At 36.5% G+C, this 72,089-nt stretch overlaps 6 protein-coding genes across 6 annotated transcripts in view; all 6 read left to right on the top strand.

Annotated features, from left to right (window-relative positions):
* Positions 1–301: 301 nt before the first annotated feature.
* LOC127131993 (uncharacterized) lies at positions 302–1,060 on the top strand. Its single transcript, XM_051060863.1, has 2 exons — positions 302–314; positions 423–1,060. The coding sequence occupies exons 1-2, from the start codon at positions 302–304 to the stop codon at positions 1,058–1,060; spliced, it is 651 nt and encodes a 216-aa protein (XP_050916820.1).
* A 13,764-nt stretch (positions 1,061–14,824) lies between these two features.
* On the top strand, positions 14,825–15,403 carry LOC127128717 (uncharacterized). Its single transcript, XM_051058093.1, has 2 exons — positions 14,825–14,916; positions 15,017–15,403. Exons 1-2 carry the CDS (start codon positions 14,859–14,861, stop codon positions 15,304–15,306), a joined length of 348 nt encoding a protein of 115 aa, XP_050914050.1. The 5' UTR covers positions 14,825–14,858; the 3' UTR covers positions 15,307–15,403.
* Positions 15,404–41,669: 26,266 nt separating this feature from the next.
* Positions 41,670–43,019, top strand: LOC127131992 (uncharacterized). The gene is made up of 3 exons (XM_051060862.1): positions 41,670–42,096; positions 42,190–42,433; positions 42,500–43,019. The coding sequence occupies exons 1-3, from the start codon at positions 41,670–41,672 to the stop codon at positions 43,017–43,019; spliced, it is 1,191 nt and encodes a 396-aa protein (XP_050916819.1).
* Positions 43,020–44,881: 1,862 nt separating this feature from the next.
* On the top strand, positions 44,882–45,634 carry LOC127131991 (secreted RxLR effector protein 161-like). Its single transcript, XM_051060860.1, has one exon. The coding sequence runs from the start codon at positions 44,882–44,884 to the stop codon at positions 45,632–45,634; it is 753 nt and encodes a 250-aa protein (XP_050916817.1).
* Positions 45,635–54,305: 8,671 nt separating this feature from the next.
* Positions 54,306–54,863, top strand: LOC127128715 (uncharacterized). The gene is made up of 2 exons (XM_051058092.1): positions 54,306–54,403; positions 54,530–54,863. Exons 1-2 carry the CDS (start codon positions 54,346–54,348, stop codon positions 54,817–54,819), a joined length of 348 nt encoding a protein of 115 aa, XP_050914049.1. The 5' UTR covers positions 54,306–54,345; the 3' UTR covers positions 54,820–54,863.
* A 17,026-nt stretch (positions 54,864–71,889) lies between these two features.
* Positions 71,890–72,089, top strand: part of LOC127128714 (uncharacterized) — a 1,099-nt gene continuing 899 nt past the window's right edge. Inside the window, exon 1 of the mRNA XM_051058091.1 lies at positions 71,890–72,048. Coding sequence (XP_050914048.1) covers positions 71,952–72,048 — 97 coding nt within the window. The 5' untranslated portion in view covers positions 71,890–71,951. The remainder of the gene's footprint in view (positions 72,049–72,089) is intronic.

The raw sequence follows: 72,089 nt of genomic DNA, 5'->3' as shown, positions 1-72,089 counted from the left end.
GTATTTGGAGTGTCTAGATATTTCTTATGATTGTAATATTTTTTAGAATACTCTTTGAATATCTAGAGTTGAGAACTCTCTAGAATTAGTGTGTCTAGAGTTCTTCTTAGAGTACTATAAATAGAGATGTAATCTTACACTTTTGCTTCAAGCAAAAAAATACAAAGCTCTCTATTCCATAAATAATTCTCCTACCTATCAAGTTTCTATTCAAGCCTCTAATATTCCCACACACTTTTCCTAAACACATAAATGGTTTATTTCCAACAAAGTGGCATCAGAGCTTCAAGGTCCTAAAAAAATGGCGAATGGAGGTTTTCCTTTTCAAATACTGATGCTCAAAAAGAACAACTATGACAATTAGAGTATCAAGATGAAGGCGCTACTAGGAGCATAAGATGTGTGGGATATCGTTGAGAAAGGCTTCAATGAGCAAGATGAAGCCTCGCTAGGCCAAGGTGTAAAGGAGACATTAAGGGAGTCAAGAAAGAGAGACAAGAAAACTTTCTTCCTCATTTATCAATCGGTGGATGAAGATACATTTGAGAAGATCTCCAACGCAACGACGACCAAAGAAGCATGGGACAAACTTCAAACTTGCAACAAAGGAGTGGAACAGGTGAAAAAGATCTGTCTTCAAACTCTTAGAGGTGATTTTGAATGTTTATTTATGGAAGAGTCCAAGTCAATTTTTGATTATTTTTCTCGAGTATTGGCTGTAGTCAATCAACTTAAAAGAAATGCCGAAGGTGTTGATGAGGTGAAAGTCATGGAGAAAATAATTCGCACTTTAAATCCAAGTTTTGACTTCATTGTTACCAACATTGAAGAAAATAGGGATTTAAAGACCATGAATATTGAGCAACTCATGGGTTCCTTACAAGCATACAAAGAAAAACAAAAGAGAAAAATTAAACAAAAGGAGGCTATGGAGAAACTACTACAACTCAACATAAAGGAAGAAAATTATGCGAATTACAAGAGCCAAAGAGGACGAGGACATAGAGGAGAAGGAAGAGGCAGTTATAACAACTACTCTATCAATGGAGAAATAAGTTAGAACCCACAAGCAAGAAGAGGTTGTGGAAGAGGAAATTCATGGTCGAGGTGTGACAAATCACAAATCAAGTGCTTCAACTGCAACAAGATTGGTCACTATGCACCTGAGTGTAGATTCTCGAAGAAAGTTGTGGAGAAAGCTAACTTTGTAGAATAAAAAGGCGGAGAAGAAGAAACGTTGTTGCTCGCGTGCCAAAACCAAGTTGAAGAGAAAAGAAACAAATGGTACCTCGACACCGGTGCAAGAAATCACATGTGTGGCGATCAAAGCATGTTCGTAGAGATCAATGAAGCGACAACTCGCAATGTCTCATTTGGAGATGACTCAAAGATACCGGTCAAAGGCAAAGGTAAAATTCTTATACGCTTAAAAAATGGGAGTCATCAATTCATATCCAATGTCTATTATGTTCCTAACATGAAGAATAATATTTTGAGCTTGGGACAATTATTAGAGAAAGGCTATGACATCCACTTGAAAGAACATAGTCTTTTCTTAAGAGATTGTAGACATAACTTGATTGCTAAGGTGCCTATGTCAAATAATAGAATATTCCTCTTGAACATTCAAAATGATGTTGCAAATTGTCTCAAGACTTGCTATACCGAATATTCGTGGCTATGACATCTATGATTCAGACATCTCAACTTCGACAGTCTAAAATGTTTGTCAAAGAAGGAAATGGTGAGAGACTTGCCTAGTATAAACCACCCAGACCAACTATGTGAAGGATGTCTAGTTGGGAAGCAATTCCGAAAAAGCTTTCCAAAGGAATCAACGTCAAGAGCGACAAAATCGCTAGAGCTCATACACACTGATGTCCGTGGACCAATCAATCCAAACTCTTTTGGTAAGAGTAAATACTTTCTCCTCTTTATTGATGATTATTATAGAAAAATATGGGTTTATTTCTTGAAGGAGAAGTCAGAAGTGTTTGAAAACTTTAAGAAGTTCAAAGCCCTTGTGGAGAAAGAAAGTGGTCTTTCCATTAAGGCCATGAGATCTAACCGAGGAGGAGAGTTCATTTCAAATGAGTTCCAAAAATATTGTGAAGACCATGGAATCCGCCGCCCACCAATAGTGCCAAGATCACCACAATAAAACGGATTAGCAGAGAGAAAGAATTGGACCATACTTAACATGGTGTGAAGCATGCTTAAGAGCAAGAAGATGTCGAGAGAGTTTTGGGCCGAAGCAGTGGCATGTGCGGTTTATCTGGCAAATTGTTCCCCAACAAGAAGCATGCATGAGAAGACACCACAAGAAGCATGGAGTGGAAGGAAGCCTGAGATCTCTCTCCTCAAAGTGTTTGGAAGCATTGCCTATACTCACATTCCTGATGAAAGGAGAACAAAGCTCGATGATAAAAGTGAGAAGTATGTATTCGTTGGTTATGACTCAAGCTACAAAGGGTACAAGCTCTATAATCCAAATAGTGGAAAGATCGTCATAAGTCGTGACGTGGAGTTTGAAGAAGAAGATTGTTGGGATTGGAGTGTTCAAGAAAACACGTACGATTTTCTTCCTTACTTTGAAGAAGAAGACGAAATGGAATAACCAATGATAGAGGAAAATATTACACCACCGGCCTCACCGACACCAAGGTTGGATGAAACAAGCTCAAGTGAGAGGACACCACGACTAAGGATATTGAAGAGCTTTATGAGGTAACCGAAAACATAAATGACATTAACCTTTTTTGCCTTTTGGGTAATTGCGAGGCTCTAAGCTATCAAGAAGAAGTTGAAAACGTAAAGTGGAGAGAGGCCATGGAAGAAGAAATCAAGTCAATCACGAAGAATGGTACATGGGAACTTACTACACTTCCACAAGGACACAAAGCAATTGGAGTAAGATGGGTGTACAAGGCGAAGAAGAATGCAAAAGGAGATGTGGAGAGATACAAAGCAAGATTGGTGGTGAAAGGATATAGTCAAACAAAAGTCTTCCTTGCTCAACACGCAAAAAAGATACTTCCTCCACTTTAAACAAAATTTTAGTAGAAAAGATAACTACTATGCTATGATACAAAATCAGAAGTATAACAGTTGTGTAACAATCGCAACAATTTTCAACCTTTCTAAGATTTATAAGATAATCTAAGATATGAAATCTTAAGATCTTTAGGCAATAACAGTTACAAGAAATAACAGCTCAGAGTTATGCTTAAGATCTTTCAAATGCATTGTCATGTTGTAACCTCCCTTTGAGTCTTCAACTTCCTTTTATAGAGACTGAGAAATAGTCGTTGGATGGTTTGAAGATAGCGAGCAAACTTAGTGAATAAATATGCCAAGAGAGACGTTGGAGACTAGCATCTGGTTTGAATCTTTGTCCACTAAATAATAGCATTACTCTTAGCATATTTCAAAGTACTAGGTATCTACCAAAAGGTAGAACAGACTGAAGATGCCACATCTCTATTTCTTGAACCTTGCAAAACTAAAACCTATTTGACTTTACCTAGAAATTTAGGCCTTTTATAAGACAATACTGCTTTTGGTACAGTATACGAAACATATGCCCTTCAACCTTTCAGATTCTAAGCTGTCATCAGAAGTTGAGTCTTGAAACTAGAGTCTGAACCTTCAGAGCCTGATGCCTTCAGATGTTGATGAACCACTTCAGATTCTGATCAAATCAGAATAAGGCAAATATTCCTTCTTCGCATATGCTACCAATCAAAATTAATTCTATGCTTGTGATCCTGCATACTTACACAAAATATTAGCAAACCTTATTATTCTTTAAATACATTGTTATCATCAAAACCTATTAAGGATATAAACAAATCTTGTTTCAACACATCTTCGAAGAAAATATGAAAGATGTAAATGTGAAAGATGTGTGGCTCATGTTAGTTTTACCGGGGCCCCACGATGGGCGTTGTAACACCCCGATAATAATAAAATAATTATTTGAATTGAGTTAATAATTTAATTATTAATTTAATTAAATAATTGGAAATTTTATTATTATTATTATTATTTTTTTGAATTATTATTATTTTGGAATAATAATTATTATTTGGAAAATATATATAAGTTGGAATTAAGGAAAAAGTCCCATTGGGGAGTAAAAACATTTCACGTGAAAACAGAGAAAATCGTGAAAAGGAAAAAGGGCAGAGAAGAGGAGAAAGGAGCTGAAGAGCAAAGGTTGAAGAACGGAAAGGCTTGAAGCTCAAAGATTCGCCGGATTGTTAAGGTAAGGGGGGTTTATCGTCGATTAATGGGTATTTTGGGATAATATGTCATGGGTAGTGATAAGCCGTTAATTTGACCCTAATTGGGATTTGTAAATGTTGAAATGTTGTTGGATGAACTGTGCTGAAAGTTGAAATTAAATCGGTATTTGTGTGAGTAATGTTTTCCCGATCGTATAGCTTTTTACGGAATCGGAATCGGAGGTCCGGAAGTCCTCCAACGGCGGAATTCTGCATTCTGCCGTGTGTTAGCGCAGGAATTGTTGTTGGTCTGCGTTAACCGGTTAACCCAGGGTGTTAACCGGTTAACACTGTATTGAAATGTGAAAATATTGAGTTTTTGCCTGCGCTAACCGGTTAACCCAGGGCGTTAACCGGTTAACACTGTTGCGTTTTGCCAGAAAGTGAGTTTTTCCTGCGTTAACCGGTTAACCCAGGGCGTTAACCGGTTAACACTGTTGCAGAGTGAAAAAAATTATTGTTTTTAAATGTGGTGTACCTAATTGAGGGTTGGCCTATGTTGCCTATGGTGTAATAGGGATAAATTCCCGCTGTTTTGAGCAGTATATGCAATATTGAAATGTACTAATATTGTGGTTGTTGTTTGGCATAATCTGACATGCTTATGTGATGAAAGATTGATGATGTATAATGATGTACATGATGCTGTGAATGTATATATTATGCATGTATGTGTGAATGGACTGTTGTATGGCTCAGAGTGTGAGCATATGTTTATTCTTGAATTATTGTTGATGTTGCATTGCTAGATGATTAGCATGCATGGCATAGCCTTCGGGGCTGTAGCTAATTCCCATAGTGAGGAATTAGTGAGTGAACCATTGTGGGTTTGTTGTTGATGTTTGCATACTAGATGATTAGTGTGCATAGTCTAGCCTTTGGGGCTGTAGCTGATTCCCATGGTGAGGAATTAGTGAGTGAGTCACTAGGTCTCAAATGAGTGGGACTAGTGAGCTTAGTAGCCGTATCTGGAGGGATCGGTGAGCTTGAACTATATGTTCAAGAATAGTCGGTACCGCATGTGTAGAGTCTCATTGCATAAAAATATGTATGGCGTATAATATGAATGGATGTGTTCCAATATTATACGTGTGTTGTGTTGTTGTAAGTATGATTTGAGATTATACTGGTATTGTATATTGATGTTGAGTATGATGTTTAAGCCAATGAGCTATTACTGAATGTGTATTGCAATTAGGGTGATTGATGTGTTAATTACTTGGCATTACATGTTGTTTTATAATGCTTATTATATTGATTGAGGAACTCACCCTTACAACTATTTTTCAGGTAACGAGAAATGAGTTGAGTAGAAGCAAATGCTTGGAGTCTAGTGTAGTCTCCCTAGTGGGTCATGCTCTGATAGATGTAACATCGGGCGGGAACACTTTGATTATTATTGTTGTTGTTGTTGAACTAAATTACACGTGATGTTACATGTTTTGCATGATTGAGTTGATCTCTATCCGCTGCGTAATTGTGCAAATACTTTATATTTAAATTAACTAAAAGAGCATGATGGTTATATTGTTTAAATGGTGTGGAATGTTTGTGTGACACCCTTGGTGCACTATTACTCTGATTATATGTTTATTATTTTAATTAATTTTTGGGGTATTTTAGTAGGGTGTTACATTAGTGGTATCAGAGCATAGTCGGTCGTGTCGAGTCGTAATTATTCTGTTTTCCCTGTACGGGATAGGTGTTGTGTAACCCTATCAGTACTTATTGTTTTAGTTTGTTGGGTTTTCAGAATAGAGATGGCTGGAAGAGGTAGAGATGATGCTGCGATTGCTGAGGCTCTGGGTATGCTGGCTGGAGTACTTGGAGGGAATCCAAATGTTGTAGGAATGGGAGCTGCTCGTCAACTGAGTGAGTTCCAGAAGAACAATCCTCCAATGTTCAAGGGAGCATACGATCCAGATGGTGCTCAGAAGTGGTTGAAGGAGATCGAGAGGATCTTCAGAGTAACTGAGTGTGCGGATAACCAGAAGGTCAGGTTCGGTACACATATGCTGTCAGAGGAAGCTGATGATTGGTGGGTTGCTACCCGCACTGAGTTGGAATCTGCTGGGAATGCTGAGATTACTTGGGCTGTGTTCAGAGAAAGATTCCTGAGAAAGTATTTTCCAGAAGATGTCAGAGGAAAGAAAGAGATAGAGTTCTTGGAATTGAAGCAGGGTAACAGGTCGGTTACTGAGTATGCTGCGAAGTTCACCGAGCTGTCAAAGTACTATACTCCCTATAATGAGGCTGCTGGAGAATTTTCGAAATGTGTGAAGTTTGAGAACGGGTTGCGTCCTGAGATCAAACAAGCTATTGGATATCAGAGGATCAGGGTGTTTTCTGACTTGGTTGACTGTTGCAGAATTTTTGAACAGGATTCCAAGGCTAGAGCAGAGAGCTATCAGCAGAGGGTTGATAGGAAGGGTAAGAATCAGATGGATCGTGGAAAACCGTATGCAGCTGGCAAAGGTTTTCAGAAGCAGAGTGGGATGAAGAGGCCTAGTGGGGGAGACTCTAGTGCTCCTGCTAAGTGTTATAGATGTGGTCGGGCTGGACATCGTGTTCATGAGTGTACCAGTGCTGAGATGAAGTGTTTCAAGTGTGGGAAAGGTGGTCACTTGGCTGCAGAGTGCCGATTGAAGACTGTAACTTGTTTCAACTGTGGAGAGTTGGGTCATATCAGTCCCCAGTGTCCTAAGCCGAAGAAGGAGAATCAGTCAGGAGGCAAGGTTTTTGCTCTATCAGGTTCTGAGACTTCTGCAGATGATCGTTTGATCAGAGGTACGTGTTATATTAATGGCTTTCCTCTTATAGCTATTATTGACACAGGTGCTACTCATTCTTTTATATCTGTGGATTGTGCTGTGAAGCTTAAGTTAGAGATATCTGAGATGCGTGGAAGTATGGTGATTGATACTCCTGCAAAGGGTTCAGTGACTACTACTTCGGTTTGTTTGAGTTGTCCTTTGAATATTTTTGGTAGAGATTTTGGGATAGACCTTGTGTGTCTTCCATTAGTGCAGATTGACGTTATCTTGGGTATGAACTGGTTGGTGTTTAACCGAGTTTATATCAACTGTTTTGATAAGACGGTGATATTTCCTGAGATTGAGGAAGGGCAGAGTCTGTTTCTATCAGCCAGGCAGGTGAATGAGGAAGTGGCAGATGGGGCAGAGTTGTTTATGCTGTTGGCAACTTTAGAGGCTAAAGATAAACTGGTGATTCGTGATCTAGCAGTGGTGTGTGACTTTCCTGATGTGTTTCCGGAAGAAGTGAATGAGTTACCGCCAGAGCGTGAAGTTGAGTTCTCGATTGAATTGGTACCTGGTACTAGACCGATATCGATGACTCCGTACCGTATGTCTGCTGTTGAGTTAGCTGAATTGAAAAGTCAGTTGGAAGATTTGTTGGATAAGAAGTTTATTCGTCCAAGTGTGTCACCGTGGGGTGCACCAGTGTTGTTGGTTAAGAAGAAGGAAGGTACTATGAGGTTGTGTGTGGACTACAGGCAACTGAATAAAGTGACGATCAAGAATCGGTATCCTTTGCCGAGGATTGATGATTTGATGGATCAGTTGGTTGGTGCGAGTGTGTTCAGCAAGATAGATTTGAGATCTGGGTATCATCAGATACGTGTGAAAACTGAGGATATTCAGAAGACTGCTTTCAGAACGAGGTATGGACATTATGAGTATTCTGTAATGCCTTTTGGTGTGACTAATGCGCCTGGAGTATTTATGGAGTACATGAATAGGATTTTCCATCCGTACTTGGATCAGTTTGTTGTGGTGTTTATTGATGACATTTTGGTGTATTCGAAATCTGAAGAAGAGCATGCTGAGCATTTGAGAGTGGTTTTAGGAGTGCTGCGAGAAAAGCAGTTGTTTGCTAAACTGTCTAAGTGTGAATTTTGGTTAGAAGAAGTTAGTTTTCTTGGTCATGTGATTTCAAGAGGTGGTGTTGCTGTTGATCCTTCTAAGATAGAAGCGGTATCTAAGTGGGAAGCTCCGAAGTCTGTTGCTGAGATTCGAAGTTTCCTTGGTTTGGCTGGTTATTATAGGAAGTTCATTGAGGGATTTTCTAAGTTGGCGTTACCGTTGACGATGTTGACTAGAAAGGGGCAAGCGTTTGTTTGGGACTCAAAATGTGAAGAAGGTTTCCAAGAGTTAAAGAGAAGGTTGACTACTGCTCCTATTTTGACGTTACCGAGTTCGTCGGAACCGTTTGAAGTTTACTGTGATGCTTCATTGTTGGGTTTGGGTGGTGTGTTGATGCAGAATAAGCAGGTTATAGCTTATGCTTCGAGACAGCTGAGGGTTCATGAAAGGAACTATCCGACGCACGATTTAGAGTTGGCAGCTGTAGTGTTTGTTTTGAAGTTGTGGAGGCATTACTTGTATGGATCAAGATTTGAGGTTTTCAGTGACCATAAGAGTTTAAAGTATTTGTTTGATCAGAAAGAGCTGAATATGAGACAGAGGAGATGGTTAGAGTTTCTGAAGGATTATGATTTTGGTTTGAATTACCATCCGGGTAAAGCAAATGTAGTGGCTGATGCATTGAGTCGGAAATCATTACATATGTCTATGTTAATGGTTAAGGAATTGGATTTAATTGAGCAGTTTAGAGACTTGAGTTTGGTGTGTGAGAGTACTCACAACAGTGTTAAATTGGGAATGTTGAAGTTAACGAGTGGTATTCTGGAGGAGATCAGAGAGGGTCAGAAATCCGATATGCTTTTGGTTGATAAGTTGACTTTAGTGAATCAAGGTCGAGGTGGTGAATTCAGAGTTGATGAGAATGGTGTTTTGAAATTTGGTAGTCGGGTGTGTATTCCGAATGTTATTGAGCTTAAGAAGAGTATTCTTGAGGAGGGACATCGTAGTGGCTTAAGTATTCATCCTGGAGCTACGAAGATGTATCATGATTTGAAGAAGTTATTTTGGTGGCCGGGAATGAAAAGAGAAATTGCGAGTTTTGTTTATTCTTGTTTGACTTGTCAGAAGTCAAAGATTGAGCATCAGAAGCCGTCTGGACTAATGCAACCGTTGGCTATTCCAGAGTGGAAGTGGGACAGTATCAGTATGGATTTTGTTTCTGGTTTACCGAGGACAAGTAAGAATTTTGAAGCCATTTGGGTGATCGTGGACAGATTGACGAAGTCGGCTCATTTCATTTCGATCAGAATGGATTATCCGTTAGAGAGATTAGCCGAGTTGTATATTGAGAAGATTGTAAGCTTGCATGGTATTCCGTCGAGTATTGTTTCGGACAGAGATCCTAGATTTACATCGAAGTTCTGGGAGGGTTTGCAGAAGGCTTTGGGAACTAAACTGAGATTGAGTTCTGCATATCACCCGCAGACTGATGGTCAGACTGAGAGGACGATTCAGTCACTGGAGGATCTTTTGAGAGCTTGTGTTTTAGAAAAAGGAGGTGCTTGGGATTGTTATTTGCCTTTGATTGAGTTCACCTACAACAATAGTTTTCATTCGAGCATAGGTATGGCACCGTTTGAAGCTTTGTATGGTAGGAGATGTCGGACACCTTTATGTTGGTATGAGTCCGGTGAGAGTGTTGTGGTTGGACCGGAGATTGTTCAACAAACTACGGAAAAGATTAAGATGATTCAGGAGAAGATGAGAATTGCTCAGAGTCGTCAGAAGAGTTATCACGATAAGAGGAGGAAGTCACTTGAGTTCCGAGAGGGAGATCATGTGTTTCTTCGCGTCACTCCGATAACTGGTGTTGGTCGAGCTTTGAAGTCGAAGAAGTTGACACCTCGATTTATTGGTCCTTATCAGATTTTGGAGAGGATAGGAGAAGTAGCCTATCGTATCGCCTTACCGCCGTCGCTTGCGAATTTGCATGAAGTTTTTCATGTGTCTCAGTTGAGGAGGTACATTCATGATCCGTCGCATGTAGTCCAAATAGATGATGTACAGGTGAGAGATAACCTGACTGTTGAAACATCACCTATGAGGATCGAGGATCGAGAGTTGAAGCAGTTGCGGGGTAAAGAGATTGCCTTGGTGAAGGTAGCTTGGGGAGGACCAGCAGGTGGCAACGTGACTTGGGAACTGGAGAGTAAGATGAAGGAGTCTTATCCAGAGTTGTTCGCTTGAGGTATGTTTTCGAGGACGAAAACTCTTTTAGTGGGGGAGAGTTGTAACACCCCGATAATAATAAAATAATTATTTGAATTGAGTTAATAATTTAATTATTAATTTAATTAAATAATTGGAAATTTTATTATTATTATTATTTTTTGAATTATTATTATTTTGGAATAATAATTATTATTTGGAAAATATATATAAGTTGGAATTAAGGAAAAAGTCCCATTGGGGAGTAAAAACATTTCACGTGAAAACAGAGAAAATCGTGAAAAGGGAAAAGGGCAGAGAAGAGGAGAAAGGAGCTGAAGAGCAAAGGTTGAAGAACGGAAAGGCTTGAAGCTCAAAGATTCGCCGGATTGTTAAGGTAAGGGGGGTTTATCGTCGATTAATGGGTATTTTGGGATAATATGTCATGGGTAGTGATAAGCCGTTAATTTGACCCTAATTGGGATTTGTAAATGTTGAAATGTTGTTGGATGAACTGTGCTGAAAGTTGAAATTAAATCGGTATTTGTGTGAGTAATGTTTTCCCGATCGTATAGCTTTTTACGGAATCGGAATCGGAGGTCCGGAAGTCCTCCAACGGCGGAATTCTGCATTCTGCCGTGTGTTAGCGCAGGAATTGTTGTTGGTCTGCGTTAACCGGTTAACCCAGGGTGTTAACCGGTTAACACTGTATTGAAATGTGAAAATATTGAGTTTTTGCCTGCGTTAACCGGTTAACCCAGGGCGTTAACCGGTTAACACTGTTGCGTTTTGCCAGAAAGTGAGTTTTTCCTGTGTTAACCGGTTAACCCAGGGCGTTAACCGGTTAACACTGTTGCAGAGTGAAAAAAATTATTGTTTTTAAATGTGGTGTACCTAATTGGGGGTTGGCCTATGTTGCCTATGGTGTAATAGGATAAATTCCCGCTGTTTTGAGCAGTATATGCAATATTGAAATGTACTAATATTGTGGTTGTTGTTTGGCATAATCTGACATGCTTATGTGATGAAAGATTGATGATGTATAATGATGTACATGATGCTGTGAATGTATATATTATGCATGTATGTGTGAATGGACTGTTGTATGGCTCAGAGTGTGAGCATATGTTTATTCTTGAATTATTGTTGATGTTGCATTGCTAGATGATTAGCATGCATGGCATAGCCTTCGGGGCTGTAGCTAATTCCCATAGTGAGGAATTAGTGAGTGAACCATTGTGGGTTTGTTGTTGATGTTTGCATACTAGATGATTAGTGTGCATAGTCTAGCCTTCGGGGCTGTAGCTGATTCCCATGGTGAGGAATTAGTGAGTGAGTCACTAGGTCTCAAATGAGTGGGACTAGTGAGCTTAGTAGCCGTATCTGGAGGGATCGGTGAGCTTGAACTATATGTTCAAGAATAGTCGGTACCGCATGTGTAGAGTCTCATTGCATAAAAATATGTATGGCGTATAATATGAATGGATGTGTTCCAATATTATACGTGTGTTGTGTTGTTGTAAGTATGATTTGAGATTATACTGGTATTGTATATTGATGTTGAGTATGATGTTTAAGCCAATGAGCTATTACTGAATGTGTATTGCAATTAGGGTGATTGATGTGTTAATTACTTGGCATTACATGTTGTTTTATAATGCTTATTATATTGATTGAGGAACTCACCCTTACAACTATTTTTCAGGTAACGAGAAATGAGTTGAGTAGAAGCAAATGCTTGGAGTCTAGTGTAGTCTCCCTAGTGGGTCATGCTCTGATAGATGTAACATCGGGCGGGAACACTTTGATTATTATTGTTGTTGTTGTTGAACTAAATTATACGTGATGTTACATGTTTTGCATGATTGAGTTGATCTCTATCCGCTGCGTAATTGTGCAAATACTTTATATTTAAATTAACTAAAAGAGCATGATGGTTATATTGTTTAAATGGTGTGGAATGTTTGTGTGACACCCTTGGTGCACTATTACTCTGATTATATGTTTATTATTTTAATTAATTTTTGGGGTATTTTAGTAGGGTGTTACAGGCGTCACTGTACTGGTTAAAAAGTATAGATGTACATGTTACCTCTGCAAGGGCATGGACACTCAAAGGTCATAGTAAATATATTATATTGTATGATGGTTAGGGATTTCCCACGACAGCGAGAAACGTTGTATGATGTTATTTTGTGGTGGTTTAGAGGATCTATTCACATGAGGTAAAAGGCTTTGTATGTGAGGGTGTGCTTAGGTATAAGCGTGTGTAAGGTGTGATTTGTATAAGTTAGGATATGAAAAGAGGTACTTATATAGGCTTTAGACTTAAGATTTTTTTCAGAAAGGTCACTGCCCACCTTAATTTGGTCTCACGATCTTCTTAGTTGTACTAATTCAGACCAGTAGCCCTAAGCATAAGACTTAATATAGGTGAGTTGTTTGAAGATATTAGTGTACTCTCCCAAATTTTTAGTCTAAACTTATGACCCTCCGCAAAATTATCTTCTTTAAATTAATCGCGCAAAACATTTAATTTCTTTTATTATTTTTTTAAAACTGATTAAATAGTTGTGAGTTTTAATATTAAATTAAATTAAGAAAAATAAAATATGTGTCATCGCACAACACATCTTTCGATTAATATTGTTTCACATCTATATATTATATATGAAATTGGTCCAACACAAAAATTAATTTGCATCTAAGCAAAATTTGAACATGAAACTGAAGGAGAAACACACTATAAACACCCAAATTTCCACCCCTGGCCAAACAGAAAAAGATTTATTAAAAATTCACAATTAATCTGATAGATGATAATCATGATATCTTCATTTTACCCATAGGTTAAATAATAATATTATTTTTTGAGAAGGGATATTCATAATAATTTATTTTGGAAATCCTAATCTATTGTAATATAATTAAAGTTTTAAATAGAAAGTTTTTTCATAATGGAATTTATTTTATATTCCTTATTTATGTTATTATTATTTATTTTTATATATATATATATATATATATATATATATATATATATATATATATATATATATATATATATATATATATATATATATATATATATATATTCTTACTCCAAGAGTAAGTCACTCATTATTATTCCTAATCTTCTCCATTAGTTTTTTTAATTCAATGGCTTAAAATAATAAATAATTAAATACGAATAGAGAAAAGTATGTTCAGCACATAACTAGTTATTGTTAATTATTTTGAACCAACCGATCAAAAGGAATTAATGGATATATACCCGTAGCTTAAATAATAATTTTATTTTTTAAGATGGATACTCATAATAGTTTGTTTTGGAAATTCTAATTTAGTGTAATATAATTAACATTTTAAATAGAAAGTTTTTTCATAATGGAAATATTTTTATATTCCTTATTTATGTTATTATTATTTATTTAAACGCAAAAAATTATTTATATACATAAGAAAATATATTTTTAATCCAAGAGTAAGTCACTCATTGTTATTCCAAATCTTCTCCATTAGTTTTTTTTAATTCAATGGCTTAAAATAATAAGTATATATATATATATATATATATATATATATATATATATATATATATATATATATATATATATATATATATATATATATATATATATATATATATATATATATATATATATATATATATTCTTACTCCAAGAGTGAGTAAGTCACTCATTATTATTCCTAATCTTCTCCATTAGTTTTTTTAATTCAATGGCTTAAAATAATAAATAATTAAATACGAATAGAGAAAAGTATATTCATCACATAACTAGTTATTGTTAATTATTTTGAACCAGCCGATTAAAAGGCATTAATGGATATATACCCATAGCTTAAATAATAATTTTATTTTTTAAGATGGATACTCATAATAGCTTGTTTTGGAAATTCTAATTTAGTGTAATATAATTAACATTTTAAATAGAAAGTTTTTTCATAATGGAAATATTTTTATATTCCTTATTTATGTTATTATTATTTATTTAATCACAAAAAATTATTTATATATATAAGAAAATATATTTTTAATCCAAGAGTAAGTCACTCATTGTTATTCCAAATCTTCTCCATTAGTTTTTTTAATTCAATGGCTTAAAATAATAAGTAATTAAATACGAATAGAGAAAAGTATATTCATCAAATAACTATTATAACTATTATTGATTGTTAATTATTTTGAACCAACAGATTTAAAAGGAATTAATGGATATATACCCATAGCTTAAATAATAATATTATTTTTTAAGATGGGATATTCATACTAGTTTGTTTTGGAAATTCTAATTTATTGTTTATATTCCTTATTTATGTTATTATTTATTTTTTAATAGCAAATACAAAATTAGTAATTGCATTTAATTTATTTTTCCATTTGATACTATAAATAGTGTGACAATGGCCACTCTTTTCTCACACAAAAATAATTTACAGGTTTACACTCATATCTCAAATGGCCTCTATTTTCAACATTCTCTCCATCACTCTCTTCCTTGCCCTAGTTTACAAAGGTATCGTACCTTTCATATTTTATAGCATGAATAATCTCTTTGGGTTATTTGATTTATTATTTTCATTAGTTTGATATTTAATTTATGGTTGATATTGCAGTTTATGGAGAACATTGTAATTTGAGTAACATTGAGGTTAAACAAACCAAAACATCAGGCTCAGTGTGGAATGTTACTGTGACCAACAACTGTATTTGCACTCAAACAGAAGTGAAGTTCAATACCAAAGGATTTAAGTCAAGCACACCTGTTGATCCAACAATCTTTAGCCAAGATGGTCTTCTCATCCAAGGAGCAGCATTTTATGGATTTCAATTTGCCACCTTCACTTATACTTCTGCTTCTCAGTTTAAATTTATACCAATTTCATCCCTAACTCAATGTTCTTAGGAATTAGAATTATGTTAGGATTATTTTTTATTGTTAACCAAAAATAAAATAGTTACACATTGTATCATGTTTTGAAACCACTTTGAAAATATCAAATATATTATATATGATATTCTCTCTTCCTTTTTAAATTGTTATATCAATTCAGTTTTTATTTTTATGAATATTATTTAGTTATGAATATAAATTATGGATGTTTAAAATCCATGAAATGTGTGTGCTTTAACCTATGATCTTGATTAGGTTATAATATTAGAAAGATAACTTAGGGTAACATGATTTTGATGGTGATACTTGGACGTGAAGGTACCTCGGCGTGTATCGCAAATGAGTGGTAACTTGATTTGTGAATCAATAGGTTTTGTATGGAACATGTTGTAATGGTATGAAAATTTTGGTGAATTATTTTTCCCTATTTTTCCATATATATATATATATATATATATATATATATATATATATATATATATATATATATATATCGTGATTTGAATTATAATAGAAAATTAATATGTTATTGAAAATATTTCATGGGCTCATAAGTGAAGGTTACAAACTTACCCTGAGCTCATAAAATGTGAGCTTTTTTTCTAGACTTGTTCAACCTATATTGAAAATGATTTAAAAATATTACACGCTAAGATAATTACAAAGTCAAAGAAAATATTACTAAAAATCATATGACCAATTTCATAGTGTAACGAACACAATGTAATTATCATATTCGTCTGAAGATATATGATGATCAATTGATAATGTTATCTAAATGAACAATATAAGTATATATAATTAGTATTTAGTAAAACACGGTGAATGTACCTAACTGGATCAAACAATCCATAAGTATTTGATTTATGTAATTCTATAAAAACACGGTGAATGTACCTAAATGGTTAAACAAAATACAAAAAACACGTGGGAATTAGTTCTACACAGAACAATGAATGTACCATAATGAGATATACTTACGTGCACCAAACTTGTAGTAACCCTATGTCCAACCACCGTTTTCCAACAATCATATATTTTATATCTTTTGGAATGATAAATAATTTTGTTAACCCATCTTTCCCTGGATCATATTCTAGCGGAAGAGTAAACATCGCATCTATAACACCCATATATAATATATGTCTAGAATACATATTATACATAGTGTAAAACTGGTACTGAAATACATAAGCGCCTAACAACACAGTATACAGATACATACATGCCCAAAAGAAACATAACATGGCCCAAAATATACACAAAAGTGCCCAAAATAAAACTACTAGGAGCTAGAACATTAAACAATGATCCCAAAAATATCTACGCAGCGGAATAGCCATCCAGTCGACAGGTAAGCAAAACATCACTCTATCTTGTCCTTACCCTTCATCTGCTCATAACCACCTGAAAAATAATCAACAACGTGGGGTGAGATAATAATCTCAGTGGGTTCTCTATCTTATGGGTCCACTCGGCTCTACAGGGTTTTCTAATCAATATTCAACTCATAATCAACTCAAGTCAACAAGGGAACAGAGACTTGAGCGATAGGGAAACTAACTCGTAATGTATGGAAACATGCACCTGAGTTCTCAAAACTCAACCACGATCATTATTCAGATCACGACACATCAATTCCCAAACGAACTTACGTCTAAGCCATTCCCGGTTCATGCATGCTCTTATGATTCGACTTTCGCAGTGGATATCGGGTCCTCTATGAGGCTTAATTCCCAAGTTCAAGCGACCGTCACCCGTATGGGCCTCTAACCCACTTAGGGTTTCTTTCATCGTATGGGCCTCTAACCCACTTAGATGTCCACCTTTCCCCCACGTCCGCCGTGGTTGGGACTCAAACCCAATTGAGGGTCGAATCATCGGTCTCACATCCCAATGCTTACAAATTTAAGCATACCAAATAGAGATATGCACTATCACAGAAAAACACACATTCTGAATACATCATCGATTCCAAAAAATATCATCGGTTCCATGAACCATAACAAAATCCATCAATCACATGCGACTTCATTCACCATAATACACAAACAATAAACTGGCATGTTCCATAAAATGCGTCTCATTCTCAATCAAGGCAACAATTCGTCCACGACCTCCACATAAGCGTCGTACAAATTAATACCTTCATTCAATGTTATCTAAGTTATAAACCTAGCTTATGGCCTAATACCAATCCTAGATTAACTTACTAGATTCATCATGTAATTTTCACCATTAACATGTATTCAACATAAGCATAGCCTCACAAATGATTAATGGTTGGAAGAATGCATTTAGAAACACTTAAGAAATGGATTTTGAAGTTTTTAACACAAGTCAGTCGATTGGTTGGGGAGGCCCAATCGATTAGTTCCTCTCACATTTCTGTTTTTCAAAGTTTACTGAGGATCAATCGATTGATCCTGAGTGTTAATCGATTGGCTCACTAAAAATTTTCCACTGTTCATATACAGAAAGTTTATGCAATCGATTGTAATGCACTGTCAATCGATTGATCCTGTAAAAATTACATTTTCTATAGAACAAAAGGGTTGTGTAATCGGTCCGTTGCAGGGACTAATTGATTGGTCCACTCACATTTTCACATTTCCAATTCACAGAACACCATATCCTTTGTTATTCCATTTCTAACAAAACACCACTTCTTCTTCCAATAAAACCCATCATACTACATGTTCTTATAGACATATAAATCAAGGATTCCAAGCTCATAATCACAAGAATTTCAAGGTCATAACCACAACCACAATAAATCATGTAATCACAACAATCATGAAGAACATATCAAGGACATGTTCATAAAAACAACAACATCAAAAGAAATATTCATCACATAACATGGATTGTTCATGATTTATCTATGATTCTACAATCCTAATCTTCTAGAAATCTAAGGTTTCTAACTAGAACCCACCTCAAGAAATTGAAGAGGAGAAGTTGTTGAAGATGAGTCGAGGATGAATATGATGGTGTAGGTTCCAAGCTTTTGATTCCTCTAAGTTCTTCTTCTTCTTCTTCACTAACCTTGTTTTCTCTTCTTCTCTTGAGCTCCTTATTTATTTCTATTCTTTCTGATACCAAGAGAAGACAATTGGTATGTGGTAGGTAACATGAGGTAGTAACATGTGGTGGTGAATGATTCAAAGACTAGTTGCAAGTGGCCAAGAGAATGTGTGGTAAGAAAGTGGTTATAGGTAGTAAAAAATATCTCAAGTGGCACCATACTGTAACACCTCAAAATTTGCCCTCCTCTCTTGGGACTAGCATAACGTATTACATATCATTTTTAGGTCATTAGGCATTGCATATTGCATATCATGTGGTTACATTGTGCAAGTCATCCTCCTAAGTCTTGATCAGGAGATAAGAGGTTATGTGCAAGCTAGGGTTTTATTGGACTAGATCACTAACTGTCTGAGGGTTGTGGTTCAAATTAGGGTTTTTGATTCTCAAGGAGGTTGGTCTACATCTTGGTTGAATTGATACATCATCATCATCAGGGTTTGATATCATCCAAGAGATTCATCATGCTTGATCAGTTTCCTTGAGATTAGGGTTTTGACCACTGGTCAACCCTAATCAGTTGCATTGGGCCAGTCAGGGTTTTGCAAGGAGATGGGGTCTATAATGGATATGGGGATCATCATGTGATTACATTGAGATTATGGAGGCTAGGGTTTCATCATTGAGCCATTTCATCAGAGATTGGGGCTCAACTTGATCAATGCATTGCCAAATTCATCTATCAGCTGAAAAAGTCAACTGTGGTCAACTGTGCTTGATTTTATGGATTTGGAGGTGGGAGAGAGTTGGATACACTTCATTCATGTTGAAACAAGTTTCATTTGACATGCCAAAGCTCAAGAATGAAGAAAATAAAGTCAGACAAAAAATTGCCAAAAATAGAAAGTGACTTGTAATGGAAGTTTCCAAAAATGGAAAGTTTTTCACCACAAAATTACATGTCCAAAAAAGCTTCAAATGGAAATTTGTCCAACATGAAAGTTGTAGATCTTGATCTCACCTTTCCAAAAAGTCCAAGAACTTGAAATTCCCATGTATGGTTGACAAGTTATGGTCCATTCATTTTCCAAAAAGGCCTATAATCAAAGTGGCATAACTTTCACATGGAATGTCCAAAATGGATGATCTTTTTATGAGCAAACCCCATTTCACATGTACTTTCATGGTGTATGGTCCAAAATCATCAAAAATGGTCAATGCAAAAAGTCAAAATTCAAGTGGACTTAAGTGTATTTTTGGTGTGAACATGTGAATTTGAGCAATACAAGGAATTTGGACATGAGAACCATTCCAACACACTCCAAATATCATTTAGGACTTGTGTGAGCTGTCATGAGTTGTCACATTTCAATATTGGAGAAGGTCATTTTTGCCCTTGCACCTAAATGCACATTTTCACTAATCACATGGTTTTTGCTAATTGAGATTAGCAAAGTGATTAAGGCCTTGGTATTTAATCCTAATTGTAACAGAATTTGTTAATCACAATTGCACATTCCAAGAAATCTAACTGATTTTCCCTCAATTTTCTCCATTTTCTCTCAAATTTCATCAAGCAATTTTTGATCAAAACTTCATCAATTCTTCACCAAATTGAACAATTCTTTTTGATTCGTGCTCCATGAACATCAATCTCCAACTGTTTTGGTGAATCCATGCAAGAAACCTCAAGGATCGCAACTGTTCATAATGTGCACAACAATGGCAACTTGATGATTCTTCCAACTGAAGCATCTTTGAGCTAAGGCACGAGTGGCATTCATCTTCCTATACATCAACCTCGATCTGTTTTGGAAAATTGCACGCGAAAGCATCAAGAACAACAACTGCCATTAACACAAGGTCAATTTTCGAATCTCATCATTTCTTAAATTATGATATGCTTTTGGTAGTTCATTCATCATAGATCAACATGCTATGCTTGGTTTGTGAATTGGTTAACTATGGAGAGAGATATCACGATTTGAATGTTTGTGTTCATAACTTAATTTGCTCGATCCCTTCGCCATGGTTAGAATTAGGAAATTTCAGTTGCATATCTTGAATCCTTGTGGAAAGACGGTTCCAATGGTTATACGTTTGTTGATTTTGGTTGATGTTTGATGTTCTTCGAAATCTGGACATTCGTGATGAAGAACAAGGCCAAAGCGTGTGTTTGATCCATTTTTCTGGATTTCATTTCAAATTACATGTTTACCGCCTGTAGGAACCAATCAGAGAGCGCCTTGTAATGTTTTTGAAACGGCGTCGTTTTGCGCCTGAGCATTAGTATTACCAAAATGCCATTGCCTATTTAATTAAATCTTTATTTCATTTCATTTTTCATTTGTTTTTCAATTTTGTTACATGAACTTAGAAAATTAATAACTCACTCATTTTTTATCCAATTTTGGTGAGGTTTTTTTCACCATTCTCATGATGATGTGTAGAATTTGATTATGATTTTTGTGGATTTTTTGCACGTGTGGAAAATTAATTGGCCTAGGGTTTGTTTCAATGTATGCATTTTGTGCATGTCTTGCCAAATCCTTCATGAAATAGTGATGCTTGCAAAGAAATGGATGAAAATTTTTGTGCTTGTTCTGGACTCATTGCTGGTGATTTTCATGTGTGGTTTGTGATTTTTGGATACTTGGTTGTTGAGATATGATTTTTTGATTAGAGGTGTGACAATTTGTGTCACAACAAGCTAGGTCAACTTCATGATTTTATTTAAAATGCTTAGGGATTTTGGTTTGAGCTGAGATTTTGTGTGGATGAGCATTGATATGTCAAGATTACATGTGAATTTTTCTGGATTTATTGGTTGCATTTTCTAATTGATTGATAATTTTCTTCTCTGTTGGCTCATTTGGTGACCTTGTGTGACACATGTTGGTAATTCATTTGTGAAATTCTCATAGTGTATTGGATGAAGATGAAATTTGATATGAGCATTTTAGACACATTGTAGGACATTGTGGTTTTGATCCCGTTCATTTCTAATATGTTGTCACTGTTTTATGATTTATTGAAGTGGATGCTTGTGTTGATGCCTTGAATTGGCTTGTATAAATGTGTCTGGACTTCATGATTTTCATTGACCTACTTCCTTTTGTCCAATTGAGCTGAAAATTGACATGCTATACATTGAATGTGTCCTGTTTAGGTGTGAATTTTTGTGGAATTAATTGAATTATTTTGGTATGCTTTTGATTGAAATAGTTCTGTTTGGACTTTTGGTGTTGCAAAGTGCATGATTGATGTTAAATTGTGCATGAAATGATAATGGTGAATGATATGAGCATGGGACCAATTGCATTTGCTTTTAGTTTGTTTGAATGTGATTTTGGTTGAATTTCACTTGCTGTTTAGAATTTTTTATCCCCTTTGGACCCTAGGCTTGGCCTAGTGGTCTAGTTTCTCATGTTTTGTTTGGATTTTCAGGATGAAATGCACAATGCTTAAGGAGATTGCTTCAAGTCAATTTGAGTTGACTTATGAATTGTTTTTGACTAACATTGACTTTGTGTTGTAGGGTTTGATGCTTGAGTTTGAGCTCATGGCTTGCACTTATGTGCATTAACTTGTGTTGTCTGTACAGATTAACTGATTAACATTTGCTGTTTATTGTTGGTTTGTCTGAGTACTGATGATACTTGATTGATTTCAGGTACATTAAGTCGCTTTAGTTCTTTAAGAACTTGCTTGCTGCTGCTTGGTTTTTAAACCAATTGAGGTAGAATTTATATTCTCCATGTAGTCTGGAAGACCTGGCCTGTTACTTGGCCAGGCAACTGTCTGAAGTCCTCCTTAAGAGGCGATGTTTCTGATTGTTTACTTTTGTGCCAAGCAGGTAAAGACCTCTATGAGGCAATTGGAGGAATCCAAGGGATATGCAATCTATCCCCCGCTATTCTGTTGAGTCGTCCCTCTGCTCACACCACTGTGTTGATGCATTGGGACATTAACCCAAGATCTTGTGTTGTTGCACAATCGAGTCAGAGTCTTGAGCGTAGAAGGGTCCCTCCATTCTGGACCCACGCTCCTTTGTCTGAAGCTCTCCCTGGCCAGGGATAAGAGCTGTGAAGTCTAATCTTCACTCACCTTTCATCAGCTTCACCTTAGCCTCTCAATGGCAAGGTTAAGAGCTAACTTTACCCTTGTACAGATGACTTGCCTCGGCAGTCCACCCTTGTTTGAGCCTCACTTGACTGGATATAGTGTGTGCTATGTGGATGTTTGCTTTGCTTTATTTTGATTGAGCATGTGTTTTTTATTTTGCCTGTTTAGGTGTAGCTTGCTACCTGTGCAAGTTAGGATAGAAACCATAACATAGGGCAACGATGCATGATAACACTAGGCTCGAGTACAGCTCCCTGGTAGTGTGTCTTCCCTTGGTTTCTGGCTAGAATTTCTTTCCCTTTCAGGGGAACTACATCGCCCTGATCCTCGTTCCAGACGAGGTATGTAGGCAGGAGACCGTGCGAGGTCTCTCTGGGCACTTTTTTTCTTTTTGTGTGCGTTTGCTTGTTAACCCTGTTGTGTGTCAGGATATGGACGTAAGCCCAGCGATTGGCTGTACGTATCCTGATTGTGTTTGTTTGGTTCGGAAGCCGATGTAAGTCCAGCGATTGGCATTCGGGTTCCAGGTTTGCCTGAGTTTGTGTGTGTCTTGTTTGGCGTGCGTGAGCCGAACTACGGCAGCTCTGATTCTCGTTCCAGACGAGATACGTAGGCATAGGATGCGATGTCCTATCGAGCTCTCTTCCTCTTAACCCCACCTGTGTTGTCTTCGGTGCGTGTGTATGTATGGTATTTTAGCAACCTTTTCTTTCTTAGAGCGTGGATCCCGTCGAGTACGACGGACGTGAGGGGTGCTAATACCTTCCCCTTGCGTAACCGACTCCCTTACCCTTTCTCTTTGGTCGCGAGACCATGCTTTTTCCAGATTTCTCTGAGCGTTTCCTTTCCCTATCTTGGGATAAATAACGCGCAGTGGCGGCTCTGTGTTATTTTTTGTTTTAGCCCGCCGGTTGTTTTTCGCGGATGCGACAGCTGGCGACTCTGCTGGGGACCCATATAGATGTTGACCTGTGCTGGTCCATCTTCCCTAAGCGAGTTCTTCGTAGCGTTCTAGGATGGTTTAGGTTGTTTGTTTTGCTTTATTTATTGCATTTATTATTCTAACCATGTATATTTGCATAAATATTTGCATGCATCATACTATCATGTTGTCGTCCTCTGTGCAGGTGGTTCCTCTGTTTTGGGGTGGGTGTTCTGAGTGGGGCTAAAACCCAGGCCCGAGTATACACCTAGGATTAGTGTGGTCTCATGTTGCCTCTTTCATGTTAGGTCAATATGTGCCTGGCAACGTGATGTACCACAAGCCGGACGAGGTTCATTTGATAGTGCTTTCCTCAGTGGGGTACTCCACTTTGGTTGAGTTACTTCATCTGAACTGTTGACTCCGGTGACCGATCATTTCCCGGATCTTTGGTTTAGACGATCTTAAGAGAGCTGCAATGGCACACCCGAAAGGGCAAACCTGTAACACCCCGATAAAATATGATAATTATTTAATTTAAGTTTAATAGTATATTATGATGATAATATGAATGAGAGGGTATTATTTAGATAAACCATTCATATATATTATTATTATATTTATTAATTTAATTAAATAATTGGAATATTATTGGATTATTATTATTGGAATTATAAAGTTGGAATTAGAACGATTTTTGGAATCAGTAAAGAGTCCCATTTAGAAAAAGGGTTTTTCACGTGGAAACAGAGAAGCGACTGAAAAGTGGAAAAAGGGGAAAACAGAGAAGAAACTGAGAAAGGGAGAAGAAGAGGCTAGGGCTCAAGAGGAGAATTCACGACTGTTGAAGGTCGAAGAATCAATTGCCGGATTAACTCAGGTAAGGGGGTTTATCGTCGTTTAATGGGTATTATGGGTTAACATGTAATGGGTAGTGATAAGCCATTGAATTGACCCTAATCAGGATGATAAATGTTGTAAATTGTGATGGATAAATTACGTGAAAACTGTGAATGAACCTATATTTGGATGAGTCGTAATTTTCTGGACGTGTGGCTTTTTACGTAATCGAAATCGGAGGTCCGGAAGTCCTCCAACGGCGAAAAATGCGGGTAATTCTGCATTCTGTTCGTTGTTAGCGCAGGAACAGCTTTCTGTCTTGCGTTAACCGGTTAACCCAGGGCGTTAACCGGTTAACACTGTTATGATAATTAAAAAAATAAATTTTTTGTCTTGCGTTAACAGGTTAACCCAGGGCGTTAACAGGTTAACATTGTTATAATTTGCCAAAAACGTATTCTGTCTTGCGTTAACGGGTTAACCAAATGCGTTAACAGGTTAACGCTGTTGAAATACTGTTAGAATTGCATTCTGTCTTGCGTTAACAGGTTAACCCAGGGCGTTAACCGGTTAACACTGTTGAAATACTGTTAGAATTGCATTCTGTCTTGCGTTAACAGGTTAACCCAGGGCGTTAACCGGTTAACACTGTTGAAATACTGAAAAATTGTATTCTGTCTTGCGTTAACAGGTTAACCAAATGCGTTAACGGGTTAACACTGTTGGAAAAGTGGAAATTTGATATTTAAATATTGTGGACATATTTGATGATTAGCCTATATTGGTGTATGATATAGTAGGGATTATTTCCCGTTGTTTTGAGCAGTATAGGTATTAGTAGAGTGTGCTAATACTGTGATTTATTATTTGGCATGACATGATATGCTTCTGTGATAAATATGCTGATGATGTATGATGGTATGCATAATGTTGTGAATATATCTATTATGTATGCAATTGTGGATGGACTGTTTATGGCTTAGAGTGTGAGCATATGTCCATTGTGGATTGTTGTTGATGTTGCATGCTAGGTGATTTAGCGTGCATAACATGGCCTTTATGGTGGTAGCTAATTCCCATGGTGAGGAATTAGTGAGTTGTTTATGGCTTAGAGTGTGAGCATATGTCCATTGTGGATTGTTGTTGATGTTTGCATGCTAGGTGATTTAGCGTGCATAGCATGGCCTTTATGGTGGTAGCTAATTCCCATGGTGAGGAATTAGTGAGTGAGTCACTAGGTCTCAAATGAGTGGGACTAGTGAGCTTGGTAGCCGTATCTGGGTTTGATCGGTGAGGTTGAACTATGTGTTCACGAATAGTCGGTACCGCATGCATGGAGTCTCATTTCATAATGTATGTATGGCGTATAATATGAATGAATGTATTCCAATATTATACGTGTGTTTTGTGTTTGTGTTTGTGTTGAGTATGATTATGAGTTGATGTTGCCGTTGCTGAATGTGTGATATGATTAGGGTGATGAATGTGTTAATTTACTTAACATTACATGATATTTTATAATGCTTATTATATCGATTGAGGAACTCACCCTTACAACTATGTTTCAGGTAACGAGCAGTGATTGAGTAGAAGCTAGTGCTTGGAGTCTAGTGTAGTTCCTTAGTGAGTCATGCTCTGGTATATGTAACATCGGGACGGGACGTTTTACTTTGTTTTCATTGTTGGTTGTTGAACAATTTTACATGTAATGTGTTACATGGTTCGAATGTTGTTAGATTTCTATCCGCTGCGAATTGTGCAATGTTTTATTTTGATTAATAAATGAGCATGACAAGTTATTTGGTGATTGGTGTGAAGTGTCAAGTGTGACACCCTGAAACTGCATATCTACTCTGATTTATATTTTGTTGTTTTAATTAATTATTGGGGTATTTTAGAAGGGTGTTACAAAACCCATTGAGTATCTTTGCCCGATTGTCGAGACTATTATCCGCCTTAGGATGACCTGATTAGAATTTACCTGTGAGGGGAGGGTAATTCTTTCAGATGCATTGTTCAGATGGTGACTCAGATGGTGACTTTTGGTTCCGTTGATCATGGTCTTATTTATAAGTCGGATTTATGGCCGTTTATTTCCGAGACGCCGGAATGCTGTCCGAGTTATTTATCAGTGGGGATCCGTTTATTTCAGGATTCCCCGGGCCGATTCAGAGGTTTTCAGGTTATCTGCTCAGAGGTTGTTTGGTGATGATGATGATGGTGTACCTTTCAGTTCCGTTTATTTCGGAACTCCCTTGAGTCGGATTTATGGTTACCTATTCCCTCAGATGGTTGTGATCGGTTCAGAGATCAGGGCTGGGACTCAGAGCAACGGATGATCAGACGACTTGGAGGATGGCCCAGTGCATTGCATACATCTGCATCATTTTCATTTTGCATTCATCTGCATCGAACCTATGTCTAGTCATATGGGGAGTATTATTGTTTGAGAATCTGGTTGAGAGACATCTTGAATTTCAGAATGTGGATGTCAAAATATTATCTGTCTCGATGAAGCCAGAATCAAAGGACAGAGTCTTCCTCATATGGATAGATGGTGCATGCGTGAGTCATACTAACCCATTTGCTGTTTTGTAGGTGTCAACCGGTGCGCATAGCTTGTTTGCTCAGATATCCTGCTAGGGGCAACAAATCCAAACTGATGGATCCTCCCAACGCTGACATCCTCGAACTGAAAGAGATGGTGAGGGATTTGTTCAGTGTTGTGCAAGGGCTTGCCTTGGGGCAGAAAGCCGTGGCCGAGAGATTAGAAAGGATTGAGGGCTGGATGATCAAGGAGAAAGTTCAGGGAAAGGCTCTGTCATCTGAAGTAACAAATCCCTCTGGCTCTGTAGTGAAGAAATCCCTTGACAGTGGTCAGCCCAAGAAGAAGGTTGAATCAGGTGGTGCGCAGACTAAAAGAGAATGCGGTAAGGATCGTTACCACCCTTATGCTGCCACCGTAACCATTCCTGTTGGTGATTCATCTGCACCACAGCGGCAACAGTCACCTCAACAGAGGACACAAAGAGCTGTAGGCCAAGTGAGAAGGAGGACGACAGATCGTCATTTCAATAAGCCGCCCGTGACTTACGCCTCTCTGTTTAAAAGGTTGAAAGATCTTGGGTTGGTGCAGCCGAGGATATTGGTTCCAGGGAAACCGGATCAGAGGGTTGCCAGTTATGATGAGAATGTCAGGTGTGAATTCCATGCTGGGGCACCCGGACATCATGTTGAGGATTGCAAAGCTTTTAAGCATGTGGTCCAGGACTTGGTGGATTCTAAGGTAATCAGCTTTGCACCGACGACAGATGATAGCGCTAACCCTGTGACAAGGCATGGTCCTGTAAAAGTGGAGATGATGTCGGGGGACAAGAAAGGGATAGAGGTGACTGAGAAGGATCAGTTAAGAATGCCCATGTCTGTGGTCCCAAAACGCCCGACGAAAAATGGAGCTTTCCCTCGTGTTGATGATTGTTGTGCAGCCATCGCTACAAAAGGGTGTGTGGTAATTGGGGGAACGGTCCAGAGAAAGATGAAAGTAGAAATGGACGATGCAAGGTGTAAAGCACTCAGTCTGGCAGCTGAAATCGTCAAGGTGGAAAATGCCATTGGTGTTGAGAAAGAGAAAAAGCCGTCCATTTCTTCTTACAAGCAGGCATTGGAAGTGGTGAGAAATGGAGGGATCCTAGGCTGGGGACAGATCATAGGCATTGTGGTAAAGGCGGATATGTTTGGGATTGGTTATCATCCAGGTCAAGACTCGTCTGAGCAGAACAGAGGACGTCGTCCGTCGTTCACCTTTGTCAGTGCCGGAATGCTAGATTCGGATCACGCCTGTACAGTGAGTAAAGAAACTGACAGTGACTGGGAGATTGATCAATGGATAAGATTGTGCGTACCAGGCAACTGGAAGGCCTAAAAAGATCATCACTGTCACTCATCCGGAAGAGTAATATTTCTTGTTTCTCAATATTGTTTGCATGAAAGCCTTATGTGTTGCCTGACACGTAATGGTTCATTGTAAGGGCCACCTCATGTTTCATTTTGCAACATTTTGCATCATAAATAAATGGATGTTTTAATTAAAAGCGGTGTTCCCTGTTTTTCATTCATTTTTGCAGTTTAAAAACAAATAAAAATGGCAATGTTTGTTTTTTTTCCCTTTTTGATTTGTCTTGTTCCAATTTCGAAAAGATAATTCTCCGGATCTCATTGATAAAAATTTGGTTACACCTCATATGACTTCGACAATCCAATCTATCATGCCGAAGAAGAAGGCGAAGAAGATTGTGATCTACAAGAATTAGCCAGGTTGTTTAAACAAGAGGAGAAGGTGATTCAGCCGCATGAGGAGCGATTGAGATCGTGAACTGTATACTGCCGAGGTCAGAAAGGAAATGAAAATTGGGGGTCGTTTCAGAGGCGAGCCGAAAGCAGAATGGTAGTCCTGTTGAAAGAGCATGTGGATACCTTCACCTGGTCATGTCAGGATATACCAGGGTCGGATACCGATGTCGTTATGCACAAGCTACCATGGAGAGAAGATTGTCCTCTAGAGAAGAAGAATGTCGGTGTCGTGTATCAGGGAGTCATGGTGACTTTGTTTCATGATATGATTCATCATGAAATCAATTGCTATGTTGATGACATGATAGCAAAGTCCCAAACAGAAGAGGGGCATCTGGTGGATCTGACCAAGATGGGTCAACTGGTTGAGACAATTCAAACTGAAGTTGAACCAAAGTAAGTGCACTATCAGAGTGCGGGCCGGTAAGCTGTTGGGGGTTCATTATAAGAGAGGAATCGAGGTTGATCCTGCTAAAAAAAAAAAAAGCAATAAGAAAAAATGCCTGAACCGAGAATAAAGAAAGAAGGTTCGTGGTTTCTTAGATAGATTGAACTACATGTGATGGTTCACATCTCATCTAACAGCCACATATGAACCCATATTCAAGATGTTGAAAAAAAAGATCAAACGGTCAGGTGAAATAATGATGGCCAAGGGGCATGGAAAAAATAAAAAAATAAATTGCAGGAACCTCTGATTCTGACGTCTCCCTGTGGAGGGACGACCATCAATCTGGTACTTGACAGCCTTCAAGGGGTCTATGAGGTGCGTATTGTGTCAGCATGACGAGTCTTGTCGAAAAGAGCATGCAATTTACCTTAGCAAAAAGTTTACCGACTGTGAAACAATACATTCACTATTCGAGAAAACTTGATGTACTTTGGCATAGGCTGCTCGCCGACTGAGACAGTGTATGCTGGTTCATACCACTTTGTGGATTTCGAGATGGATCCGATCAAGTATGAGTTTGAGAATCCAGCATCGACCGGACGGGTTGTGAGAGTGCAAAATAATGTTGACTGATTCGGGATACTCTCAGAAAGCAATCAAGGAGTGTATTGTCTGATTACCTCGCCCGGCAACCCGTGGAGGATTATCAACCGATGAAGTTTGAGTTCCCTGATGAGGACATCTCGAGGTGCTCATATTGAAAGATTTTGAGGAACCAATCCCGGAGGAGGGGCCTGACCCCGAATTCGAACGGATTCTGATGTCTGATGGGGCCATTAACATGAATGGAAGCGGAGTTGGTGCTGCTTTGGTTATGCCAAAGAGATTCCCACATTCCTTGTGCTGCTTGACTAGCATTTGAATGCGCAAACGATGTGGCAAGTAGGAAACTGGTATCCTGGGTATCGAACTTCGGTGCGCCTACTGGGGCAACGCCTTTCTCACTGGTATATGGAATGGAGGCTGTATTACCTGTTGAAGTTCAGATTCCCTCTTTGAGAGTCCTGATGGACGTAAAATTGCAAGAGGCTGAATGGGTAAAGACCCGGTATGAAGAGCTGAGCCTGATTGAGGAAAAGAGGCTGGCAGCCATCTGTCATGGGCAGTTATACCAGCAGCGGATGAAGCGTGCTTTTGACAGAAAGGTACGACCTCGGGTATATCACGTAGGTGATATGGTGCTGAAAAGGATCCTTCCTCCTCAAAACGATCGAAGGGGCAAATGGACGCCGAATTATGAAGGTCCATTCGTGGTCAAGAAGGTTTTCTCTGGCGGAGCTTTGTTGCTGACGACCATGGATGGCGAAGATTTTCCATCCCCTGTGAATGCGGACGCAGTTAAAAAAATACTTCGTGTAAAGAGACCCGCTGGACGAAAAGAACAAAATAGTCCAGGCAAAAATGGGCATCCCGGCGAACCAAAAAACAGAAAGAAAGGTTCGGGCAAAAATTAGGGATAAAAAGAAAAAACTGTACACCCGGCAAGTCGAAAACCTGAAAAGGCGACTTGGGCAAAAATGGGTATCCCGGTGGACTGAAAACCCGGAAGGGCGGTCCAGGCAAAAGAGAGATTGAAACGAACAACTGCGTCCAGCATGATCGTTTGCGCTTTGGTTAAAGCATCATGGATAATGCCCGGTGGGGATCAATCAGAAACGTCTTGTTCAGAAGGCAGAAGGCATGGAGAGTCTGAAGACATATGGGGTGTAACCGAGTTGGAACTTGATGAGATCGCGGTTTCACATTGCCATTAGGATAGATTTTTTCCTTTTGTGCAATTACCTCTTTTCAGGAATTGCTTCCTTTGTATTGCTCAATTTGAGCCACACAATTTCCAATCAATAAAATGCATATTCAGTCAAATAATTTTGTTTTTGTTTTTCATTACCGCTTTGATTGCAAAAACATCCAGTTATTTTTGATAAAGAATCTTTGCATTTTAAGACATACAGGTCCCTTCCAATGCATGCTTATAAGATTGAAGCTTGAAATCTTATTCGGAAGGTTGAGTGACCCAAGTGTTGAAATCTTGACGCGCCTGGGGCACGGTTTTATCTAACGATCTGTTTTGCAGGTGCTGTTAGGTATTTTCACTCACTTGCAGGTTGTGATGTGGAAGCTTTTGACAAGACAAATCCCCGTGGAGTCCGATCAGGGACGAATGAATGGATAGAGAAGCGATGAGAGACGTCGAGACGTACGACGATCCTGGAAATTAATCAAGAAGACTCTTCAAAGTCGGAAGATTGAAAATCTGTATAAACCCCAGGAGTTCGATCTTCGTCGAGCGCGGAGCAGTTGGGAATACAAGATGATGGAGCAGAAAAGGTCCAGACGAGTCTGGGAATTCTCAAAAGTGGAAAGCTGATACGAGATTGGGAGGCGGATACCGTGGTTCGACGAGTCGATGGGTGTTCTGTACCAACTTTTCTCATTTCCCTAGCTAAGTCCCCAAGCAGAATCAGAGGACTAGCTCCCCAGCAGATCCAAGGTCTATGGTTCTCCTAGCCGAGTCAGGATGGTTATCCCCGGCAGATTTAAAACGGTGTTTCCTCAGCAGCCAGGCCCGAAGGTTGCTATTCCCCGAGTGGAGCGGGTTTTCAATGAAATATATCTCCAGCAGTGTTCATCCTACCAGTGGATTGGATGAGTTTCCGTAGCAGACTGATATCTGCATCTCCAGCAGTGTATCCTATGTGTGGATTGGATGGGTCTTCCCCAGCGGAGTAGCATTCGTTTCCCCTAGCAGGGTCAGGATGGTTATCCCCGGCAGGTGTCAGATCGATGCTTCCCCAGTCGACAGGTCTGGAGGTTGCTGTTTCCCAGCAGGGCTATATGTGAGCATTTCCCCAGTGAAGTTGCCAGGTATTTGTGAGGGTTCTCCAAGCAGAGTTGGGATGTATATCCCCAGCAAGTCAAAGATCGAGGTATCCCCACAGAGTGTTGGTGGTTCTTATCCCCCAGCAATTTCCCGAGCGGATTGGGTGCAAAGGAGATTCTTCCCCAGCAAGGGTTACCTTTCCCAGCAGCAGCAGTACTATTCCCCAGCGGGGTGGAGATCGGAAAATTGACGAGTTCCTCAACAGAGTGTCTCGTGCTCCTCAGAAGAGTCCCTTGAGGGGGATACTTTTTATACATTCATCATGAAAAAAATAGCATGGCATATTGCATAATAAATCGCGTAGCATTTCCATAATTATGGAGCATTACGCAGAAAAATCAATCATGCATCATATTGCAAGCATAGGCTAGTCTCAAGCCGTGGTTACCGTTTGAGACGTGGTTTTGCCAGTGGATGAAGATGCTACCCAAACCGTGGTTATCGTTTGAGAAGTGGTTTTGCCCGAAGAGCAAGGTGATACTCTGAGGAGTTCAGCATCGTGGTGTTGGGTCAACAAGGTTCTCCAGTAGTGCGATACTGGAGGAATTCTTTTCCGTCGGACAGAGATGGAAATGTTACGCGATCAGCGTGATTCAAGCTGTGGTTACCGCTTAAGGTTTGGTTTCCCCGGAAATGGGAAGATGTTACTCCGAGGAGTTTGGTTTTGTAGCAACAATATTCCCCAATAGTGCGATATTGGAGGAAGAATTTCTGTCGTGCGAGATGGAAGTTGGAAGATGTTTCTCTGCGGAGTTCAGTATCGGGATTTTGGAGCAACTGTATCTACCAGTCATCAGTAAGTGTCTGGTCGAGTTTTGTTTGATGCCTGTCAACATCATTGTTCGATGTCTGGTAAACATCATTGTTCGATGTCTGGTAAACATCATTGTTCGATGTCTGGTAAACATCATTGTTCGATGTCTGGTAAACATCATTCTTCGATGTCTGGTAAACATCATTCTTCGATGTCTTGTAAACATCATTGTTCGATGTCCTGTAAACATCATTGTTTGATGCCTGTAAACATCATTGTTCGATGTCCTGTAAACATCATTGTTTGATGCCTGTAAACATCATTGTTCGATGTCCTGTAAACATCATTGTTCGATGTCCTGTCAACATCATTGTTCGATGCCTGTCAACATCATTGTTTGATGTCCTGTAAACATCATTATTCGATGTCCAGTAACATCACTGTTCGATGTCCAGTAAACGTCGAGTTCCCTCCCGGTCATTGTTTAGTGTCTTGTCGAGTTTTCTTTGGTGTCTATCAACATCATTGTTCGATGTCTTGTAAACATCCTTGTTCGATGTCCAGTAAACATCCTTGTTCGATATCCAGTAAACATCATTGTTCGATGTCCAGTAAACATCATTGTTTGGTGTCAGTAACATCACTGTTCGATGTCCAGTAAACGTCGAGTTCCCTCCCGGTCATTGTTTAGTGTCTGGTCGAGTTTTCTTTGGTGTCAGTAAACATCATCGTTCGATGTCCAGTAAACGTCGAGTTTCCCCCAGTCATCAGTAAGTGTCTGGTTGAGTTTTCTTTGGTGCCTGTCAACATCATTGATTCGATGTCCAGTAAACGTCGAGTTTATTCCCAGTCATCAGTCAGTGCCTGGTTGAAGGTGTACTATCTGATATGTCGCCATGGGAGTGGTGTTTTGGTGTTATTTCCGACGTTGCCAGCGGAATTATCACAAGAAAAGGAAATGTGGAGACATTTTCTGGAGAACGGGGTTCAAATGGAGAAAGGGAAATGTTGAGACATTTTTTGGAGAGCGGGGTTCAAATGGAGATTGGAGTTGAAGATTATATCCGGGACGAGGTCCTCAGGATTATCTTCTGTTCATGTGTCACCTTAGACTTTGGCTGAGGTCAATAGAGGTCGTTATAGGTGTCTTCTGAAGAAGAGATGCACATGTTACCTTCCTTTTGTGAAGGTTTACCCTCTGATATGTCGCCCTCAGAGTGGTGTTTGGTGTTATTTCCGACGTTGCCAGCGGAATTATCACGAGAGATGGGAGAACGGGGTTCAAATGGAGAAAGGGAAATGTTGAGACATTTTCTGGAGAGCGGGGTTCAAATGGAGAAAGGGAGATATTGCGGCATTTTCTGGAGAATGGGGTTCACAATGGCGATCACAAGTTATCGTCAGGCGACTGGGGTTCAAACTGGAGAATGGGGTTCATTATTTGGCAAATAGGATGTTGGGGTTCAAATGCAGTGATCGGGGATCATTTGCGCAAAAAAGAAATTTCGGGGTTCAAGGAAAAAAAAAGAAATAATAATCCCCAGCGGATGTGGGGTTCAGACCAAGGTTATTCCTGCGTTACCATTTATTTTGGTATCCAGGTTGATGTTGCTGTTTCGGTGATCAGGCCGACTTTTCCGTTCCGGACGGATTCTTCTTCAAGATTGTGTTTCTTTGCCGATTCTGACAGGCGTTGTTAATTATTTTCCCATCAGAGTGCAAATTGTTCGTCTGTTCTTGGTATTCAATCACTCTTCATCCTGATCATCTGAAAGCCGAGGCTATTCATATCGACAGGTTCACAATGGATTGAATAGGGGCAGCTGTAACACCTCAAAATTTGCCCTCCTCTCTTGGGACTAGCATAACATATTACATATCATTTTTAGGTCATTAGGCATTGCATATTGCATATCATGTGGTTACATTGTGCAAGTCATCCTCCTAAGTCTTGATCAGGAGATAAGAGGTTATGTGCAAGCTAGGGTTTTATTGGACTAGATCACTAACTGTCTGAGGGTTGTGGTTCAAATTAGGGTTTTTGATTCTCAAGGAGGTTGGTCTACATCTTGGTTGAATTGATACTTCATCATCATCAGGGTTTTGATATCATCCAAGAGATTCATCATGCTTGATCAATTTCCTTGAGATTAGGGTTTTGACCACTGGTCAACCCTAATCAGTTGCATTGGGCCAGTCAGGGTTTTGCAAGGAGATGGGGTCTATAATGGATATGGGGATCATCATGTGATTACATTGAGCTTATGGAGGCTAGGGTTTCATCATTGAGCCATTTCATCAGAGATTGGGGCTCAACTTGATCAATGCATTGCCAAATTCATCTATCAGCTGAAAAAGTCAACTGTGGTCAACTGTGCTTGATTTTATGGATTTGGAGGTGGGAGAGAGTTGGATACACTTCATTCATGTTGAAACAAGTTTCATTTGACATGCCAAAGCTCAAGAATGAAGAAAATAAAGTCAGACAAAAAATTGCCAAAAATAGAAAGTGACTTGTAATGGAAGTTTCCAAAAATGGAAAGTTTTTCACCACAAAATTACATGTCCAAAAAAGCTTCAAATGGAAATTTGTCCAACATGAAAGTTGTAGATCTTGATCTCACCTTTCCAAAAAGTCCAAGAACTTGAAATTCCCATGTATGGTTGACAAGTTATGGTCCATTCATTTTCCAAAAAGGCCTATAATCAAAGTGGCATAACTTTCACATGGAATGTCCAAAATGGATGATCTTTTTATGAGCAAACCCAATTTCACATGTACTTTCATGGTGTATGGTCCAACATCATCAAAAATGGTCAATGCAAAAAGTCAAAATTCAAGTGGACTTAAGTGTATTTTTGGTGTGAACATGTGAATTTGAGCAATACAAGGAATTTGGACATGAGAACCATTCCAACACACTCCAAATATCATTTAGGACTTGTGTGAGCTGTCATGAGCTGTCACATTGCAATATTGGAGAAGGTCATTTTTGCCCTTGCACCTAAATGCACATTTTCACTAATCACATGGTTTTTGCTAATTGAGATTAGCAAAGTGATTAAGGCCTTGGTATTTAATCCTAATTGTAACAGAAATTGTTAATCACAATTGCACATTCCAAGAAATCTAACTGATTTTCCCTCCATTTTCTCCATTTTCTCTCAAATTTCATCAAGCAATTTTTGATCAAAACTTCATCAATTCTTCACCAAATTGAACAATTCTTTTTGATTCGTGCTCCATGAACATCAATCTCCAACTGTTTTGGTGAATCCATGCAAGAAACCTCAAGGATCGCAACTGTTCATAATGTGCACAACAATGGCAACTTGATGATTCTTCCAACTGAAGCATCTTTGAGCTAAGGCACGAGTGGCATTCATCTTCCTATACATCAACCTCGATCTGTTTTGGAAAATTGTACGCGAAAGCATCAAGAACAACAACTGCCATTAACACAAGGTCAATTTTCGAATCTCATCATTTCTTAAATTATGATATGCTTTTGGTAGTTCATTCATCATAGATCAACATGCTATGCTTGGTTTGTGAATTGGTTAACTATGGAGAGAGATATCACGATTTGAATGTTTGTGTTCATAACTTAATTTGCTCGATCCCTTCGCCATGGTTAGAATTAGGAAATTTCAGTTGCATATCTTGAATCCTTGTGGAAAGACGGTTCCAATGGTTACACGTTTGTTGATTTTGGTTGATGTTTGATGTTCTTCGAAATCTGGACATTCGTGATGAAGAACAAGGCCAAAGCGTGTGTTTGATCCATTTTTCTGGATTTCATTTCAAATTACATGTTTACCGCCTGTAGGAACCAATCAGAGAGCGCCTTGTAATGTTTTTGAAACGGCGTCGTTTTGCGCCTGAGCATTAGTATTACCAAAATGCCATTGCCTATTTAATTAAATCTTTATTTCATTTCATTTTTCATTTGTTTTTCAATTTTGTTACATGAACTTAGAAAATTAATAACTCACTCATTTTTTATCCAATTTTGGTGAGTTTTTTTTCACCATTCTCATGATGATATGAAGAATTTGATTATGATTTTTGTGGATTTTTTGCACGTGTGGAAAATTAATTGGCCTAGGGTTTGTTTCAATGTATGCATTTTGTGCATGTCTTGCCAAATCCTTCATGAAATAGTGATGCTTGCAAAGAAATGGATGAAAATTTTTGTGCTTGTTCTGGACTCATTGCTGGTGATTTTCATGTGTGGTTTGTGATTTTTGGATACTTGGTTGTTGAGATATGATTTTTTGATTAGAGGTGTGACAATTTGTGTCACACCAAGCTAGGTCAACTTCATGATTTTATTTAAAATGCTTAGGGATTTTGATTTGAGCTGAGATTTTGTGTGGATGAGCATTGATATGTCAAGATTACATGTGAATTTTTCTGGATTTATTGGTTGCATTTTCTAATTGATTGATAATTTTCTTCTCTGTTGGCTCATTTGGTGACCTTGTGTGACACATGTTGGTAATTCATTTGTGAAATTCTCATAGTGTATTGGATGAAGATGAAATTTGATATGAGCATTCTAGGCACATTGTAGGACATTGTGGTTTTGATCCCGTTCATTTCTAATATGTTGTCACTGTTTTATGATTTATTGAAGTGGATGCTTGTGTTGATGCCTTGAATTAGCTTGTATAAATGTGTCTGGACTTCATGATTTTCATTGACCTACTTCCTTTTGTCCAATTGAGCTGAAAATTGACATGCTATACATTGAATGTGTCCTGTTTAGGTGTGAATTTTTGTGGAATTAATTGAATTATTTTGGTATGCTTTTGATTGAAATAGTTCTGTTTGGACTTTTGGTGTTGCAAAGTGCATGATTGATGTTAAATTGTGCATGAAATGATAATGGTGAATGATATGAGCATGGGACCAATTGCATTTGCTTTTAGTTTGTTTGAATGTGATTTTGGTTGAATTTCACTTGCTGTTTAGAATTTTTTATCCCCTTTGGACCCTAGGCTTGGCCTAGTGGTCTAGTTTCTCATGTTTTGTTTGGATTTTCAGGATGAAATGCACAATGCTTAAGGAGATTGCTTCAAGTCAATTTGAGTTGACTTATGAATTGTTTTTGACTAACATTGACTTTGTGTTGTAGGGTTTGATGCTTGAGTTTGAGCTCATGGCTTGCACTTATGTGCATTAACTTGTGTTGTCTGTATAGATTAACTGATTAACATTTGCTGTTTATTGTTGGTTTGTCTGAGTACTGATGATACTTGATTGATTTCAGGTACATTAAGTCGCTTTAGTTCTTTAAGAACTTGCTTGCTGCTGCTTGGTTTTTAAACCAATTGAGGTAGAATTTCTATTCTCCATGTAGTCTGGAAGACCTGGCCTGTTACTTGGCCAGGCAACTGTCTGAAGTCCTCCTTAAGAGGCGATGTTTCTGATTGTTTACTTTTGTGCCAAGCAGGTAAAGACCTCTATGAGGCAATTGGCGGAATCCAAGGGATATGAAATCTATCCCCCGCTATTCTGTTGAGTCGTCCCTCTGCTCACACCACTGTGTTGATGCATTGGGACATTAACCCAAGATCTTGTGCTGTTGCACAATCGAGTCAGAATCTTGAGCGTAGAAGGGTCCCTCCATTCTGGACCCACGCTCCTTTGTCTGAAGCTCTCCCTGGCCAGGGATAAGAGCTGTGAAGTCTAATCTTCACTCACCTTTCATCAGCTTCACCTTAGCCTCTCAATGGCAAGGTTAAGAGCTAACTCTACCCTTGTACAGATGACTTGCCTCGGCAGTCCACCCTTGTTTGAGCCTCACTTGACTGGATATAGTGTGTGCTATGTGGATGTTTGCTTTGCTTTATTTTGATTGAGCATGTGTGTTTTATTTTGCCTATTTAGGTGTAGCTTGCTACCTGTGCAAGTTAGGATAGAAACCATAACATAGGGCAACGATGCATGATAACACTAGGCTCGAGTACAGCTCCCTGGTAGTGTGTCTTCCCTTGGTTTCTGGCTAGAATTTCTTTCCCTTTCAGGGGAACTACATCGCCCTGGTCCTCGTTCCAGACGAGGTATGTAGGCAGGAGACCGTGCGAGGTCTCTCTGGGCACTTTTTTCCTTTTTGTGTGCGTTTGCTTGTTAACCCTGTTGTGTGTCAGGATATGGACGTAAGCCCAGCGATTGGCTGTACGTATCCTGATTGTGTTTGTTTGGTTCGGAAGCCGATGTAAGTCCAGCGATTGGCATTCGGGTTCCAGGTTTGCCTGAGTTTGTGTGTGTCTTGTTTGGCGTGCGTGAGCCGAACTACGGCAACTCTGATTCTCGTTCCAGACGAGATACGTAGGCATAGGATGCGATGTCCTATCGAGCTCTCTTCCTCTTAACCCCACCTGTGTTGTCTTCGGTGCGTGTGTATGTATGGTGTTTTAGCAACCTTTTCTTTCTTAGAGCGTGGATCCCGTCGAGTACGACGGACGTGAGGGGTGCTAATACCTTCCCCTTGCGTAACCGACTCCCTTACCCTTTCTCTTTGGTCGCGAGACCATGCTTTTTCCAAGTTTCTCTTAGCGTTTCCTTTCCCTATCTTGGGATAAATAACGCGCAGTGGCGGCTCTGTGTTGTTTTTTGTTTTAGCCCGCCGGTTGTTTTTTCGCGGATGCGACACATACTTGTAATATTTGTTCTACCAGAGCTCTTGACCCATTATTAATGTTATTAAAATGTATCAATTAATAAAAGGTCAGTCCCAATTAATATTAATTAAGTCAACATGAACTCACTATTTACTATATTTATCCCAATCAACAACTTTTAGAGCACATAAGAACTCAATTGATCTCAATTAATAGGAAATTAGGTATTTAAGGAAATACGGGGTATTACAGCATCTTCTTTACGTATAACGTAATATAACATGTTGAAATATGATTCTTCAGTGGGAGCCAATAACCTATTTTGGATCTCTCTATCGGTGGGGGCGGTTGAACAACTGTCTTTCGTGCTTGCACCACGTAAAACATTTCTATCAAGTAATTGATCATCAACATCATCATCTTCATTTGTACACTATCACTACACCAAAGAAGACTTTAGATAACGCTTATTTTTATGTTAGACAACGCTTTAAAGCACTTCCTATTCTGGCACTGTTGTAGGTATAGACAACGCTTATTTTTTTTTATGAAAAAACGCTGCCTCAAGTGCTTTTTAAGCAGCACTTTCGGTTAAAAGCGCTGGTGTAAGTTCTATTTAGATAGCAGCTTCTAGTTAAAGCACTGACATATTGTACCATTAGGAAGCGCTTTTTGAGAAAATCGTAGTCATATGTCAACTTAAGGCTGCATTTTTTGAGAAAAGCGTTGGCTGAAGGCTTGCGTAAGCTATCATTAGACAACATCTTTTTAATAAAAGCGTTGGTGTAAGTTCACTTTAGCAGCATTTTCTAACAAAAACGCTGGTGTAAGTCATTATTATGCAACACTTTTTGTTAAAAACGCTGACACAAGTCATCATTTCGTAATGCTTTCGGCTAATAAAAGTCGTCTTGTAGTCTTATATACTTAACACAACAATGCTATTAAAACTAAAAATATAAATAAAAAATAAATAAAATTCAAAGTTAAATAATTCAACCTTTTAGCTTATTATTTTGCAATGATATATCGATAACTAGTAGTACTTCTATTAGTTAGAATATATATATATATATATATATATATATATATATATATATATATATATATATATATATATATATATATAGATAGATAGATAGATAGATAGATAGAGAGAGAGAGAGAGAGACTTTTTGAATTATATTAATGATTTTATTTTATATAATAATTTTTTTTATAAAATAACAATAAATATTTATATATTAATGATAAAATAATACTGGTATATCAGCGCAATATCGATATATCATAAAAAGTGCAATTAGTTTAAGCATAGAGAGCTGTCAAAATGCAGGATCAACTTTCACATCAAATAGCCAAAATTTCGATGCGCAATACATATATATCAAATATCTAACAACACTATTGTAAATCATGGTACAAAATATGTATCACATACACGGGTGATAGAGAAATTTGAAAACTATTGATCAATATCATGTTTATAATATGTGAAAGAAACCCTCATTTCTTGAAATTCCTCTAAGCTTCTCCATGTGTCAGATACTACTAAGAAAATTGAATGTTATTATAAAACAAAACACTTCTTATAATACAAATTTCTTTAGTAAAAAAATGAAGAAAACAAGTTATAGAACAAAGCTGAAAAATAGATTTATAAATCAAACCGTTAAACATAAGGAAAATGAGCTATAAAACATAACTGAAGAGGTGGTTTATCACTATGTCATGCAAAGTGATTCACACTTTATTTCCCTTTTGATGACAACCTATAGATTGAAAACAATTAAAATAAGTTACACTCCCTCTCCTAATAGAATAGCCTAAATTAATTTCACTTCCCTCCCTTATTTAATAATTGCATTTCTCTCCCCAAATAGATGGGTATGTCCAACATTTAATCATCTTTATGTTGAAATATTAAACTTGATTTGGGGCTAATTTTATTATTTGATTTTGGGCTTAGTTATTTGGACTTAGTTTACTTTGGGTAATGTTTTTAGAAAAATCTTGTAGTATTTGGAGTGTCTAGATATTTCTTATGATTGTAATATTTTCTAGAATACTCTTTGAATGTCTAGAGTTGAGAATCCTCTAGAATTAGTTTGTCTAGAGTTCTTCTTAGAGTACTATAAATAGAGATGTAATCCTACACTTTTGCTTCAAGCAAAAAAAATACAAAGTTCTCTCTTCCATAAATGATTCTCCTACTTATCAAGTTTCTATTCAAGCCTCTAATATTCTCACACACTTTTCCTAAACACAAGAATGGTTTATTTCCAACAAAGTGGCATTAGAGCTTCAAGGTCCTAAAAAAATGGCGCATGGAGGTTTCCCTTTTCAAATGCCGATGCTGCTCACAAAGAACAACTATGACAATTAGAGTATCAAGATGAAGACGTTACTAGGAGCTCAAGATGTGTGGGATATCGTTGAGAAAGGCTTCAATGAGCAAGATGAAGCCTCGCTAAGCCAAGGTGTAAAGGAGACATTGAGGGAGTCAAGAAAGAGAGACAAGAAAGCTCTCTTCCTCATTTATCAACCGGTGGATGAAGATACATTTGAGAAGATCTCCAACGCAACGACGACCAAAGAAGCATGGGACAAACTTCAAACTTGCAACAAAGGAGTGGAACAGGTGAAAAAGATCCGTCTTCAAACTCTTAGAGGTGATTTTAAATGTTTATTTATGGAAGAGTCCGAGTCAATTTTTGATTATTTTTCTCGAGTATTGGCTGTAGTCAATCAACATAAAAGAAATGCCGAAGGTGTTGATGAGGTGAAAGTCATGGAGAAAATACTTCGCACTTTAAATCCAGGTTTTGACTTCATTGTTACCAACATTGAAGAAAATAGGGATTTAAAGACCATGACTATTGAGCAACTCATGGGTTCCTTACAAGCATACGAAGAAAAACAAAAGAGAAAAATTAAACAAAAGGAGGCTATGGAGAAACTACTACAACTCAACATAAAGGAAGAAAATTATGCGAATTACAAGAGCCAAAGAGGACGAGGTCGTGGCCAAGATCGTGGGCGTGGACGAGGACATAAAGGAGAAGGAAGAGGTAGTTATAACAACTACTGTAACAATGGAGAAAGAAGTTGGAACCCACAAGCAAGAAGAGGTCGTGGAAGAGGAAATTCATGGTCGAGGTGTGACAAATAACAAATCAAGTGGTTCAACTGCAACAAGATTGGTCACTATGCACCTGAGTGTAGATTCTCAAAGAAAGTTGTGGAGAAAGCTAACTTTGTAGAAGAAAAAGGCGGAGAAGAAGAAACGTTGTTGCTCGCGTGCCAAAACCAAGTTGAAGAGAAAAGAAACAAATGGTACCTCGACACCGGTGCAAGAAATCACATGTGTGGCGATCAAAGCATGTTCGTAGAGATCAATGAAGCGACAACTGGCAATGTCTCATTTGGAGATGACTCAAAGATACCGGTCAAAGGAAAAGGTAAAATTCTTATACGCTTAAAGAATGGGAGTCATCAATTCATATCCAATGTCTATTATGTTCCTAACATGAAGAATAATATTTTGAGCTTGGGACAATTATTAGAGAAAGGCTATGACATCCACTTGAAAGAACATAGTATTTTCTTAAGAGATTGTAGACATAACTTGATTGCTAAGGTGCCTAGGTCAAATAATAGAATGTTACTCTTGAACATTCAAAATGATGTTGCAAATTGTCTCAAGACTTGCTATACCGAATCTTCATGGCTATGGCATCTATGATTCAGACATCTCAACTTCGACAGACTAAAATGTTTGTCAAAGAAGGAAATGGTGAGAGGCTTGCCTAGTATAAACCATCCAGACCAACTATGTGGAGGATGTTTAGTTGGAAAGCAATTCCGGAAAAGCTTTCCAAAGGAATCAACGTCAAGAGCGACAAAACCACTAGAGCTCATACACACTGATGTCCGTGGACCAATCAATCCAAACTCTTTTGGTAAGAGTAAATATTTTCTCCTCTTTATTGATGATTTTTATATAAAAACATGGGTTTATTTCTTGAAGGAGAAGTCAGAAGTGTTTGAAAACTTTAAGAAGTTCAAAGCCCTTGTGGAGAAAGAAAGTGGTCTTTCCATTAAGGCCATGAGATCTGACCGAGGAGGAGAGTTCATTTCAAATGAGTTCCAAAAATATTGTGAAGACCATGGAATCCGCTGCCCACTAACAATGCCAAGATCACCACAATACAATGGATTAGCAGAGATAAAGAATCGGACCATACTTAACATGGTGCGAAGCAAGCTTAAGAGCAAGAAGATGCAGAGAGAGTTTTGGGCCGAAGTAGTGGCATGTGCGATTTATCTGGCAAAATGTTCCGCAACAAGAAGCGTGCATGAGAAGACACCACAAGAAGCATGGAGTGGAAGGAAGCCTGGGATCTCTCTCCTCAAAGTGTTTGGAAGCATTGCATATACTCACGTTCCTGATGAAAGGAGAACAAAGCTCGATGATAAAAGTGAGAAGTATGTATTCGTCGATTATGACTCAAGCTCCAAAGGGTATAAGCTCTATAATCTAAATAGTGGAAAGATCGTCATAAGTCGTGACATGGAGTTCGAAGAAGAAGATTGTTGGGATTGGAGTGTTCAAGAAGACAGGTACGATTTTCTTTCTTAGTTTGAAGAAGAAGACGAAATGGAATAACCAATGATAGAGGAAAATATTACACCACCGGCCTCACCGACACCAAGGTTGGATGAAACAAGCTCAAGTGAGAGGACACCACGACTAAGGATATTGAAGAGCTTTATGAGGTAACCGAAAACATAAATGACATTAACCTTTTTTTCCTTTTGGGTAATTGCGAGCCTCTAAGCTATCAAGAAGCAGTTGAAAACGAAAAGTGGAGAGAGGTCATGGAAGAAGAAATCAAGTCAATCACGAAGAATGATACATGGTAACTTACTACACTTCCACAAGGACACAAAGCAATTGGAGTAAGATGGGTGTACAAGGTGAAGAAGAATGCAAAAGGAGATGTGGAGAGATACAAAGCAAGATTGGTGGCGAAAGGATATAGTCAAAGACAAGGAATTGACTATGATGAGGTATTTGCCCCCGTTGCTCATCTTGAAACTATTAGACTGATCATTTCTTTGGCAGCCCAAAATGAATGGAAGATCTATCAAATGGATGTGAAGTCGGCCTTCTTGAATGGTTTTCTCGAAGAAGAAGTTTATATCGAGCAACCACGGGGCTGTGAAGTAAAAAGGCAAGAAGAAAAAGTCTTGAAGTTGAAGAAGGCATTGTACGGACTTAAGCAAGCACCGAGAGCTTGGAATGTTCGAATCGACAAGTACTTTCAAGACAAGAACTTCATCAAGTGTTCATATGAGCATGCACTCTATATTAAAGCGCAAAGTGGAGATATTTTGATTGTGTGTTTATATGTTGATGACTTGATCTTCACAAGGAACAATTTAAGCATTTTTGAAGAGTTCAAGAAAGACATGTCAAATGAATTTGAGATGATAGATATGGGGCTCATGGCATATTATCTCGACATCAAAGTAAAGTAAGAATACAAAGGAATTTTTATCATCCAAGAAGGTTATACCAAAGAAATCCTTAAGAAGTTTAAGATGGATGATGCCAATCTAGTTGGCACCCCGATGGAATGTGACAGCAAGTTGAGTAAGCATGAAAATGGAGAGTTTGTTGATCCAACTCTTTACAAAAGTTTGGTTGGACGTCTGCGTTACTTGACAAGTACAAGGCCGAATGTTCTCTATGTTGTAGAAGTCGTAAGCCGCTACATGGAAACTCCAACAACAACTCACTTCAAGGCGGAAAAAAGAATTCTTCGATACATCAAAGGTACAACAAACTTTGGCTTGCACTATTACTCTTCTAATAATTATGAGATTATTGACTATAGTGATAGTGATTGGAGTGGAGACTTGGATGATAGAAAAATCACTACTGGTTTTGTGTTCTTCATGGGAGATACTGCTTTCACTTGGATGTCAAAGAAGCAACCTATCGTCACACTATCAACTTGTGAAGCTGAGTATGTTGCTGCCACATCATGTGTTTGTCATGCAGTTTGGCTAAGGAATTTGTTGAAAGAATTAAAAATGCCACAAGATGATCCTGTTGAAATATGTGTTTACAATAAATCAGCACTTACTTTGGCAAAGAATCCTGTATTTCATGAAAAAAGTAAGCACATCGACACCCGTTACCACTTCATAAGAGAATGCATCGAGAAGAAGAAGGTGAAGTTGAAGTATGTGATGTCTAAAGATCAAGTTGCCGACATTTTCACCAAGCCACTCAAATTGGAAACTTTCGTGAAGCTAAGGAATATGCTTGGAGTCACAAATCAAGTTTAAGGGGGGATGTTGAAATATTAAACTTGATTTGAGCCTAATTTTATTATTTGATTTTGGGCTTAGTTTATTTGGGCTTAGTTTATTTTGGGTAATGTTTCTAGAAAAATCTTGTAGTATTTGGAGTGTCTAGATATTTTTTAAGATTGTAATATTTTCTAGAATACTCTTTGAATGTCTAGAGTTGAGAACTCTCTAGAATTAGTGTGTCTAGAGTTCTCCTTAGAGTACTATAAATAGAGATGTAATCCTACACTTTTGCATCAAGCAAAAAAATACAAAGTTCTCTCTTCCATAAATAATTCTCCTACCTATCAAATTTCTATTCAAGCCTCTAATATTCCCACGCACTTTTCCTAAACACAAAAAGGGTTTATTTCCAATAGTTTAATGTAACAAAAATTATTGATAATTGTTTTAGGAATTTTTTATTCTTAACACCATCAACATATAATTTTTACCTGTTATCAAATTATGGAATATTATAATGAATTTAGACAAATTTATAAAGCGCATAAAATAGATGTTTAAAGCTTCATTTTATTGGCCAAGTCCTAAACTCAACAATGAAGTGTTTAAAATTTGTTGAGGTGTAATATAAAGTGACCACAAATTACAAATTACAATCAGGAAAAAAAAGTTACTGATAACAACAGGAGCCAATGAGAGTCATAGAGTGATTGGAATTGATTCACCAAGTATAAATTGTGAAGAAAACATAAGTTTATTTCATTATCACATTTAGAAAATAAAGTACTAGAAGTTTTCTAAATTCGTTTCATATCTTTTGTATCAGAAACTTTTGTCACCTTTAATGATATGTGTGAAAGAAACAACAACCGCTGCAAATGAGACATTGCTAGTCACATGGCCTAATGCATGACACATAGCTACAAGAATCAACAACTTCTGCATATTACGGATAATAGGCTACAAAAACAACAACCATATGCTTCACAAAAACATTGATTTCATGAAAAATTCTTAAACAGATGAATCTAGAAAAAGTTGGTGTAGGGTCGAGAGATATTGAATTTGGGTTCGAAATGTCTAGGAATCGAAACACTAAATTTTAGCAAGATAAAACTCGTCTTTTAGTAAAAAAAAACATCATATAATTCTTAGTCCAAGCATGTATTGACTCCGATCCTCCTTAATTTCATCTGATTTATCTTCCGAGTAAGTAAAATATTTTGAAGTCATCAAAGTACTATATAATACTCCCTCTATTCCATATTATAAGCAAATTTCACTTTTTATATTCATTAAATAATTAATGTATTTGACCTATATATAGACCAAATACATTAGTTATTTAATGAATCTAAAAAATAAATTTGTTTATAATATAAGACGGAGAGAGTATAACATAATATGATTTAGTTAAAACTAATTAAATAAAAAATATTAAATATTAAAATAATAATAAAATTATAAATACATACCATATTTGAAATCTCAATTTGATTTAAAATAATAATTTCTTTCATAAACCTCAAGATAAAATAACCGCAATCTACTATAGAATAAATAGACTAAAATGCACAAATACTTGAATAATAGTGTATTCTTATTTTTGTAATTAGCCATTAGTTCAGATATTTAAACCAACATTGTATAAGTCATTTTATAACACATGATGAAGAAGTATATCATAAAATACACTTGTCATCATAAATTAATATTACATGGAAATTTTTGGTTTTTTGTTTGGCTACAGAAGCTTTCCATTCTTCTTTAGAAATCAAGATTTCATAAATCTTTGCACGTACTTCAATATAATTTTCATGGGCATCTTTAACATAATTGCTTATTAAAAAACATCGAAAACCTCTATGCAATTTTCCGGCAACTTGAAGTAATTGTTTTTTGTGTACATCATCAATAATGAAAGATCTCTACAAAAAAACATACATAGTGTGTTAGTATAATACTTTAAAGACTTAAACGTCAACAAAAACTAATAACATCGTACATTCGAGAAAACAGATAGAAAAAGCTCACATAACGGTTTCACACGTAATATATTGTGCCTCCAAAAACCAATAGAATTTCCATAGCCAAGCTTGCACGAAATAGACTTAGAAAACCAATACTCTTGATTTTCTTTCAAAGGATCTTCCACAAAACAAATATCCTTCCACCGTAAAGAATGTAATATCCTAGTTTTTGAGTTATTATTTTAATTGATTTATTTGTATTTTAATTTATTATTATGTGCGATAATTAAATTATTTTGGGTGATTGAGGTGTGTGACCTCAAGATAAGAGTATAGGAGTAATTAGAGATTGGTAGAAGTGGGATAGAATGATTAGGAATTATTTTAGTAATTAAAATAATAATATTTTATTTTAATTTAATTAATTGAATGGAAATAGAGAGTTTGAGGATGAATTGAGAATTATAAAAAATAGAGGGGAGGAAGGAGTGAGAGTGTAGTAACTGAGAGGTGAATTTATAATTCTAACTAGATTATCCTAATTATATAAATTAAGAGATAACCTAGATTTAGGGAGGATTCCAAACAGTACGTGAAAATAAAATTAGAGAGGAAGAGGCTAGAAGACTAAGAGGAAAGGAAAAGCTTAGAGTTTGAGGAAGAGAATCAACAAACCAATTTTTTTGCAATGCTGCTAGGATAACTAGGTCAGGGGGAAGAATTATCTCAATAATGGGTATATGCTTGAGGGGTAGAATTGAGGAGTCCTTAACCTCCAATAGGGCTTTGAGATTGTTACATAATTCTGATATTTGTAATTGATTTTTTTTATCTGATGATGATTAGTGATGAAATTAACATGCTATGATGTGTGATAATTCTATTTTGATGAGTCAACACATATTCACCATTATTGTTGTTTTGAAAGTTTGGGAATAATATGATTTTATGAAAACCATGAATTAAAGGTGTTAATTGATGAAATTAGATGTTTTTGATAGACACATAATATATGGGTAATATTTTTGGATCAGTTTTGGGTGTCTAAATTGAGAATTTGGAGTTTTGCCTTGAACTTCATTAAAGAATACAAATTACTGCAAGTTTCAGGGTGGTGACGGGCATCACGCTAATGACGGGTAACCCGTCACGCTGCCCAGGCTTGAGATCCAAGTCGGTCATCACGTATGTGATGTTCTAGATTTTTGGGGGCGCTGACGTCCGTCACGCTGGTGACGAGTAACCTGCCATGCTTCCCAAGCTTGTCTTTCAAGCTGGTCGTCACCTAAGTGACATTCTGGAGTATTGAGTTTGGTGACGCGCATCACTACTATGAAGGGTAACACGTCATAAGTGTGCAATGGACGCAGATGCTTGTTTTAATGATATTAAATTGCAAATTTCAATTTTTCGACTATTGTGGATGTTTTGGGTACTGTTATACTCTATTAGCTACCATTTTAAATGATGATGGGTATGACTTAACAATTAAACATGATTTTTCTCTTAATCTATGAAGTAATGGATTAATGATGGATATGTGCATACATGATGATATTCATATGGCAGGTTATATCCTGCATAGCCTGATGCACCTCGAATGCATGAGTGTCATTTTAGATTTGGGCTTGGATTGTTGGAAGTTTTAGGGGTATGATATCTTTCGTCATTATATTATTATATCCCTTAGATATTGTTTTTTGGAAGGTAAACCACAAAAAGATTCAAACTTGGTATGATATCTTTTTCTCTTTTGTTTTAAATACCCCTAGGCCTAGCCAAATATACCTTTTGTTAGGTGTACATGTATCAATGGTTGGTAAAAGGACTTCAATTGCTCACGGGAGACAGATTCAAGTACCTAATTATAGATCCCATAGTGAGCTGATAAAAGAAAATTCTATTTTAAAAGAAAGAATTGATTGTTTAGAAAAAGAAAACTCTGCTCTCAAAATAAAGATTGAAAAACATGAGAATGACATTCTTTCAGAAGCTTCTATGGATTATGGGTGTGCTTCAAAGAAATATGAAATATCTTTTCAAATATTTCTAGCAAGAAACATAGATTGAATAAAGATGGCTTTCATAATCTATGGAGTAAGTAGAAATGGGAAAAAAGGCATTGGTTATGTTCCACCAAAGAACACTATGTTCAAATGTCAACCTAAAGAAATGGTGATAAAACTAAAAGCTTTATATTCTCATTTTACTTATGGTCACACACATGATATCTATTTTGCGCATAAAACCTAGGTTGATAAAACCTCTGGGAAAACTAACCATAAAGGACCTAAGAAGATGTGGGTACCTAAAATTAAAATAATCTATGTTGCAGATATCCTTAGCAATAAAGTTGAGACACCAATCATGGTACTTGGACTCTAGGTGCTCTCGACACATGAAGGGAAGAAGGCACATGTTCAAAGAGCTGAAACTTAAGATCATTGGCACTGGAACAATAGGTAATAATTAACTTCCCTCTATTACCAATGTTTTATTAGTTGAAGGTATAATACATAATCTCTTGTTCGTAACTCATTTAAGTGACAATGGTTATGACATTATATTCAATCAAAAGTTATGCAAATTTGTGAGTAAAAAAGATGGCTTTGTACTATTCATAGGTAAAAGGAAAAACAGAATTTATAAAATCAAATTCTCTGATTTAGAAAAAAAAATTCCTTATGCCAGTGAACAACGAATAATGGACACGACATAGATGGTTTGGCCATGTGAGCACGATAAGAATCTCTAAGCTCAACAAGCTCGATTTAGTTAGAGGCCTTCCAAATCTGAAGTATACTTTAGATGCTCTTTGTGATGTATGTCAGAAAGGAAAGTTTTCTAAAACTTCTTTTAAAGATAAGAATGTTGTTTCCACCTCTAGGCATTTGGAACTCTTGCACATTGATTTGTTCGAGCCAATTAAAACAGCCTTAATAATGGGCAAGAAGTATGGATTAGCCATTGTAGATGACTACAACATATAGACATGGGTAAAGATCTTAAGACACAAGGATGAGTCACATTCTGTGTTTACTACCTTCTGTTCATAAGTGAAAAATGAAAAAGGCTTAATAATTGTTAGAGTTTGAAGTGATCATGGTGGTGAATTTAAAAATAAAAATGTTGAAAAACTTTTTGATGACAATGTCATCTCTCATGATTTCTTCTGTCCTAGAACTCCTCAACGGAATGGAGTTGTCGAGAGGAAACATTGTACCTTACAAGAAATGGTCAGAACCATGATGAATAAGACAAATATTGCAAAACACCTCTTGGAAGAAGCAATGAATATTGCATGTTACATTCAGAACAAGATCTCTATAAGACCTATTTTTGGTAAACTCCTTTGTGGAAGAATAGATTTCCCAACAATTCTTATTTTAATCGATTTGGTTGTATCTATTTTATTCTTAATACTAAAGATTATTTGAACAATTTTAATTCTAAAGCTCAAAAGTATATCATGTTGGGATACTCTGAACGCTCAAAAAACTACAGAGTGTATAACACTGAAACCCATATTGTTAAGGAATTAATTCATGTTAAGTTTGATGATAAGTTTGACTCTGAAAAGTCAAAGTAGAATGAAAATTTTGTAGATCTAGAAATCTTCTATTTAAACTCTGAAGGAAAGGACTCTGAGGTTAAAGACTCTGGAAGTGCTCAACATGAAACTGACCAGTCCTAACTAGAACTTGCTAATACACCAGAACCTCTAAAGAAGTACAAGAAAATATTGTCTCATTATGAAGATCTAATTATGGGTGACAAAACAAAAACTATCAGAAACAGATCATCATCATTCATACAAGATGAAGATACGCTTATAGGTCCGGTGTCTATCTCATAACCAACATCCATTGATGAATCTCTAATAGACTCAAAATGGATATTATCTATGCAAGAAGAACTGAATCACTTCATAAGAAATGATGTGTGGGATCTAGTTCCAAGACCCGAAGGGAAACACATCATTGAAACTGAGTGGGTTTTCATAAACAAGCTAAATGAGGAAGGAGAAGTGGTAAGAAACAAAGTCAGGCTGGTTGCACAAGGCTATGGTCAACAAGAAATAATTGACTATACTGAAATATATGCACCAGTGCCTCAACAAGAAAGAATTGACTATACTGAAACCTGGTTCCTCTCCTCAACAAAGAGTAGTCCAGTTCCCTGGCCTCAACAAGAGCTTTTCACTATAATCAAACAAGTTACAAATTTGTCAAGCACACTTGCAAGAGACTTTAATTCTCAATCAACCTAGAAAGATACTTCTTCTCAAGTTCTCAAACAAAAGTCTTCCTTGCTCAACACGCAAACAAGATACTTCCTCCACTTTAAACAAAAGTTTAGTAGAAAAGATAACTACTATACTTTGATACAAAATCAGAAGTATAACAGTTGTGTAACAATCGCAATGATTTTCAACCTTTCTAAGATTTATAAGATAATCTAAGATATGAAATCTTAAGATCTTTAGAAAATAACAGTTACAAGAAATAACAGCTCAGAGTTATGCTTAAGATCTTTCAAGTGCATTGTCATGTTGTAACCTCCCTTTGAGTCTTCAGCTTCCTTTTATAGAGACTGAGAAATAGTCGTTGGATGGTTTGAACATAGCGAGCAAACTTAGTGAATAAATATTCCAAGAGAGACGTTGGAGACTAGCATCTGGTCTGAATCTTTGTCCACTAAATAATAGCATTACTCTTAGCATATTTCAAAGTACTAGGTATCTACCAAAAGGTAGAACAGACTGAAGATGCCACATCTCTATTTCTTGAACCTTCCAAAACTAAAACCTAGTTGACTTTACCTAGAAATTTAGGGCTTTTATAAGACAATACTGCTTTTGGTACAATATACGAAACATATGCCCTTCAACCTTTCAGAATCTAAGTTGTCATCAGAAGTTGAGTCTTGAAACTAGAGTCTGAACCTTCAGAGCCTGATGCCTTCAGATGTTGATGAACCACTTCAGATTCTGATCAAATCAGAATAAGGCAAATATTCCTTCTTCGCATATGCTACCAATCAGGATTAATTCTATGCTTGTGATCCTGCATACTTAAACAAAATATTAGCAAACCCTATTATTCTTTAAATACATTGTTATCATCAAAACCTATTAAGGATATAAACAAATCTTGTTTCAACACATCTTCGGAGAAAATATGAAAGAAGAAAATGTGAAAGATGTGTGGCTCATGTTAGTTTTACCGGGGCCCCACGATGGGCGTCACTGTACTGGTTAAAAAGTATAGATGTACATGTTACCTCTGCAAGGGCATTGACACTCAGAGGTCTTAGTAAATATATTATATTGTATGATGGTTAGGACTTTCCCATGACAACGAGAAACATTGTATGATGTTATTTTGTGGTGGTTTAAAGGACCTATTCACATGAGGTAAGAGGCTTTGTATGTGAGGGTGTGCTTAGGTATAAGCGTGTGTAAGGTGTGATTTGTATAAGTTAGGATATGGAAAGAGGTACTTATAGAAGCTTTAGACTTAAGATTTTTTTTAGAAAGGTCACTGCCCACCTTAATCTGGTCTCACGATCTTCTTAATTATACTAATTCAGACCAGTAGCACTAAGCATGAAACTTAATATAGGTGAGTTGTTTGAAGATATTACTATACTCTCCCAAATTTTTAGTCTAAACTTATGACCCTCCGCAAAATTATCTTCTTTAAATTAATCGCACAAAACATTTAATTTCTTTTATTATTTTTTTTAAATTGATTAAATAGTTGTGAGTTTTAATATTAAATTAAATTAAGGAAAATAAAATATGTGTCATCGCACAACACATCTTTCGATTAATATTGTTTCACATCTATATATTATATATGAAATTGGTCTGACACAAAAATTGATTTGCATCTAAGCAAAATTTGAACATGAAACTGAAAGAGAAACACACTATAAACACCCAAATTTCCACCACTAGGCCAAAGAGGAAAGGATTTATTAAAAATTCACAATTAATCTGATAGATGATAATCATGATATCTTCATTTTACGCGTAGGTTAAATAATAATATTATTTTTTGAGAAGGGATATTCATAATAATTTATTTTGGAAATCCTAATTTATTGTAATATAATTAAAGTTTTAAATAGAAAGTTTTTTCATAATGGAATTTATTTTATATTCCTTATTTATGTTATTACTATTTATTTAATAGCAAAAAATTATATATATATATATATATATATATATATATATATATATATATATATATATATATATATATATATATATATATATATATATATATATATAAAAGAAGAGATATTTTTACTCCAAGAATAAGTCACTCATTGTTATTCCAAATCTTCTCCATTAGTTTTTTTAATTCAATGGCTTAAAATAATAAGTAATTAAATACGAATAGAGAAAAGTATATTCATCACATAACTATTGATTGTTAATTATTTTGAATCAACCGATTAAAAGGAATTAATGGATATATACCCATAGCTTAAATAATAATATTATTTTTTAAGATGGGATATTCATAGTAGTTTGTTTTGGAAATTCTAATTTATTGTAATATAATTAAAATTTTAAATAGAAAGTTTTTTCATAATGGAAATTTTTTATATTCCTTATTTAATGTAATTATTTATTTTTTAATAGCAAATACAAAATTAGTAATTGCCTTTAATTTATTTTTCCATTTGATACTATAAATAGTGTGACAATTGCCACTCTTTTCTCACACAAAAATAATTTAGACGTTTACACTCATATCTCAAATGGCCTCTATTTTCAACATTCTCTCCATCACTCTCTTCATTGCCCTAGCTTTCCAAGGTATCATATACCTTTCATATTTTATAGCATGAAAATAATCTCTTCAGTTAGGGTTTTTGTTTTATCAACCAAAACATTTTTTTTATTTTAATAATTTTGATGTTTAATTTATGGTTGATATTGCAGCTTATGGAGAACGTTGTAATTTGAGTAACATAGAGGTTAAACAAACCAAAACATCAGGATTAGTGTGGAATGTTACTGTGACCAACAACTGTATTTGCACTCAAACAGAAGTGAAGTTCAATACCAAAGGGTTTAAGTCAAGCACACCTGTTGATCCAGCAATCTTTAGCCAAGATGGTCTTCTCATCCAAGGAACACCATTTTATGGATTTCAATCTGCCACCTTCACTTATACTTCTGCTTCTCAGTTCATATTTACACCAATTTCATCCCTAACTGAATGTTCTTAGGAATCAGAATTATGTTAGGATTATTTTTTATTGTTAACCAAAAATAAAATAGTTACACAATTATATAAGTTTTGAAACCACTTTTAGACATTATATTATATATGGTATTCTCTGTTGCTTTTTAAATTATTATATCAATTCAGTTTTTATTTATTAAGGTAATAAATAATTATGAACGTAAATTAAGAATGTTTAATATGTTATCTGTCAATAAACTCTCATTATTAAATATTGATTAAGATGTTATCTCTAAGTAAACTCTCACTATAAAGTTAATGAAAATTGTTAGGTGGAAATAATAATATAATATATATATTTTTTTCTATTTTCTTCTTCTTCATCTCTAATCTTTTACTATATATTGTTTTTTTCTCCATCTATACTCTAATCTTTACTATAAATCATCTTCTTTATATATTTTTTATTGTTTTTTAAAAATATTTTTTCAATATCAATTATTCATATTTTGGATATAAATATTATTTGAAAATTATTTTATTATAAATATTTGAAGCATTCTCCAAAGATAGTTTTTTAATTATTATTTATCGAAATTATTTGTGACATACAACTACAAATTTAAAATTGAAAAATTATTTAAGGAGAATTTTTTTAATCATTATATCTAAAATATAGTTTTTGAAAAACTATTAGTCTAATTTTAAACAACTCTTAAGGAATGTACAATATAATCTGAAATATGACATTTTAACATTTTTAATAAACAATCCTTTTAGAAATTTTAATATTATAATATTATAATAAAACTAATAATCTTTTTAGTAAACAATATTTAAAATACAAAAATACTAAATATTAAAAAATAAAACAATGTTCAAAAATACAAAAAAAATATATTCTATATTTAGTTGTTAGGCTTTATCTCTTTTCAATAAATTATCTAGGTTAGTTTTTTTCATTATTAACATAAAAAAAAATTATAATTTTCCTCTCGTACCTTTTTTTCACTAATATTTAATGAACTTCAAAAAAAAATAGGCACATTTAACTATTTTTAATATTATTAGGTATTTCCTTTTTATTTTAGCCTTGGTTATTTTGTTTTGGTTAAATATATTCAATTTTATTTCTTTCATTTCTATTATTTAAATTCATCACAAAATAAATAAATAAAAACAAAAATATAATAAAAGATAAAGAAAAAAACAAGAAAAGACGTTTAATAGTTAAAATAAAAAGAACTCAAGTCATTTTTCCCTAGTATGACTAAAAAAGTTTTAAATAAAAAAATAGTTGTGTTCATTTAGCGCTAATAAATTTCATTCAATTCACAAATTTATAACCCAAAAATTATTTCTTTTAACATCTGTGAAGTCCAGCCACCAATATGGACTAAGTCCATCAAAGATTCTCATTCCCTTTTATATTTTAAATGTATTCTTCCTAATTTGGTTTAAACATGAAGAAGCCACCCCATATCTATTTTCCTAATATGCCCCAAACTTGTCTATTTTTTTTTTACTTTTATTTTATATTTTTAGAACTTTAAATCATATTTATTAATAAAAAGTTCTTAAAATACCAAAAAAAAAATAGTAATAATAAAAATTATAAAAAAAAAAACTAAAATAAAGATAAAAAAAAACTTCCATTAGATAACTCCCCACAATTATCAATAATCTCAACGTTGTCGTAAACAGAAGAATTTCAAGTGATGTTATCATTGGTGAGAGACATGAGCCTTTGAGACCACCTTAAACAACCCTTGTTTTCTTTAAAGATGGGAGATTGCAGCAAGTGAGGAATAAACCACTTGTATAGTAAAGGTGCACAACAGACAATAGTTCAGTTTCCTTTAGAAGTCATATGATGAATAGAGAAATAGGTGTCACCAAGCAAAGTTGGAACAGGATTTCCAACCAAAAATATCCTAATAGCTTTAACATCAACCATCATTAGCAAAAGAAAAGGCTTTCTCAATCAGAAACTTTGAAGTCAATCCTCAGATACCTCCTTTGACAGTGAGATTTACATCTACATCAGATTTCTTCAGGTGAATAGCTCCAGCAATAACTTGAGATTCCAGAATCCCTTCCAAACCATAAAAAGGAACCCTATCAAAAACTGGTATACCCAAAAGATAAGCATACTCCTCCATGGTAGGCAACAACTGATAATTAGGGAAAGTGAAACATCGATAGACGGGATCATAGAACAGAACCAGAGTACAAAGAAGGCCATCTTCAACATTAGTAGATAGAACAAACAAAAGTCTGCCAAAACGGTCTCTGAAACCCTTAGGATCATCCACAAAAGATGTTATCTTTCTTAATTCCTTAAGATCAGGACATCTGAAACTGTATTTTCGGGTATTCGTTCTTCCAATATCCGTGGTCAAAATATTTGCGATGTTTGCAAAGAGAATCTCTAAGTTCCTTGAAAACTAAGAACAGTGCTCATGAATGCAATGAATGTATGATGCAACAACAAAAAACAAGATCACACAAGGCACACAAGCAATGTCCAAAGGTTCAGAGTCACGAGCATAAAGCCAAGGGTAAAAACCAACCCATAGGGTATGTACTAAGGGTATAATCACCTGTAGAATAAGGTTCTAAAAAGTTCCCAGAGTCATAGTTCCATCTTTTGGATATTATCAGAAAAAGTAATGCCAATTATGACTACGCGCATGACATCAGTAATCCCAAAGGGGCCTCCACTGAGCGGGGGATCTCAAGTCAGCTCATTAAGGATTAACTCCACGTAAGCCAAACAAGACTATACCACTCTCCTATCATAAGAGCACTCTATTACGGGTATAGAACTTATCTCACCATAAAAAGATCACCAAGCACCAGACATAATAAACAATAACAAACAACAGCAAATATAAGATACACATATAAACAAATTAAAGATAGGCTAAACCCACCAAGGACTACTGCCCAGCAGAGTCGCCGCTTTTCTATAGCGGTACAAATTTTTGAGTTTAAGCTATTGATTAAATTAACTCGTAAAGTAAGAGTATCCATCGCGCTTTTATTATTTCCAAAGGAAAAAGGGAAAAAGTACGAACAAAACCCAAAGAAGATTTAAAACAAAACTAATAAAAAAGAGATAAAGGTCCAAGGGGTTGGTTATGCAAAGGGAAAATATTAGCACCCTAAATATCTATAGTACTCTATAGGAACCTCTTTGAAAATCTGTGCATTTTGGCTTAAAAAAAGATGTTGTTTGCAAAAGATTGGAGAGATGAGAAACTAAATGTTTTTTTTTATGATTTTGTGTTTGCCAAGACTTTCTGAATCTCATGCCTACGTAGCAACAAAGTGCAATGGAAGATCAAAATCTAGTAGTTCGTGGTAAAACTAACAAAGATTTTTGTTTTGATTCATTTTTACTGAAAAGACATTTTTTCATTTTAAGGGGAATACTCAGCTAGTCACTCATAAGTATGAGAACTTTGCATCACCATAGAGAAGGGTTCCAACTTTGATAAAGATCAACAAGTATGCCACTAGATCTCTTAGATGGAAAAGAATTATCATCAATACTATGTGGATAGGAGAATTACATCTCAACTATGGAAATGAATCATGTCTAATCTTTGAGAAGAGTTTAAAAGAAAAAGTGCACAAAGGGCACAAAATAGTTTGAATGGGTTCATGCATTTTTTAAGTATTTTGAAATTAATATGAATATGCTTAAGATAGATTAACATTTATTAAGAAAAAGGTTTTGAAAATCACTTGACAAAAGTCAAGGTTTTATTGAGAAAAGTGGTTCAAGTTTAAAACAAGAAGGTTTTGGAAAAAGAGAGAAAATTTTGAAAGTTAAAGAAGGAAAGGAGAAGAAGAGACTATCCTAGAGCATAAAGTAAAAGCTAGGGAGAAAAGATATAACCAAGAGATAGCAAGCTTTATGACATAAGTCAAGCAAGAATTCCCTCCTTTGGGTTAAGCCTCAAGCAAGCCAAATAAGCAAAGAATAAATCATGCATCAGATAAAACCAGGATAACGGAGCCAGGTCTTTACAAAGAGGTCCAAAGTCAAATGTGCCAAATGGATCCCATGGTCTCAAGTCACAAACTCCTAAAATAAGGGTCAATATCTTAGTCCTAACTCTATAACTCCATAACAATGCTAATGATAGTAACCATAAGTCCATGAATCAAGAGGGTCAATTCCTTTTTTAGGTCTTTCCTTTATTAATGTCTTTTTACAAGGAAATGGAAACCCAAATGGACAAAGAACAAATAACACAAGTACAAGTAATATGACGTAAGATGTTAAAAATAAAGCATAAAGTAAATGACAAAAGAGTAAAGAGCATAAGGTAAATGACATTAAAGTAAATTCAATGAAAATATATGTTATTAAATGTTAGTGATCAAAAAGTGAAAAATGGTTTTGTCATCTATTTGAGAACACCCAACTATTCATTCACAAGTATGAGAATATGAACCTCTACATTACTTATGAGAATGACTCTAACTTGGATAAAATCAACAAGTATGCCAATAACTCTCATAAATGAAAAGGAGGCAATATTTTCACACAATACCATGAGGAGTATGAGACGTACAATCTCACTTATAAAAATGACTTACTTTCGGGACAAATTTAGCGCTATATTAATCAATTGTAATTGGACTTATGTAGAAGTCATAACTATTTGAGGTCGGTAAATAATAATGTTTGTATTGATACATGCTAGAGACATGATATGTAAATCACTCTTCTAAAGTCATACCACACAAAAAGAAAAGAGGATGGATCAAACGCAAAGGCTAGGAGGATAGTTCATTACTTAAATCCGTACTTCATAGTACTTAGGACAAACTTATGCATCAATCCAAAGTACCTTAAATGATCCATGATCAATTTGGAGGTAGATTTGAAATGATAAAAGTTCATTAAGTACCAATCAATGCATCATGAACAAGATGGATATAAACCATCCAATTGATCAAGAGGAAAAGAAAGAGATGAAGAAGAAGAGGACAAGAGAGATCACACCCCAAACTGGATCAAAGGTTTGATCAAGTCATCATCAAAATCAATCATCCATTTTGGTGGATTAGGATTTTCACCCCATCAACACCCAAGATCCATTGAGTTTGATGAGACTTATGATAAAAACAACCATGATCCAAGGCCAACAAAACTCAACAAAGGTCAAACAAATATAAAATGGAATAAAATGCATCAAAAACATTTATAAAATGAATCCTAAAAGGGAAATAAAAGAGAAAATTCATAAAGTCTTTCAAAATATCAAATAATTGCCAAGAAAATTATGGGAGATTGGAAATAAAATAAGAAGCATATAATAACTTATTCAGAATTTTAAAATGCAGAAAAGTATTTTTAAACTAATTACAACAAATGAGAAAAGAGAAAATTCAAGAAAAATAGGAAATCAATAAAATAAAATGTAGAAAAATAAAGTCAGACGAAGAAAAAAAAAGAGAATTTTAGAAATTATGTTGGTATTTTTGGATGTAAAATGAATTTTCTATGAATTTCAAAATAAAATGCAATTAAAAATAAAAATAGAAAAAAAAAATCAGAAAAACATGGAGCGTTGGATCTGGCTTCATTAGTTGACGTGACAGATCCAACAATCCTCAGGCTGGGGCACACGATGGAATTTAACAAAAATGAAACACGAGATCTAATTAAAATTGGACCAATCAGAATATTTCATTTTTCAAACGAGTCTGGCCAAACTCAGACGGCCTGAAACATTCTGGTCATCTTCCCTGATGATCCCTCACCGGAGTTTCATCGTTTGATAAATTAAAAACACGAGACCACCACCAATGTGATCGCCTCCTCATCATGAATTCAACCTCATGCTCCAAATTCATTTATCTAAATTGAGCATGAGGAGTTTCAGAGAATTTTCAGAAGCAAGCAAGCCACGAAAAATAAAATTAAATGATGAGCACGATCAATCAACGCCAGATAAGTTAGGGGAAAGCATCAAGGGGTGAAGGACTACATTATGGTAATTTGTTTGAGTTTAAAAGGTGCTAAGAGCTACCTTGTCCAAATGGTGATCAGAAGTTGATGAAGCTTGTAGATGTTTAATTGGCTGCATTGTATGGTAAAACACTAGCTGGATTCTAATGTCGTGACTGATGTCATGACATGCTGTAGAGATGTTTGTTACACTGCATTGTATGTTAGAATATCTAGTTGTACTCTGATGTCTTGGCTGATGTCATGACATACTTAAGTAGTATACTGCAGGATTAGCTAATACAGGATTTATTGAATGTCAAACTGGATGTTATGACATTCATCCCTGTCAGCAGATACTGAGGAATAGAACAGGTTGTGTTCTGCTAGAACTCAGTATTTATTTTCAGTCTGGTTATCAAGGAAATACCAGACCTGGCATAAGGCCTACTGTCTGAATGTCAAACTGGATGTTATGACATTCATCATTGACAATATACTGAACAATAGGCAGAGTGGTTTTCGGCTACACTTCAGTATGTATCTCAGTCTGTTCTTCAGGAGGATAACAGACCTGACATAAGGCTAATTGTGTAAATGTCAAATTGGATATCTTGACATTTATTTATGTACGCTGATACTGAGGTATGGACAAATTGGTCCTGTACAGTTCAGCAAATTTGTACTGTCTGTTTTCAAGAAAAAACAGACTTAGCATATGGTCCTTGATTTGGATGTCAAACTGAATGTTGTGACATTCATTCCTGACAGCGTATGCTATATTGTAGGTTGTTTAGTTTTTCTGTTTCAGCATTTTTCTCAGGCTATTCTTCAGGGATTCAACAACTGAGCGAAAATCCAGGAAACCAACAACCAAGCTACAATTAATGAACCTAACAAATAGCCTATTTGTTAGTAACCTAGATGTGGAATTTAGGGGAACTCGCGTGACCTTAATTTCAGGAAAATACAAGTACAAGGCCCAAGTGCTGCAATATAAAAGGATGGTCATCCTTCTTTCAGAACTCGGGGATTTTAGGCGTGAAGATTTAGTGTGTCCTTCATACTTCACTGCTGTATTTTTGTGTGTCTTGTATTAGACGTATCTTGTAAGCCAAGCTATTATCACTTAGATGATTGCTTCGGTATAGGGTGTTCATTGAGTTGTAAGTGTTGTGTCACTCTAAGCTTTTAAGCGTGAGTGCTGTGTATCTTGATTAAAGCTGTTAAGCACAATCAAGAGTTGTTTGAAGTGTGACTTCATACTTGTCTTTAATATTGATTAAAGGTAGTAATCACTGAGGTGATTGAGGGGGAGTGAGTAGGAACTCTGATCTTAGTGTAAGATTGAAATTGCATTGGGTAGGTATTAAGTGATAGGGTTAAACAGTTGGTTTAAGGTCTGAATTAATACTACTAATAGTGGATTTCCTCCCTGGCTTGGTAGCCCCCAGACGTAGGTCATGTTGGACTGAACTGGGTAAACAATTACTTGTGTTATTTACTGCACTTACTGTTAAGTTCTGCATAATTCTTGTCTGCGCAGAATCGGATGTCATAACAACCCGTGTGACATCGAAAGTCTGATAACTAGAATTTCAATTGGCATCAGAGCAGGCACCCTGCCTGTTAATTTCTGGGTGAGATCTAGGGAAGTTACTTTCTAGTACCATGGACAAGGATATAGGACACTCAAATAGACCACCCATGCTGGATGGTTCTAACTATGATGACTGGAAGCCTCGTATGATAGCCTTCTTAAGGTCTCTAGACAGCAAAGTCTGGAGAGATGTCAATAAAGGATGGGAACATCCAACGAAGACAGATGAAGATGGAGTCAGTGTGCAGATTCCTGAAGAAGAGTGGGACAAGGAGCAAGAGGCATTAGCCCTTGGAAATTCTAAGGCTTTGAATGCATTGTTCAATGGAATCAGTAAGAACATCTTCAGACTGGTGCACCACTGTGAGCTGGCCAAGGAGGTGTGGGATACCCTCAAGGTAACTCATGAAGGTACCTCCAAGGTGAAGATGTCTAAACTTCAGATGCTGACCACCAAGTTTGAAAATCTGAGGATGAAAGAGGATGAGACTATTCATGACTTTCACATGAATATTCTTGAGATTGCAAACACCTCTGGTGGCTTAGGGGAGAAAATGGCTGAAGAGAAACTTGTAAGAAAGATTCTCAGGTCATTACCTAAGAGATTTGCCATGAAGGTCACTGCAATAGAAGAGGCTCAAGATATCTGCATCATGAAGGTGGATGAGCTCATTGGTTCTCTCCAAACCTTTGAAATGGGCATGTGTGAGAATGTTGAAAAGAAGAACAAAAGCATAACTTTTGTATCAAATACTGAAGAGGAGTCAGAAGCAGGATATACTGGAGGTGATGAAAGCATATCAGAAGCCATAGCCATGCTTGGGAGGCAGTTCAACAAGTTCATAAAGAAGGTTGATCAACAGGGTAGACCTAATGTCAAGAACTCTTCATATGGCATCAGTAGAAAGCCAAAATATGAAGAAAATGTCACTCATGGCAAGGGAATCCAGTGCCATGGATGTGAAGGGTATGGCCATATTAAAGCTGAATGCCCTACCTTTCTCAAGATGCAAAAGAAAGGGCTATCTGTCACATGGTCTGAGGGAGACTCTGAGAGTGAATCTGAAGGAGAAGCTGCTAAACATGTCACTGCACTGACTAGTGTTTGTGACACTGATGATGACTCAAGTGCAGATGAACTTACCTTGGATGAACTTGCTGCCTCATATAAAGAATTATGTGTTAAAAGTGCAGATGTATGTATCCAAGGAGAAAAGCAGAAGAAACTCATCAAAGTGCTGGAAGCTGAAAAACAGAAGCAGCTGAAAGTCATAGATGGTCTGAATGGTGAGATTTCTTTACTGACATCTAAGCTAGAACAAATGACAAAATCCATCAGAATGTTGAACAAAGGAACTGACACCTTGGAAGAGATTCTAAAGGTAGGACAGAAGTCAGGAACCATGTCTGGTTTAGGCTTTGCTAAGAAACCTTCATCTGAACTCAAAAGATCTAAGGCTGAAGTTCAGAAATTCAAGCAGAAGTCACAACCGATGTCTCAACATCAGAGAACCAGAATGAGTAACCATCAGAAGAAGAAATTTCAGAGATGGAGATGTCATTACTGTGGTAGATTTGGTCACATAAAACCCTTTTGCTACAGGCTGCATGGTTATCCTAACCAGACTACTCAAGTCAGACATAAGCAGAAGGCGTTTAAGCTTAATGCCCCCATTAAGAAACAAAAATGGGCTCAGAATCAGACTCCTCAAGTAAGACCTAAGCAGCAGGCATCTAAGCTTAATCTCTCCCTTGAGAATCAACAATGTGCTGCTAAACTAGCTCACACATCTCCAAGGGCACCTACCAGACAAGACTGGTACTTTGATAGTGGTTGCTCAAGACATATGACTGGGATGAGAAACCTATTGGTGGATCTACAACCCCATGCCACCAGGTATGTGACATTTGGTGATGGAGCTAAAGGAGAAGTCAAGGGTGTTGGTAAGCTGGAGTGTGCTGAAGCTCCAAAACTGAGTAATGTGCTGTTAGTAAAAGGACTAACTGCAAATCTCATCAGCATAAGTCAGCTATGTGACCAAGGATTCAATGTGAAATTCACTAGGGGAGGATGTGTGGTGTTAAATGGATGCAATCAGGAAGTGATGAGAGGGGCCAGATCCAAAGATAACTGTTATCTATGGAAATCTAAAGACTCACTGGACTCCCCCAAGTGCCCTGTAGCCAAGAGAGAGCAGGAATTAGAGCTGGAACATGGAAGACTTGGACAACTTCATTTAAAAGGAATGAAGAAGAACATTTCCAAGGAAGCAATTAGAGGAATCCCATATCTGACTTTTGATAAAAGAACAGACTGTGGAAAATGTCTGATTGACAGGTGTAAGTCATTGGCACCTATTGGTCATCATACAAATGGTGTGGTAGCAGGGGATAAACATATGTGTGTAACATTGTCGTCTGCAGAAACTAAGTACCTAGCTTCTGGTAGCAGGTGGTCATCACTGGTATGGATGAACCTGATGCAGACTGAGTACAATGTCACTCAGAATGTCATGACATTGGATGCTACTCAGTTTGACAATGGTAGGGGCAAAGAGGGAATGTGCTCTTCTGAGAAATTGTAGCAACTAATGATGTTAGTTAGTTACTGTTTAGTAAGTCAACTTATTAAACAATTAAAAGTGCACTCTGAATGGTCAAAAATTAATAGACATTACTCGTGCAACAAGCGTTCCCTATTCCATCGATTCAACGTTCAGTCTTACAAACCCTCTCCCAAAGAAACTGTTCAACTTTCCTTCGAGATATTCAGCATGGCAGACCAATCCGATTTCACCTCCTACACGACCCTGTCCGATTCCCCCAGCACTGAGTCGTGCAACCCTAACCGGGAGGACTCTGCTGCTAACGCTGCAACTTCTTCTCATGCAAGAAGACCAAAAGAAACGGTCTTCGGATTCTCCTCTGCAATCGCTCTTGAAGAACCAACCAGGGAAGGCTCGAGGTATGTGCATAATGCCATTGCAAATATTGTCACGAAGATTCTATCTGGTGATCAGAATGTTCCTGGGGTTTCCGTTCCCTTGAACACTATCATACCTGATAGAGTTGCATGTCAAGAAAAAGCAGTCGTCTTAAGAAAGAATGTTTCTGACAATGCTGAGCAACCTGGTGCTCAGGAGGGTTCAAGGATTGAAAAACCCTTAGACAATGTGGGAGGTGAGAAGGTCCGTGTCACTCAAAATGTCAGTGACAACCCTAATGCTAACACAGTGAATCTGGAAGAGTTCTCTGATAATGAACTGTTGACCTCAGTTGTCCCTAACATAGCAAAAAGGGTTAGGACTAGGAGGGAGAGAAAGACTGTGGTGCAGAGGTCCCCAACTAGGGAGGTTGATGTGACAACTTCTCCCAAGCAGAAGGTGACAGAGAGTCCCCTCAAAAGGAAAGGTCATGGACCTGCAAAGGCTTGGAGCAAAGAGATGCCCAAGAAAATGAAGACCAAGGCTGTTGTGGTGGAGTCTGATTCAGATGTCCCCTGTGATGTCACAACATCCCTGTCCAAGAAGAAGCCAACCACTAGCAAGCTGGCTGCTAGTGTTCCAGAGGTACCTATTGACAATGTGTCATTCCATTTTGCCTCTAGTGTGAACAGGTGGAAGTATGTCTACCACAAGAGGCTGGCTTTGGAGAGGGAACTGGCTCAGAATGCCTTTGAGTGTAAGGAGATTGTGGACCTTATTAAAGAGGCAGGGCTAATGAGAACTGTGAGTCAACTCCCAAAGTGTTATGAGACCTTGGTGAAGGAGTTCATTGTCAATGTGTCTGAGGAATGTGCAGATGGGAAGTCCAAAGAATTCAGAAAGGTCTATGTGCGTGGCAAGTGTGTGACCTTCTCTCCCTCAGTAATCAATCTGTATTTGGGAAGTGCTGATGTAGTGCAACCAGAGCTTGAAGTGACTGACAAAAGAATCTGTCAAGTCATCACTGCAAATCAAGTCCGGAAGTGGCCTCGTAAAGGGAAGCTGGTGGCCAGCCAACTCAGTGTGAAGTATGCAATGCTACACAAAGTTGGAGCTGCCAACTGGGTGCCCACAAATCACAAGTCAACTGCGTCTGTGATGCTTGGAAAGTTCATTTATGCTGTTGGAACCAAGGCAAAGTTTGACTATGGTACCTACATCTTTGATCAGACCATGAAACATGCTGGGAGTTTCAGTGTGAAGGGACCTATAGCCTTTCCCTCCCTCATATGTGGCATTGTGCTGAATCAATTCCCAAACATCTTGACAGACAATGACTTTGTGAAGAGAAGAGAGAGTCCATTGGCCTTCAACTACAAACTGTTCCTGGGTAAGCATGTCCCTGACATTGTCATGACATCTGGTGAAACATCCAATGTTGGCAACCAACCAGATAAAGCTGCTGTCATTGCTGTGCTCAGAGAAACTTGTAAAGAGCTGGAGGTTAGGAAGCTCGCCTTGGAAAAGCTGATTTTTCAATTGGAGATGTCTGCTGAAGATACAGATGGAGCTGCAAGGCAAAGCTCAGAGGGTGAGGAGGAGGCCAATTCTGATGATGACACTACTGATGAGGTTGATGGATAAATCACCTTCTGTAATTCTGTCATTTGTGTGTAATTCTGTTTATTATATGTGGGTCTGTAATTTAAAGTGTTGCTTTGGCAACATTTTTGACAAAAAGGGGGAGTAACAGGTGATACCCCAGGACAACAGATTGTTTTTTTAAAACAGATATTCAAGACAGATTCAAGATCCTCTACTCTGTAGCTGGTGTTCCACTTCTATGAGTGTGAGTGTGTGTATGTGTGCTGCAATTAGAAGTTTTTATTTAACTTCTGCATGTGTGCTGATATGTGAAGTTTTATTTAACTTCCATTTGTGTGAGTGTGCTGCTACTCTGAGTGTATTAGCTAGGTTAATTTCCTGCTAGATGTGTGATTTCCGCTGCTATGGACTCTGTTGTGAGACCAAAGTGTTTTAGCCAAAAATTTGCCAAAGGGGGAGTTTGTAGATGTTTAATTGGCTGCATTGTATGGTAAAATACTAGCTGGATTCTAATGTCGTGACTGATGTCATGACATGCTGTGGAGATGTTTGTTTGACTGCATTGTATGTTAGAATATCTAGCTGTACTCTGATGTCTTGGCTGATGTCATGACATACTTGAGTAGTATACTGCAGGATTAGCTAATACAGGATTTATTGAATGTCAAACTGGATGTTATGACATTCATCCCTGTCAGCAGATACTGAGGAACAGAACAGGTTGTGTTCTGCTAGAACTCAGTATTTATTTTCAGTCTGGTTATCAAGGAAATACCAGACCTGGCATAAGGCCTACTGTCTGAATGTCAAACTGGATGTTATGACATTCATCATTGACAGCATATACTGAACAATAGGTAGAGTGGTTTTCTGCTACACTTCAGTATGTATCTCAGTCTGTTCTTCAGGAGGATAACAGACCTGACATAAGGCTAATTGTGTAAATGTCAAATTGGATGTCTTGACATTTATTTATGTACGCTGATACTGAGGTATGTACAAATTGGTTCTGTACAGTTCAGCAAATTTGTACTGTCTATTTTCAAGAAAAAACAGACTTAGCATATGGTCCTTGATTTGGATGTCAAACTGAATGTTGTGACATTCATTCCTGACAGCGTATGCTATATTGTAGGTTGTTTAGTTTTTCTGTTTCAGCATTTTTCTCAGGCTATTCTTCAGGGATTCAACAACTGAGCGAAAATCCAGGAAACCAACAACCAAGCTACAATTAATGAACCTAACAAATAGCCTATTTGTTAGTAACCTAGATGTGGAATTTAGGGGAACTCGCGTGACCTTAATTTCAGGAAAATACAAGTACAAGGCCCAAGTGCTGCAATATAAAAGGATGGCCATCCTTCTTTCAGAACTCGGGGATTTTAGGCGTGAAGATTTAGTGTGTCCTTCATACTTCACTGCTGTATTTTTGTGTGTCTTGTATTAGACGTATCTTGTAAGCCAAGCTATTATCACTTAGATGATTGCTTCGGTATAGGGTGTTCATTGAGTTGTAAGTGTTGTGTCACTCTAAGCTTTTAAGCGTGAGTGCTGTGTATCTTGATTAAAGCTGTTAAGCACAATCAAGAGTTGTTTGAAGTGTGACTTCATACTTGTCTTTAATATTGATTAAAGGTAGTAATCACTGAGGTGATTGAGGGGGAGTGAGTAGGAACTCTGATCTTAGTGTAAGATTGAAATTGCATTGGGTAGGTATTAAGTGATAGGGTTAAACAGTTGGTTTAAGGTCTGAATTAATACTACTAATAGTGGATTTCCTCCCTGGCTTGGTAGCCCCCAGACGTAGGTCATGTTGGACTGAACTGGGTAAACAATTACTTGTGTTATTTACTGCACTTACTGTTAAGTTCTGCATAATTCTTGTCTGCGCAGAATCTGATGTCATAACAACCCGTGTGACATCGAAAGTCTGATAACTAGAATTTCAAAGCTCGATCTGGTCAGGTCACTTCAGAAGGTCTCAGAGCTTGGGAATTGTTGCAAAAGGTTCAGAGGATGACGAAAATGCTAATGGAATCAAGAAATTGGATTGGAACAAGCTAGAATTCAAAACACGATAATTGAATTTTTTTAGAAAATTTCAGATTGAAGCAGGGATTTTTTAGCTTTCCAAAGCTTCAAAATGAATGTAGTAGCTTCCTTTATTTACATGGAATGTGTTTGAATCCAAATACTTGTGGAATCAAGCTTAATTCGTGCCAAAAAAATTGATCATGAAGTGAGAAAAATGTGACTTGAAATCCATCAAAACTCAGCCAAATCATGCGTTTCAAGGGTCAATTAACTTTTGTAGAATTGGTTAAATATGTTTAGATCGAAAACACGTGCTAATTTGGATTGGAATTAAGAATTAGTGAAGGTAAAATCCGGACCATGGTGATTTCTTCAGCTCCAGGTCACCATGTTCAACCCAATGAGGCATCCTACTCAGGAGGATTTTTGATCCCATTATTTTTGCAATGCGTTGAAATCATAACAAAGATTACAATGTGATAAGAAAGGCTGCATTTGGATGCTTGAGCATAAAGTTATGTCATGTTGAAGTTGGCACGAAAAATTGGTCATGTAACTTAGAAAATTCTAAGTCCCAAATGCCTGAAAATGACTTGTAATGTCTCAATGGATTCCATGATCTTCCAAGCATAATTTGACTTTGATCCTTGAAGAAAACTTATAGACGGTATCACAAATGATATTGTGCAAAAAGAATCATCCCAAATGTTGAAAATTGAAGAAGTTGTGAACCTTGAAAATTGAGAAAAAGTCACTTGAGAATAGGTCAAATTTCACTAAGTCGACAAATGACTTATAATGTCTCCAAACGTTTGATGATCCTCCAAGCATAATTGGATCTTGTCATGTAAATAGAAGTTGTAGGGGATATTGAAAAGAGTCATGTGAAAAAAGAAACATTCAAAAGTATTGAGAATTGAAGGAGTTGCGATCTTTGGAATTTTAACTTCAAATGTTGACTTTTTGGTCAAACCTCTTGGAATAAACTTGTGAACTTGAACTTTTCTTACATTCCAAGGTACATGGATGATCATGTGAACTCAAAATCAGATATCCTTGAATATCTCTTGATTGAATTGCTCCAAGTTTGAGGTAACTTGTTAAAGAAGGCATGAAAATAAACACATGAGCATTTGACTTTCTTTGAGAAGTTAGCCACAAAACTGATATACTCTTAATCAAAATGAGATTTTAAGATGCTTGAGAACCTTGAAGATCATGCCTTGGAATGCAGTCTCTTGAGAATCAATGGTTGGACACACTTTGTTAAGGATTCAAAACAAACCCTAACTGAGGAAACATGTTTGATGTTCTTGATGGGAAACCTTACCTTGCACAATAAACTTAAAAGAAACAAAACATATTTTTGCTATTTTGATTAGTGGTTAGATGAGTAATGAACACATAGATATAAAAGGTAAAACACCAACAAAGAGGTGTTTATTGATCCCTGCAAAAGACAAACCCCAAAGATGAGAGGCAAATGGACCAAGAGGTGGTCTTGTTTGTATGCAAGGATGCAAATGGTATATGAGATCTTAGGGTTAAAAATTAGGATATGACACATACAGATCATACCACACGCTTATACATAGGCATGGCAACGGGGCGGGTCGGGGACGGTTTTTACCTCCCCCAAACCCAAACCCAAATGCAGCACCGAGACGATATGAGTATGGAATACATATATATATATATATATATATATATATATATATATATATATATATATATATATATATATATATATATATATATATCCAAGATACGATAGGTTTAAGATAGGTATATAAAAATTAAAATTAAATATTTAATTAAATTATAGTCTACTCATAGAATTTTAATATTTTCTTCGATCTTATTTATAAATAAAAATCTTCTAAATTTTTTAATATATAAGAAAATATTAACAAATTTAAATATATTAAATATATTTATTCCAAAAATATTTTTGTATTAATTACTTTTAATAATATAACACAATTTAAGATAGGGCGATGCAACTTCAAGAGTTGCACACAATGTTTAAAAAATCAGATCGAATTGGCCGGTTCAATCGGTTGGATCGGAAATCAAAGATGGATCTGATTGGATCAATCTTTCAAAATCGTTGGTGTTGTCAATTAAGACTTGGGTGTCATAGTTCAACTTAAATTTGTTTTTTTTGTTGTTTAATGAATTATAATATATTATTTATTTTTAATATTCTATTTAATTTAATTTAAATAGTCTTAATTATTTGAACTTTAGTTTAGTTTTTATATTTTATTATTTTAATATTGGTTTGAATTAATTTAACTTATTTTATTATAATTTTTTTAATTTCGTCAAATTATTCTTAAATGAAGTGTAGAACTATGTTATGTTATTATATATATTTTTGATATTGTTGTATTAACTTTTTAATAGATTTTTAAAATATTTATTTTATTAAATTGTGAATGTATGATTATGTGTGACATATTTATAAAATTTAATTTGATATTATTAGTTTATTTAATAAACGGTTTAACCGGTTGAATCAATAAAATCTTAAACCGTAAGTTTCATCGATTCGATCTCCGATCCGGTTGTTAAAACATTATTGCACAAAAAAAGGATGTTATTGAGAATAAAATGTTCTTGTATAAATAATATGCATCATGAAAATTAAAAAAAAATAAAAGTTATTATTCCCTCCGTTACATTTTAAATGTCACTTTTTTGAAAAAAAATTGTTCCTTTTTAATTATCACTTATAAATTTCAAGATAGTATTAAATGCACTTTTTAATTAACATTTGGTGCTTAAAGTTTATCTCAAAAATGATAAAGCAGAAACACCAATTTTTAATACAGATAAATAAATAAAATTATTATTTATTTTAAATTTTGTTTTTTCTTAATCAATATTGGTCAACAAAATAAAAAACTGTGCCTCCTGGATACAATCCTTTGTACTGCCAAACTTATTTTTTAATTAAATTCAATGTATTTGATCAGTTAGTGATTCTTGCCTTTATACCTAACAACTATTGTTACCATTCTATAAATAGTGTAACTATGACCCCTCTTCTCATACATTGGACTCTCAATTCTCAAATGGCTTCCATTTTCAACCTTCTCTTCCTCACTCTCTTCTTTGCCCTAGTTTTCAAAGGTATCAACATGTATTTCATAACTTGTAGCATGCATAGATTA

This window comes from Lathyrus oleraceus, chromosome 3, assembly GCF_024323335.1.
Source record: "Lathyrus oleraceus cultivar Zhongwan6 chromosome 3, CAAS_Psat_ZW6_1.0, whole genome shotgun sequence".
In the NCBI taxonomy this organism is placed as follows: Eukaryota; Viridiplantae; Streptophyta; class Magnoliopsida; order Fabales; family Fabaceae; genus Lathyrus; species Lathyrus oleraceus.
The sequence above is the reverse complement of the archived record's forward strand: the minus strand, read 5'-3'. Positions and strand labels throughout refer to the sequence as shown.

Coding starts and splice junctions, on each gene's coding strand:
- LOC127131991 (XM_051060860.1), top strand. CDS start 44,882: ATGGATGATGCCAATCTAGTTGGCACCCCGATGGAATGTGACAGCAAG.
- LOC127131992 (XM_051060862.1), top strand. CDS start 41,670: ATGAAGACGTTACTAGGAGCTCAAGATGTGTGGGATATCGTTGAGAAA. Junction 42,097..42,189: donor ACTTCGCACTTTAAATCCAG/GTTTTGACTTCA, acceptor AAGCATACGAAG/AAAAACAAAAGAGAAAAATT. Junction 42,434..42,499: donor AGAGGAAATTCATGGTCGAG/GTGTGACAAATA, acceptor ACCTGAGTGTAG/ATTCTCAAAGAAAGTTGTGG.
- LOC127128715 (XM_051058092.1), top strand. CDS start 54,346: ATGGCCTCTATTTTCAACATTCTCTCCATCACTCTCTTCATTGCCCTA. Junction 54,404..54,529: donor CATTGCCCTAGCTTTCCAAG/GTATCATATACC, acceptor TTGATATTGCAG/CTTATGGAGAACGTTGTAAT.
- LOC127128717 (XM_051058093.1), top strand. CDS start 14,859: ATGGCCTCTATTTTCAACATTCTCTCCATCACTCTCTTCCTTGCCCTA. Junction 14,917..15,016: donor CCTTGCCCTAGTTTACAAAG/GTATCGTACCTT, acceptor TTGATATTGCAG/TTTATGGAGAACATTGTAAT.